Here is a 72,089-nt window from a genome sequence, read left to right on the forward strand (position 1 = left end):
CTTTATGTACCAAAGATCGTTTAGTTTTTTGTTCTTACATTGATAAACTGAATTAGATCTTATCAATTGGCGTCGTCTGTGGTTTGTATGATCTTGACGCGTACGATGGATGCTAGATTTGAAGACATTGAAGAACGTTTCCGTAGGAATGAGGAACTCGCTGACGAACGTCATCGCGAAATTCTTCAGTTATTACAGATGAATCGACAAAACCGGGACACGTCATAGCAAGGGGGTCGTCGCCGTCGTGGGCGCTCTCGGCGTCGGAGTCCCACTCCAGTTTCGTCGGAGTATGGGGACAATCGTGACGTCCCAGTGGTACACCGCAGACCTCTTCGTCTCGACATGCCCCGTTTTGGGGGGATGATGTCTACGCTTGGTTGACAAGAGTGGAACGCTACTTTCTCGTCAATCGAATTGGAGATCACAATAAACTTGATGCGGTCCTGGTCGTTTTGGATGGGGTGGCTCTCAACTGGTTCCAAGTGTGGGAACGCAACCACCCCAACGCCGTTTAGGGAGATTTCCGAGCGGAGGTGCTGGATCGTTTCACGGCGGAGACGTTTGGCGGTCCTTACCAGGAATTGATGAACCTCCGACAAACGGGGAGTATCACGGTTTTTCGTGCAGAGTTCGAACGGATTATCAGTCCTCTTCATTACGCGGATGACACATGTTACGGGAAATCTGGCTCCATGTTTGAATGAAGGTTTCCGAACGGAACTCTTACAGAGGAACGTACGTGATTTGGGGGAGCTGATGAAGGCGACGACTGAGTTGGAAAAACAGAATCAGTCTTGGGTTCACGATGGGTTTGGGCTCAACTCGTTTGGGCCCAATTCGAAGTGGGGAGGAGTTACTCGTTTTCCTCAGCCCAATCGTCCGGTGTTAAGCATCGCAGGGACCAAGCACGTGCCCCACTTTGGTCATTCTGTTGGTGGGGGGGACATGCGGCCAGCAGCGCATTCGTTGGGTATAGACACGCGTTCCACACTAAATACAGCTGGGATCCCTAATCAGTCCATGGGAGCTGCGCAAGGGTCCGTCAGTGTGAGTAAGCAGGCGTCCAAGGTAGAGAGCCGTCGTCTACCTCAGGCGGATCTCCATGACCGTTCTCGACGGGGTTTGTGTTTCAAGTGTGGGGACAAATGGAATCCCACCCATCGTTGCAAGATCCCACAGCTGAATCTCCTGCTTGTCGAAGATGACGACTTCGAAGAGGGCGACAGCCTCATCAAGCACGACGATGGCGTTCCCGTTCCTGTTGCCAGCCCTTCGACAACTAAAAATATTTTTCAGATGTCGACTTTTAGCCTGTTGGGGCTCTCTTCGAACCAAAGTATGAAGATGTGGGGGTCAATACAGGGCGAGCAACTGGTGATGATGGTGGATAGTGGGGCTTCACGCAATTTTGTGGAACGCACGGTGGCTGAGAGGTTACAGCTCAATGTCGAGGACACACCTGTTTACAACGTGGTCATGGGGGATGGTTACAAGATCCAGTGCCATGGTGTGTATCGTAATGTCTGGATCGATGTTCAAGGAGCCCATTCCTGTCAGTATTTGTTTCTTTTCGAACTTGGAGGGGCTGAGGTGATTTTGGGTCTCGATTAGTTGAAGAGTTGGGGTGAGATGAAGGCGGATTTTAACAACCTACTTTTGAAGATGTGTGTGGACAGCCAGTAAGTCACGTTGCGAGGGGATCCGGTGCTTTCAAACACTACACCGTTGACCACTCTTCGTTCCATGGCCAAGGCGTTATCTGAGGCACAACAAGGTTTTGTGGTGGATCAGCACTGGCAGAAAGAGTGTAACCCGTCTTCAGAACCGTTGTGGCCTGAACTTGAGGGGTTACTACACGAATTTGCTTCTATATTTCAGGAACCACATGGGCTCCCACCACAGAGACGATAGGATCATGCCATTACGCTCAAACCGGACAGTGTGATACCAAATATACGGTCTTATAGGTATCCTTACTATTAGAAGACCATCATTGAAGGTCTGATGTATGAGCTACTGGTTTCAGGTTTGATAAGGACAAGTGACAGCCCATTTTCTTGTCCTATTATTTTGGTGCGCAAAAAGAATGGAAGTTGGCGAGCTTGCGTAGATTACAGAGCTTTGAATAAGATTTCTGTTCCAGTCAAATTTCCCATCCCTGTAATTGAGGAGCTTTTGGATGAATTGGGAGGTTTTACGGTCTTCTCCAAATTAGACCTCAAATCTGGTTATCACCAAATACGGATGAAGGAGGCAGACATACCAAAGACAACTTTCAGCACCCATGAAGGCCATTATAAGTATGTGGTGATACCATTTGGGCTCACCAACGCTCCTTCCACCTTCAATTCTTTCATGAACGAGGTTTTAAAACCTTTTCTCCGTAAGTTTGTGTTGGTATTTTTTGATGACATCCTCATCTATAGCAAGAGCCGAGCTGATCATGTGCAACACCTACGGAGGGTATTTCAAGCTTTAAGTCACAATTGCTTGGTGGTTAATCGTAAGAAGTGCTCTTTTGCTTTACCACAAGTGGAGTATTTAGGTCACCTTATCTCTCATTCAGGGGTATGTGCCAACCCTAAGAAAGTGGAGGCCATGTTGCAGTGGCAGGTTCCAAAGAATCTCAAGTCTTTAAGGGGATTCTTAGGTCTCACTGGGTATTATCGTCGATTTGTGCAAAATTATGGGAAGATTGCCAAGCCACTGACCGATTTATTGAAGAAGGATGGATTTCTTTGGAATGATCAGGCTCAGGTAGCGTTTGACACCCTCAAAACTGCCATGACCATTCTCCCCGTTCTGGCCTTACCTGACTTTAATAAGCTCTTTATAGTGGTGACAGATGCTTTTGGGTGCGGAGTGGGAGCTGCCCTCATACAAGAGGGATGGCCAATCAGTTTCATTAGCCAGAGATTTTCTCAACGGGCTCAGAAGAAGTCCATCTATGAGAAAGAGCTGATGGCTATTGTTTTTGCGGTTCAAAAGTGGAGACCCTATTTACTGGGTCGAAAGTTTATCATTAAAACAGATCAGGAAAGCTTGAAATTTCTGATGGAGCAACGGGTATTGGGTGAAGAGCAGCAAAGATGGGTTACCAAGCTGTTGGGCTATGATTTTGAAATTCAATATTAACCCGGTCGAGAGAATGTAGTGGCGGATGCGCTTTCTCGTCAAGAGCAATTTTTGGCATTGTCTTGTGTAGTCCCAGTGGGGGATGACAGTTTTGAATCGGCCTTACACGCGGATACTAAACTAAGGGGCATCATGCAGGACTTACTGGCTGATCCGCGTTCCCATGAAGAGTTCACACTCAAGGGTGGTCGTTTATTCTACAAAAGCAGGTTAGTTTTTCCTCGTCTTTCTAAATTCATCCCTCTCATCTTGGAAGAGTTTCATAATTCTTGCGTGGGAGGGCACTCTGGGTTCTTGCGAACTTATAAGCGAATTGCGGCCCTAGTTTACTGGGAGGGTATGTGCAGACATATCAAGGAGTTTGTTGCTGCTTGCGCGGTTTGTCAATAGAATAAGTGTCAGAATCTCTCCCCAACAGGTCTTTTACAGCCTTTACCCATACCTACTCAGGTTTGGGTGGATATTTGAATCGATTTTGTGGGAGGTTTGCCCAGAGCTCAAGGCCAGGATACAATCTTCGTGGTAGTGGACCGGCTATCTAAGTTCTCTCATTTTATTCCCCTGTCTCATCCGTATACAGCCAAGGAAGTGGCTTTATTATTAATCAAAGAGGTCGTACGTCTTCATGGGTTCCCTGCTACTATTGTCAGTGATAGAGATCGGGTATTCCTCAGCTCTTTTTGGACCGAACTCTTTAAGTGTGCAGGGACTAAACTTCAATTTAGCACTGCCTATCACCCCCAATCCAATGGGCAAACCGAGGTAGTCAATCACGGTTTGGAAACATATTTGCATTGTTTTTGTGGTCCGAAACCCAAGACGTGGCCCTCTTGGTTGCATTGGGCGGAATTTTGTACAATACGTCCTATAAGGATGCTACGGGTACCACACCTTTCAAGGTGCTTTATGGTTGTGACCCTCCTATCTTACTTCGTTCTTATTTTGCAATTTCTCCCGTGGATGAAGTCTCCAGCTTGTTACATGATAGAGATACCATCCTCAATGACTTGCAACACCATTTAACCTTGGCCCAACAACGCATGAAGAATCAAGCGGATCAGCATAGGCGGGACCTTGAATTTGCAATGGATGATATGGTTTATTTAAGGTTACATCCTTATAGACTCAGATCATTAGCTCGAAGGATCAATGAAAAGTTAAGTCCATTCTTTTATGGTCCTTTTCGAGTGTTGGAACGTGTGGGGGCTGCAGCTTATCACTTGGAACTTCCATCAGGGAGTCGAGTTCACCCTGTTTTCCATGTTTCGTTACTTAAGAAGGAAATTGCCCCTGCTACTTTAGTACAACCTTTGCCTTCAATGCTCACTGAGACTTGGGAACTGCATGGAGAGCCAGAAGCTGTGATGGAGTGGAGGAAAACGTGAATGGGTCGTACTGATGTTTTAATTAAATGGAAAAATCATCCTTCTTTTGAGAACTCTTGGGAAGATTCTACAAGCTTTAATCAGCAATTTTCCGCTTTCCACCTTGAGGACAAGGTGAAAGTCATGGGGGCAGTGTTGATACGAAGCCTTAGCGTACTTATGGAAGGAAACACAATAGATGAACAAAAACCAATTAAGGTGACGTGGGAGGCAACTTATTCTAGAAGACGTATTGAGTCATGCGTTGGAGAATAAGTCAGTTATAGGGTATTAGTAGAGAATAGTGACGTGTAGTTTGTTGAGAAGAGTATTAAAGAAAATGACGTGAGGGAGGAGAGGATTGGAAAACAAGGATTGGAAATAGGAGAGCATGCATGATGTGCCTCTGGCAAATGTAGTTTTTCAAGCTGAAATTCATAAGAATTGAGTGATAAAAGAGCAATTTATATACATATTTTCTTACTATATTGATTCTTTCCATATCAATGATATTTCTCATCTATTGGTTGTGTTTATATAGGTAGAAGAAGTGAAAACTACAAAATTGTAAGAAAAGCTAGTTGATGCAACTCCACACGGGTGATTATCAGTACAAATTCCAGCAAGTTGGCGTAAACTGGCGCCATATTGGCGCGGACCAGCGCCAGATTGGAAATGTCACAGTACGAAGGACAGAGAAGTGGCGAAAGTTGGGGCCACACCGGCGCCAACCCGCGCCGGTGTGCGAAATGTGCAGCGTTGGCAGAGACTTGGCGCAGAGTGGCGCTACAATGGCGCCAACTCGCGCCAGTTAGCAAGCTTCAAGTGGCAGCGCAAAGTGGCGCCGTTGAGCGAGGCTCCAGGACCGTGTTTAGGAGCATGCTCAAGTTGGTGCCAAACCGGCGCCAACCTACGCCGGTTTGCGGGAAAAAATTACACCGTGTTTTCTGAAGGGTATTTTCAAAAAGACGAGATGGGGATATAAAAATGACATTGCTGACAAAAAGAACACACTTTTCGACGGCAGAGAAAAAGCAAACAAGGATTGCAAAAGGGGGAGAGGAACGGAGGATTGTTCTTAGTCTTCTTTTTGTAATTACACTCTTTATCTTTATCTTATTTAATTTTATGTCAGTCATGATAATGATTGGCTAAGTTCTTTTTATTGTAGTTAGGGTCACAAACCCTATGTGAACCCTTGTTACAACAAATTGGTTTATAATTATTCGTTTATATAATTGTCTTTATCTTTATCCTGTGCGTAATTTATGTCTTCTTTATTGGAATTGATCAACGTAATAGTTGGGGATAGTTTGAGGGTTAGAATCCTAGATAGGAATATTGCGGTTTTGATCTTGAAAGCGGGTAAGATAACAATTTATATGCATGCTAGGAATAGTTTAATTGCAGATGCTTAAATTATTGAGAAAATTACTTAATGCCATGAGGAACATTGCAAGGAATTGGGGTCTAATTGGGATTAAAGGGTTAACCTTGCAAGGAATTGAGGGTTAACTATTAATATTGTTAGATAATAATTTATCTGAGTAATTACATAAATGAGTATTGTAAATCAATCCAAAGTAAGAAGTGAGAATCATAAGGTGAGTGCACTCTAGCTACAATGTTTTCTTATATTTACAAAAATCAATCTCTGCTCTTTTTCTTATAAACAAAAATTCAAAAATACATTTTTACTTTAGTTCTTATTATTACTCATATCCAAAATATTTCGTCACAATTATTTGAATTCTTCAATTTTAAAAGGAATGATTATTTGATATACGATCACAATCCCTGTGGAGACGATACTTGACTTATCATTATATTGCTTATGCGATCGGTATACTTGCCGGGAAGCATCAAGTTTTTGGCGCCGTTGCCGGGGATTGGCGTTTCTGATATCATATAATCTTGATTTTTTAGATTGGATTTTGTGATTTTTTTTTTATTTTTGTGTGATATTTAAGCAGTGCTACTAATCTCTTTTCTGAGTTGTATACGAGGTAAAATTCCAGAATTTCCACTTGATTTGGAGATTACAAAGACAGAAAAGAGAAACAGAAAACTTGCTCGGAAGAAGCTTGCATTCAACGAGTTAGGAATTCTATCTGAAGAAACACACACCATGGCAGGGAACAATGAAGAAGATAATCCATTCATGGATTCCATTCTCACTCCATCTTTCAACAGGCCCAACTCGAGCATTGTTCAGCCTAATGTTGCCAACAACAACTGGGAGCTCAAATCTTCCCATATTCAATTGGTGAAGAGAGCTCAGTTTGGAGGAGAGGAGAGTGAAGATCCTCATAGGTTTATTGACTGATTCTTGATGATCTGTGACTCCACCAAGCATCCTCAGGTATCTAATGATGCGATCCAGTTGAGATTTTCCCTTTTTCTGTTAAAGGGAAAGCTCTCAATTGGTTGGAAAGACAGCCAGCAAGAAGTATTCCAACCTGGGATGATTTATCACAGAAGTTCTTTGCTGAGTTCTTCTCGATGGAGAGGTACAACCAGATGGTGAATGTTATCACCTATTTCACTCAATCTGAGGGTGAATCAATGTGTGCAGCATGGAACCGGTTCAAGGATTTAATGAGGAGGTGTCCGCATTATAACTTGAGTGCTCGTAATCATGTTAGAATCTTCTTCAATGGTTGCAAACCTGAGGTGAGGATGGTGTTGAATGGTGCAGCAGGTGGCACGATCAAATCCCTAAGAGCAAATAAGACTCTTGAGTTGATCAAAAGGATGGCTGCGAATGAGAATGAAGGCTTGTCATCCAAGCCTAAGAGAGGTATCCTTCAGCTGGAAGGTAATGATGTGGTGCTGGCTGAAAACAAATTGTTATCTCAGCAGATAGAAAACTTGACCTCAAGGCTTGACAAGATGCAGCTTACTGGTGTTCAGGCTCAAACTGTTGCTGTTGTATGTGAATATTGCCAGGGCAACCATTAATCTAATGAATGTTCTTCTTTGCTGGCTTCGGATTCACCTCAACAAATGCAAGTGAATGGCATTTGATATGATCAGAGACCTCAGCAGCAAAATGTTCAAAGAGGTCAAAATTGTGCTGCTGGAGGTAGTAATTATCAACGGAAGATTCAAGGCACAGGTCTTGATTTCAATTCAAACAACTACTTGCAGCCTCCACCAATCCAAACCAAGGAACCTTCTGATTTGGAGAGGTTAGTTAGACAAATGGCTCAACATTCTAGTGCTTTCATGGTGGAGACTAGGGCCAATACCAAAAATACGAATGCATCTATCAGAAATTTGGAGAATCAGATTGGCCAACTGGCTAAGCAAATTGCTGATAGAACTCCAGGTACCTTCCCTAGTAACACAGTTACTAATCCGAGCGAAGATTGTATGGTCATCACAACCAGAAGTGGTAAAGTACTGCCATCACCGGAGGTTGAAGAGAAGCCGGATCCTGCAGGAAAACCTGACAAAGAAATTAAGAAACCTGTTGAAGTGGTGAAGCCAGCTGAAAAAGAAAAAGCAAAAGAGAAGCATGAGTTGAAACCTGAGTACATGAGAGCCAAGACACCTTATCTGGAAAGATTCAAGAAAGATGCCCAGAAGCAACATTATGAAAGGTTCCTGGATATATTTAGAAAGCTTCACATTAATATTCTATTTGCTGAAGCCTTGGCTAATATGCCCAATTATGCCAAGTTTATTAAGGACCTTTTGTCAAGAAAACACAAGTTGCAGAAATGCCAAACGGTGACACTCACTGAGGAGTGTAGTGCTATTATTACAAAGAAGTTCCCGCCTAAGCGTCATGATCCAGGGAGCTTCAACATTCTAATTGCTATTGGTAATACTGATGTCGGCAAAGCCTTGTGTGATCTTGGGGCAAGTATAAGTCTGATGCCCTTGTCCGTGTATAAATCGTTGGGGATATCTGAACTTAAACCTACTATGGTTTCCTTGCAACTCGCTGACAAAGCTTTAAGGAAACCTAGTGGTATAATTGAAGATGTTCTTGTGAAAGTGGACAAGTTCATTTTTCCGGCAGATTTTGCAGTGTTGGACATGGAAGGGGGAACTGAGATGCCTCTTTTGCTGGGTAGACCTTTCTTGGCTACTGCTCGGGCCATGATTGATGTTGAAAATGGAAAGCTTGAGTTAAGGATGAATGATGAGACAATTACCATCAACGTCTTTGACTCTATGAAATAATCTTCTGACAAAGACGATTGTTTTAAACTTGATGTTTTAGAGCAAGTGGGGAAAGAAGAAAAATCTTCTAGTCAAGAGATTGATGAAGAACTTGAGGCGCATGAGAGTGTTCCTGTTAAGGAAGAAAAGAATGTAGCGTTTGAAGTTCTTGAGGAAAAGAATGATTCTGACAAAGAAGATGGTGCCCCAAAAATAGAGTTGAAGGAGCTTCCTGAAACTCTGCAATGTACCTTCTTGGGTAATAAGGAGGCGTTGATTGAAGTATTGAAGGAACATGGGACTGCTATAGGGTGGTCTATTTCTGATTTGAAAGATAAAGATCCATCTTCCCGTACCCACAAAATTCTTAATAAGGATGATGACAAAAATGTGAGGAAACCTCAAGGGAGGCATCATCTTACAATGAAGAAGGTAATGAGAAAGGAAGTGGTGAAACTCTTTAATACTGGTTGGAGGATGTGTGCTGACCACCGGAGGTTTAAGGCCACAAAAAGGAGAATCTTTGAGAAGAGACACCGAGACTCTATCTCTCAAAGAAAACAATACTTCAAAGAGTTCTTCACATGGATTCACGGTTGGAATCAAATCTGGGGATGGTGGTCTCATGCACCAAGGCATCCAGTACCACCAGATCTTCTATTTGCTGAGTCATCCCATTCTGCTGAGGGGGATGACATGGAGGATTGATTAAATCTCCTTGCTGACGGAGATTTAGTGTATATTAGTTTATTTTTCTTTTTAGTACTTTGTTGTTTTAAGTTGGTATATTTCCCAAACATTTTAATGATTTATTGTGTGCATTATAGTTTATTCTATATGCCATAATTTGTTCCATGGTGCAGGTTTATCATCTATGTTTTGGTTTGATTATTGCTGGGGACAACAATTCTTTAAATCTGGGAATGGTAGGCTTTAGGAAAGCATTTTGGAACTGCAGTTATTTTATCAGGGGAGATATTCTAAACTCTTTTAACTTTTCTTAGTTATTTTAGTTAGTATTTTGTGTTGCTCTTTATCTTTATCTATAAAAAAAAAATTAAATTTGATCTTTTTTTCAAGCAATTCTCAGGTTTAAATGTGCTTATCTAGTTAATGTGCTTGACTGAAATTTTGGAAGTATATTGTATGACTTTCTGGCATAACATTGCATAGGTATAATTGGATTGCATGATTGCTCGTTTGATAATGTCTGAGGTCAATTTTCTTAAGTCTATATTGATACCATAGCTGTGAGGTTTGAGCTCAAACACTGAATTTTCTTGTTGAGAGACCTCACTATTGTAATACTCTAGAACTTGACCTGTTTCTCTGTAATGCATGCATTGGTTGAAGTGATAAAGGCATTTTGTTCTTGTTAGCTTATGCCAAAATATCCCACCTGTATGAATTTTTACATTGCTAGCCCCCTTGAGCCTGAACTTATTTTGTTAATAAATGACCTGTGGCCTGATTGATGGCTTAGCCTATATCCAAGTGACTTACCTTGATTGAGATTGAATTATTGATGTGTTGAAAGCTAAAACAAAGAAATTGAGGTAAGCTCCACAGAGGTCAAGTAATTAGGGGATGTAAATTTCATCTGTGCCCTTAAAACAAAGGGGAAAAAAAAGGAAAAAGCAAGAAAAAGGAAAAGAATGAATGTGCATAAAAGGTGGCTGGAAGGAATTAATTCCTGAAATTATGTGGGAATGTTAGTGGAGAAAAATCATTGAGTTGAATGTGTTAAAGTGAAATAATATCAGTTTTTCAATCTCATTGTTGTTTGAGCTACTATCCATATTTTCCTACCCCCTTAATCCGACCAAGTTATAACCTGTGAAGATCTTTTGATCAACTGGTGCATGTGTTTGATTCTTCATTTTTGAAATTTTTTGAGAATATGATCAAGCCTATGGTAGTGTTATAGCTGTGATTGATTGAGTGATCATGACACCCTTAAACACTGAGTGTGAGTGACATTATTTATCTGTGTGAGGGGTAATCAATGTAGACTTGTATCTTTAAGAAGCTGATGACATTGTTGGGAATTTATGATATTGGGTCAGTCATGCATGGCATATTGTGTCTGAGAGTGTCTATGGATTGTTATGTTGGATTAATTGAATGTTTCCTAGATTGAGTCTTGTACATTGCTGGGGACATCAACATTTAAATATGGGAATAGTTTGATGTGCCTCTGGCAAATGTAGTTTCTCAAGCTGAAATTGATAAGAATTGAGTCATAAAAAAGCAATTTATATATATATATTTGCTTACTATAGTGATTCTTTCCATATCAATGATATTTCTCATCTATTTTTTGTGTTTATATAGGTAGAAGAAGTGAAAACTACAAAATTGTAAGAAAAGCTAGTTGATGCAACTCCACACGGGTGATTATCAGTACAAATTCCAGCAAGTTGGCGCAAAATGGCGCCATATTAGCGCGGACAAGCGCCGGATTGGAAATGTCACAGTACGAAAGACAGAGAAGTGGCGCAAGTTGGCGCCACACCGGCGCCAACCCGCGCCGGTTTGCGGAATGTGCAGCGTTGGCAGAGACTTGACGCAGAGAGGCGCTACAATGGCGCCAACTCGCACCGGTTAGCAAGCTTCAAGTGGCGGCGCAAAGTAGCGCCAAAATGGCACAAAGTGGCGCCGTTGAGCGAGACTCCAGGACCGTGTTTAGGAGCATGGCGCAAGTTGGCGCCACACCGGCGCCAACCTGCGCCGGTTTACGGGAAAAAATTACACCGTGTTTTCTGAAGGGTATTTTCGGAAAGACGAGATGGGGATATAAAAATGACGTTGCTGACAGAAAGAACACACTTTTCGACGGCAGAGAGAAAGCAAACAAGGATTGCAGAAGGAGGAGAGGAACAGAGGATTGTTCTTAGTCTTCTTTTTGTAATTACACTCTTTATCTTTATCTTATTTAATTTTATGTCAGTCATGATAATGATTGGCTAAGTTCTTTTTATTGTAGTTAGGGTCACAAACCCTATGTAAACCCTTGTTACAACGGATTGGTTTATAATTATTCGTTTATATAATTGTCTTTATCTTTATCCTGTGCGTAATTTATATCTTCTTTATTGGAATTGATCAACCTAATAGTTGAGGATAGTTTGAGGGTTAGAATCCTAGATAGGAATATTGGGGTTTTGATCTTGAAAGGGGTTAAGATAACAATTTATATGCATGCTAGGAATAGATGTATATTTAATTACAGATGCTTAAATTATTGAGTTCATTGCTTAATGCCATGAGGAACATTGCAAGGAATTGGGGTTCTAATTGGGATTAAAGGGTTAACCTTGCAAGGAATTGAGGGTTAACTATTAATATTGTTAGATAATAATTTATCTGAGTAATTACATAAATGAGTATTGTAAATCAATCCAAAGTAAGAAGTGGAGATCATAAAGTGAGTGCACTCTAGCTACAATGCTTTCTCATATTTACAAAAATCAATCTCTGCTCTTTTTCTTATAAACAAAAATTCAAAAATACGTTTTTACTTTAATTCTTATTATTACTCATATCCAAAATATTTTGTTACAGTTATTGGAATACTTCAATTTTAAAAGGAACAATTATTTGATATACGATCACAATCCCTGTGGAGACGATACTTGACTTATCATTATATTACTTATGCGATCGTATACTTGCCGAGAAGCATCAATGCACCTCTCAAAAGTGCTGAGTAAAGTTTCTTTTATTTTAACTTGCCATTTCTTTTAATGCATAGAAGAGAGGTTAACTACAAGTTCCTTCTTGTAATGTTGTTTTACTTCTTCAATATATAAAAAAACTGGGAAGATTCCTTTCTGGACCAAAGATCGTTTAGTTTTTTGTTCTTACATTGATAAACTGAATTAGATCTTATCAGATTTCTTAAGCATGCTGACAGGATTTCGATCCCTGACCTTGCGTATGGAAAATATTTTGTTGGGAGAGGTTTACCCACTTAATGTGATCTCCCGCCTCAATAGGATTAGTCTTCAGCTGTCGGCTGGAGAAGACCTTGGGAAACTAAAAAAAAAACAGCTCCGTTAGGGTCTTTTATACCATATATATATATATATATATATATATATATATATATATATATATAACCTAATTAAATAACTGCTTACGGAGGAATACATCAAGGTTTATAAAGTATATACACCATAATTACCTCTCTCTCTCTCTGCTTTTCATTTTTATTTTTATTTTTGAGTTCACATTTCAATAATTGTGCATGGTTTATATTGTGACTTTACCCCATGCCAGTTTCTGAAGGGTCCTCTAATTGATAACAGAGAGGGGAAGTTGAATATTCCTAGTACTCTTTTCCAAAAGAGAAAGCGGTAAAACAAGGTTGGCTTTAGAGCTAACCTTTGTGTTTGACAACTGACCCACAACGAAATTGAAACTTATCTTCTTGCTAGTGATGATTACCAGTCATTATTGACATTTTCTGACAGAACATGGTCAGAATCTGCAGGAATTTGAGTAATTTAAATGCGCAGTTTAGGCGAGCAGTTGTGATGGATATGATGGCACTTGTAACATAGACCCACAAGCGCTTCAAATTTTTTTTAATACTCACAGTATTCAATATTATAATTATGTATTATGAATAATAGATAATTATAATAATAAAATTATTTTTCTCTTTACTCAAGATTGACGTGATAAAGAAAAAAATTAATTTTATTATTATAATTATATATTACCTCTAATATATAATTATAATAGACGGTTGCACTAAAAGTAATCTCCTCATTTAGGAGACTATGACAATTGATATATGGATAACTATTGTGCATAGTCAAGTTAGAGCTAACAGTGATGAAGTCCTATCAATGAATCTTGTCATATTTTAACATGATAATGCCATGGGCAAAATATTTATCATTTATTGATATAGACCAACGGTCATCAATTAAAACAAATTTTTTTTTTTATGAATTTTGTTATTAAAATTTTGATCATTGACCTGTTTGAAATTTCTCACATATGATCATATAAAAAAAAGATGAGACTATTCATTCCCATAAATAACCATAAATAAATATAATTGATTAGTAAGTAGCGTGAAAGTTTTGTTAAAGTTTTGTTTAGATATTTGTTAATCAATTAGTTCAATTTGGGATAAATTCTGGGATTAAGACTTTAAAGGCTTGTTTGGAGCACCTGACAAAGAAGATGGCCTGTTTGGAGCACCTGACAAAGAAGATAAGATAGGATAACTTATCATATTTTACTTTTATCTTTTGTTTGGTGGGTCAATAGGATATAATTAGTTTATCCTATTGTCTTATTTTATCCTATCCAATACATGATTTCTTATCCTATGAGGGGATGTGAGTTAGGATTCAACAGGATAAGATATCAATATTGAATACCCAATATATCCCCACGCTATCCAATATATTTGTATTTATTGCATTATATTTTATTTTCTCCTTTCTCCTTCTACATAATCTTATCAGATTACTAATCAAGTGTTCATCAAACACAGGACATGATATAGACTTATTAGCCTCATATCATATTCTACATAAGGTCCCATATCATATCCTATCATGTCCATCAAACGAATATTGATGACATATATAGTGTCTGACGAAGGAGTTGTGCTATTAAAATTGTAGGTGATGTTTTCCTTCATGGTAGTTGTCGATTTAATAAACACAAGAAGGTTTACTGAGAGGTAGGAAGTAGGACCTATTTAACAAACCATCTGGTCCTCTCCCTGTGATCCACGAAGAGTAATATTTCATCTACTGTCTTATTTAACTATTTTTACTATTTTTTTCTTGCTTTTTCTTGTTTAATTCAGATGAGACTATTTTTGTGCAGTTGTAGAATTTGGATAAAGTCACCGACAAAATAGTTCGTCAATTGTGTGTATGTGGACTTTTATCTATGTATGTGTTACCAATAGTTGATTGAATCCAAGTACATTGGACATCTACCTGATAAACTAATAAAGTGAGCCATGCTTATATGGATACCATTGTGGTATTGGGTAGGGGACAGCAAGGACTTTTATCTATGCCTTCTCTATTTTCATTGAAATCATAAAAAAATGAAGAAAGTATTTAATGCAATCCATTAAAGCAATCAAAACATAGGTAGATATTAACTCACCTCCTGAGTCCTGACTTGCAGTGGGAAAAATTGTTTCCTTTTTGTTGTTTTTGGTTTTTGGTTTATTTGTTTTATTTTTAATGTTTGTGTTTTCAAACAATTTTCATTTTTTTAATATACGTAATATACAAGTCTGTTTCAAGAAAATATTTTGAAGGAGAAATTGATTCTATAACACCTTCATTCCATTTTCTTAATTAATGTAAATAAAATGGGGGTGGGAAACCATCAAAATGTGAATTATAAGTTTTTCTCTTCCGAAGACAACTTATGGTTTATATAAAGGGAAATAATACTCTTATGCTACATAAGAATATATCATTTTCCTACACTAATTCGTTTTCCGTGCCAATTAATTTTTTTTTTCTTTTTTAATATAAAATATGGGACCCACATTTAACTTCTCTCTACTTTTTTTATCTCCTACAATCCTACAACATAAGAAAACTTAAACCCTTATATAAATGATTGTCTATGGTCTAAAGGAGAGTAGAGTCCACTAGAGATAGAAACAATAATACTTTGTATAAACAATGATTCATGGGCTACGCATCACTAAATCCATCTTGTAGAAAAGGCCCAACCAATTCCCTTGAGAACAAAATATCCTTGGACTCTTTTTCATTTTCATGCAAACTCAAGAACAGATTAAACCGATTTTCCCATTAGTTTTTGATTCAATTTTCCTTCTGTAGTTGAAAATTCAACAATTAATAAAAATTAGAAAATTTTAATTCATGCAAATCGAAAACTGGAAAATCTTTTAAAAAAATTTCAAAAATTTAAAAGGTAACATTGTTCTGGACCAACGACATAGGTCCAATCCATTCGATCTGTTTCTAAAGCCCGTTAGAGGGATCACATTCCTACATCAATAAAGTAAGACAAATATCATTGTGCTTGTACACACGCACTTAATGCACTAAGTGAGTATGCTTAATTGTCTAACACCTAATGGGCCTTAACAGGGCATAATCGATTATGGCTCTATCATTATTAGGGAATCTTCTCCACCTATAAATATCATTTTTTCCATGGAAGATCATACTTATTCTCACTATGTCAAAATACAACCAAAAAACCATTATGCTCCACCATACTTTTCAATAGTGGTAAGTAGCATCGCTAAATCGCTATAGTAGCGGGTAGCGGTGGCCGGCCGCCACAACTAGCAACGCGACGTCGGCTGATAGCGGACGTGGCGGCGTAGCGTAGCAGCATTTAGAGGCAGAGAACACGACACTATAAGGACGCTACGAGGAAGATGACCTTTAAAAAAAATATTTGTTGCTCGTTCAAAACGACGTCGCTTTCTCTTTGAAATGTGGGTATTTTTGTGAAGCCAAAATTTTATTATTAAGGTCACAAACAAGGGACCAATTTCCACCAGAGACCATGCGCCAAAAAGAGGAAGAAGACGTGGCACTAAGAAGAGCTTGCCGAGAACGACATAGAGAGCTTCGAACATGCTTGTTTCTTTTTTCCTTCCTACTTCCACTCTTCTCCGACTAGAAAGCTTGTATTTTCTGGTAAGTTCCGAACATTTCGAGGCTTCTTTGTTCCTTCCTCCTTCCACTCCTCACTCTTTCTTTTATCTTCACTACCCATTCGTATTCTTATGTTTTGTTCTATGTAGTGTTATTTTTTAATTTGTGAGAAACTAAGAGTGGGGTTTTTCGAGAATGAGAAGAAGAGGTTTTGATGGAGGCTTCTTTCTTTCTTTCTTTCTTTGACTTATTTTAGTGCCACTTCTAGCTTTGGGTTTACTATATTTTTACACCTTGAAGAAGAGTAAAAATGATGGAGATTTTTTTATGGCAGGCTACGATGCATATTTTTTATTTCTGTGTATCAATACTCATGTTTATATGTTTAAATAAATAAAAATGTGGGGATTTCTTTTCCCTTGGTCAGTGATAAAAATGAAATTGAGGCAAAAGATTATTTATGAAAATATATTTTAGTATTTTGTGTTGTTTATAAATAATGGTAAGCTTCCCATTATTATTTGGTGTGTCAAATTGTTGGTGCTAAAGAGTCTGTCTAAAACAGTGACTATATCACGAGCCTTTATTTTTTTGTTTGGACCTTAATTGTTTCAGTTAACTCCATGGCTAGTGCATCTTTCGTTGAAGCATCACCTTCGGTTCCACAACAGAACATTGCACCTTGTGGTTTGTTTAAACCCATTGGAGATAACATTAATATTGCATGCCAATAGAATAGCTTGAAGGACCCCAACAACAGGAGATTCGTAACTTGCGATTATTGCCTGACAACTACCAAGGGAGGAATAACTAGAGCCAAAAGACATCAGATTGGTTTGAGTGGAGATGTTCATGCATGTAGAACAATTCCAGTTGATGTGAAAAAATACTGAAGGATGCAATATGTAGAAACAAACTGAGAATGATGCTAATATAGTTGATCTTGATGTCAATCAAGATGATGATGTAGAAGAGATGGTTGAAATTCATAAAATAAAAACTGGAAAAAAGGTTGGAAATGATGTCTATACCACTGCTACAAAGGCTACGAAAGGTCATTTAGATTTGCATTTTTTTAAAAGGCCTAGCATAAAGTTGGGCAAAAAGCAAACAAGTATAAATAATGCTTGCGAAAAAGAGGCAAGGGCAAGAACCATTCAATACATAAAAAATATTTTGTGTACAAATGGAATACCATTTAATGTTGTTTGCTCAAGAAGCTTCAAGCTGATGATTAAGGCTATTGGAAACTATGGTCCACATTTGAAGCCACCAAGCTACCATAAGTGTAGAGTTCATCTTCTTAAAAAAGAGATGGAGTATACAAAAGAGTTATTAAAGGATCATGAGATACAACGAGCCACTTATGGATGTTCGATTATGTCGGATGGGTGGACAGATAGAAAAAATAGGACCTTGATTAATTTCTTGGTAAATTGTCTATCAGGGACCATGTTCATGAAGAGTGTTGATGCTTCATCTTATGTTAAGATTGGGGAAAAAATATTTGAGCTTTTGAACATGCTTGTTGAAGATATTGGTGAAAGGAATATTATTCAAGTTGTGATGGATAATGAAAGCAATTACGTTTTAGCTTGTAAGACATCAAATTATTAATTTGTTAACTTGTTTTCAATTATTGTTAATTTGTTCTTGATTATTTCTTAGGAAAATATTTGCAAGTCAAGCGGCCAAATTTGTTTTGAACCCCATTTACAACACATTGTTTAGATTTAATGTTGGAAGACATTGCAAAGATTGAGAGATTAAGAGAGCCATTGGAAAAAAGCATAAGACTTGTAGGTTTCATATACAACCATTCATTGGCTTTGAACACAATGCGAAGGTTTACAAATAAGACTGAATTTGTAACACCCACTCTTGTACGCGTCCAAGAGGAATGTTATCTCAATGCTATTAGAGTGGTTTGCAATATTTAACTTATGTAAAGTCAATCCGGATTGAAAATAATTGAACTTCAGCTTAAAAGAATTTGAAAGCAGCGACCAAAAGTTTTAAAACGTTTACCCACGTCAGGAATTCCTATTCTGAAAACAGTCTGGTTTGCACGATTTATATAAAATTCCACAGAGCTCTAAAAATTGTGATTCTTTTTCTAAATTAAAGTAGACATCTCAAGCTTCAAGTACATAAAAATTTTGTTTGAAATGGACACCTGTAGCCACGGGAAATTAATTTTCAAAACTGATCAAAGTGCAGGATTTTCAGAAACGTTAATCAGGAACGACCGTTGTTCAAAAATTCATATAAAATCGAATTAAAGCCCAAATCTGAGTTTCATTCTTTTGTTCATTAGCTAACATCTATATCTAAAAGAATCTGAAGTTTCACGAAACGTTAAAGACATAAAGGTCGTGATAATGTTGTTATAACACAGACGTAACACTTAGCTAAAACCGTAAACAGCCAAATACTTGAGTTAAATATGGTTCATAAGTTCAGCTTCTCATGGAGCAAATTAACAGGAACATAAAGGAAACAGCAACCAAAGTGTCTTGCAAATAATACAAAAAAAATTCCAGCAACTTATCAAGTCCAATAATTTCCAAACAAAGAGCGCAAACAACCTACGTGCATCTCCCTTTAAACGCTTTTTCTTCCGCCTGCATTTTCATAGAAAATGAGCCCCCAAAGGGGGTGAGAATAACCCCAGTAATGCGGTAATTCATCCAATAGTGCAACATTATGGATTTAAATAAAGACTTGTCAAAGTGTAACATAAGGTTAGATGTTAGTCAAAACGCGTGTATAACGCCAAAACGCATGATCATAGCACAAGAGTGCACATGCTAACAAAACTCCAAGTGATATTCTTTTTGGCTCACAAAGCTGAATATCCAAGGAACCTATGCGCACGGAGCCAGGGTGCTCTTGCCGGGTACCTTCGGCATGCCTAAATGATGCATGCTCAAGCATATGATGGTTTTCAAAAGATTTTCCATTCTTGCTTCTCAAAATCGTGAAGACCATGATGCATGCAACAAGATAAAATCCTTTGCACACAATTAATTCAAGTGGTCAATGTATGTGATGCACATGCATGTCAAATCTCATATTCACAATTATAGTCACATAACTATAATAACCAAAACAGAATTGAGCCAACACGTAGGATCAATTATCCACAATGCTCAACATCACAAAAGGCACATATGTCACACACAAGCAATTCAATACTTAAATTCCATAGTCACATTAGGTTAAATCGCCAAGCACTTACTTAATCTCCGAGATACTTAACCAATAATGTCTTCAAATCAATGAGAGTTCCTAGGAGCTTGGGTACCTATTTATCATACCACAAAACAGAAAACTAATCATCCTCTTTACACTTAAGTGCTATGGTTTTTAAGCCCCCCATCAAGACACTTTCTTCTTTCAATTACTTGATTACATATTCCATAACTTAAGATGGTTATTTCATTCTCTTATACATGCTGTCCCATACGTATAAAAACACCAAGAAAGCTTATTTATATTCTGTTTATAAGAGCAATGTTACAAGAAGGTTTACCAAGACTTCCAATCCACCAAACTTTGATTTTATAAGAGGAAAAATAGAATTTTAATAATGGTTCCATACAGTCATGAAATCTTCGATTTTTTTAAGGACTAAAAACAGAACTAAGTCTAGCAGTAACAGCCACTAATTTTTGACTTTTAGTCCACATGCAATTAAAGATAACAAGGATAAGGTAGAAAGAATTAACCCTACCCATAACCCCTCATGAAACCGAAACTTTGAAGGAGAGAAGAAAAGAATACTTACTTGTTCTAGGCAAGGCTATACTAGGATACTTTGGAATGAAACTTGAGAGCTTAAAGAGGTTGTTTTCTTAGAGCAATAAGTCCAAGTTGCCGCTACATGCAAGGGAAAGTTCTTCCTTAGAACCGAAAAGAAAGGTAGGGCGGGTCAAGGAGATAGAGGAATATGGATTACCTCCTTGATGATGGGAAACCGAGGAAGAAAGGAGAGATTTCTGTCTTCAAAGCTTGATTATCTTCTTTGCTTGTACGGCTGGAGTTTAGCACAAGATTAATGAAGGAAGGAGCTTGAAAGGGATAAGGTATCTTACCTCTCTTGCTAGCGCACAAGAGAGGAGGAGTAGTGAGGTTTAATTTTTCTGATTGATTGCTTGTGTTCTAGCGGCAGAAATGAGAGAATGTGAAAGAGTTTGAAGATGAAGTGTGATGGTTGTGTATTTCTCTGCCTACTTAAGCGCATAAGGAAGAGGAAGGGTAGTAGAGTAGTGTTCAAATTTTTAAAGCTGGTCACACGGGTTCAGCGCTTTTGGAAGGGAGAAATAATGAGTGGTCCAATGGTGTTTCATGCAATAGAAAAGGGTGCAGATTTTTCAGATTTGTTTTCTCTACAAGATATCAGAATTTTGAAGGAAATGAAGCTACTTTTTCAGAGTTAATTTGACAGCCCATGACAGCCCCTTTCTTGTGATGATAGGCGCAAAAGAGGGCAAAAGGTAGGCCACACAATGCCATGCAACCATTCAGCCATTTACTTAGTATTTTGATTTAAATTTTTCTATAGTTACTTAGATGATCGAGGCTTCTTTTGGGCTGATTGAGACTTAATTTTTTTTTAATGGGCATAAGAGGTTAGTCTTAAGGTTCAATTCAAATTTTTAAACACATGAATATATTACTAGAACAAGGTTAGGGCCGAAGCCCACCAAATAATCTCCACTAATGTTTATTCATTTATTTTATTCATGAGCAATTACAGTTGTATTTACGATTAGTGAGAAAAATTCCTATCGTACTTAATTCAAGAATTTCGATCAAGTAATTCATATACATACACATGTTTCCTTAATCATGTTCAAGTAATTTGTGAACTTTTACGGGTTGTTACAGAATTGGTTAGGCATGGAGTCACAAGGTTTGCTACGACATTCCTTACATTGCAAAGGTTGCACAAACAAAGAAAAAACCTTAGGAACATGTTTATTTCTAAGAATTAGGAGAATTCGAAGGCAGCCAAAGACCTTAAGGGAAAAATGGCAAGAAGGATCGTACTTATACCTGCCTTTTGGAATGATGTTTTTTTTCTCACTTAAGGTTATAGGGCCTCTTATGTGTGTGCTTAGACTTGTTGATAATGAGAAAAAACCTGCAAACGGATAGGGCCAAGGAAGCAACTCAAAAATCATTGGGCGAAGATGAACAAAAGTACAAAGACATATTTGCTATCATTGATAGAAGATGGGAATGCCAACTTCATCATCCTTTGCATGCAGCAAGCCATTATCTAAATCCTGATTTCTTTTATGGCAATGATTCAATTGGAAATGATAGAGAAGTGATGGCTAGCCTTTTCAAAAGCATTAAGAGGGTAAGTGAAAATAAGGAAGAATATGATACAATTACAATGCAATTGGAATCATATAGGACTGCTGAAGGCCTCTTTGGTATCAAGTCAACAATAAGGAAAAAGGATTTTATTAGCTCCAGGTATGTAAACATGAATTTCAAGTTATTAATTATATAGGAATGCTTAAGACATCTTTATTGTTATTATATAGGACTGCTGAAGGCCTCTTTATTGTTATTAATTATTAATGCTAAGTTGCTAATAATAAACACTTGTTATGGCATTATAGCTCAATGGTGGAAGTTGTATAGCTCTCAAACTCCAAATTTGAGAGACTTTGCCATTAAGGTGTTGAGTTTGGCTTGTAGCTCATCCAGGTGTGAGTGCAATTGGAGTACTTTTAAACACGTAATATTTTCTATATAGTTACATTTGATGTATAGGTTGTGAAGCAAATAAACTAATATTTTTTATTGTTAATTAGGAAATAGATTCATTCCAAAAAGAGAAGTAGGCTTGAGCATCAAAAGTTACAGGACTTGGATTTTATTAAGTACAATCAAGCTCTTAAACATCGCTATGACAATCATGATGTGATTGATCCCATTATCCTAAAAGACATTGATGATAGCAATGATTGGTTGGTGGGAGAAGTGGGTGAAGATAATGCTGAAGACGGTAATGTTTTTTATGATGATACTTTGACTTTGGGAGTTGTTGCTAATGCAAGTAGGGTTGGAGAGCCTATAACATACACAAGGAAGCAAACAAGAGGAACAAGAATGGTTAACCAAGTTGTACCTATTGTATCTAGGCCTTTAATTTCAAGCTCTAGAGGGCTGGCAGTGATGAATGAAGTTGATGATGAAGAAATTGTTGATGAGGAAGAGCACATCTATAAGTTTAGTTCAAGTGAAGATGAAAGTGAGGGAGAATATTTGTTGAAATTTGATGGAGAATCCGAAGATGATGATTTTTTTCATCAGTTCACTTGTATTTGATTTGACTATATCACTTTGGCAGTATAGTTTATCAACTTTTTTGGATACAAGTTTGTGCACTTTTTTTATACAAGTTTGTGAACGTCTTTGGATACAAATTTGTGAACATTTAATATAACGAATAGTTTCTCGAATTTTATTGACTATTTCACTTACAGCTCCCAAAGCATACTGAACCATGATGTTAAGAATATTTTGTTGCATATCACATATCAAATAATTGACCATTACAATAAAAACTTGTTCGGAAAATTATCAATTGGCTGCTCCAATTTACTATTCACATTTACAACAAAAAAATAAAAAAAATAAAAATTTAATATTCACAAGGTTAAGGGCATCATCTTTGTCTGGACCTTGATTTACATTGAAATTTGCAATTGCAAGAGTCCCTTCCTTTCTCTTTTTTTCTTCTTCTAGCTGTAATGTATTATTGTGTTATGCCATGGTTATACCTTCTCTAACACCTGATTAAATGGTTCCTTAGGTGTGATATTCCATTGATAATTGATCCGCTCAATTTCTTTTTACAATGCCTACAAACAGTCACAAAGTATAATATATGTATAATAAGTACACAATAACATTATGCATGACATATATAACTAGAGCATGGGTGGACTGATGGTCAGAGTTGGGCATTTATATTTGTGCAGTATTAGACTGTTAGTATAATATATGTGGCATTCATACTTCACCGTAGTGGCAATACCGCTGCCCGTTACACTGCTATACCATTTTAGGGGTCAGCCTCTAACTGCTATTGGAAACTATGTGCTCTATACTCTTTCCTTAATTCTTAGCTCCCACTTGAGATTCACTTATTGTGACTTTTTTGTTGAGTTTAGTTCCATACCTCTGTCTCACTAGACTATTGTTACATTAACATACTACATCATTTAGGAAAAACACAAACAGTTTTGATACTAACCAAAGATTTTTTTATGTATAGAAATTGGAAACAAAAAGAGAGAAAAAATACAAGAGATTTACTGCACATATTGTGTAACACTCCAATTCAGAGTTGACATGCCACACTTAAAAAAAGTATGGAACACACAAAATATAGTCATCCGTTACCATAAGGCTAAAAGTCAATAACACATTACAATAGATCCAAGGCTGTCCAAGGTTATAAAATTTCAATTGCATTGTTTTCCGAGTTAACTTAACTACATACAAAATCTACAAGATTTCATACATAACGTTCAAACAAAACAGCATCTAAGCAAAATGCATCAAGCACTTTTCGGGTCCACCTGTTGATCCTTTTTACCTAAAATGAATCCCATGAAATGGGTGAGATGCAAATCTCAATAAGTACCTAGGAAGACAACTCCCTATTCTAGACCAAGTAAGCCTGGCCAGATACCTAAGTGGTTTTTGAAAGTTTTGACACATACACCTACAAAGTCAGTCCCCCATGTATATAGTTGCATTAATTATAATTCAGCAATATAACAATTTATCATCAACTAATCATTTGAGAAACTCAAATGGTAAACAAATACATAAACTGTATTGCTTTGTGCCTCAAGAATAAGCTATTGTATGTGCATTTTGTGCACTAGTTGACCTGTATGTAAATTGAGCTCAAGATACAGTGAGGAGTCCCTCACGAGTGTCAACTAAACTACTACTATATCATAGGATACATCAACCAAAACTAAGTTAACTATATAAATAATTCTTCTTCTATGGAGCACATCATACAATCTGTAACACTTTTGTAGCTGTATACATATAAGCAGTATCAAAATTGAATTAAAATCAACATTGTATAGCTTAAGTGAAGATTTTGGGTTTCTATTCTATGAAATAATCGATTACCATCAGGGAGTAATCCATTACTTCTCCCTCAAGTAGCTGATTACTTGAAGGCAGAACCCAAATTTTTGAACAAAACTTCCATATCTTTCAAAATCATAAACTTTTTTTTTCTACCAGTGGTTCTAACTCATCAATACATGCCCACAATGTACCCAAAAAATGGTTTTATAGTATATAACAAGTGAATTTAGTCAATTGATTCCTAAAACACTCTACCCCTATGCATGAAGGGAAAAACTTAAAATCATGCATCACAATATGTCAGTTACCATCAAAACACACATTCAACCATTCTAGATTCTATGCATGCCATCAGAATTGAGTTTTCAGGGACAGGAAAAAGAGTGTCTCTACTAGGTACTTACTTGGTGTGTTCCTTTCATAGTTTTGATCTTTTTCTTCAAAGTGAGAAATACAATCCCCTCTTTTCCCCCCTCTTTTTTTCCTACCTAATTGTAACAATGACGAAGTCACGATGAATTCTTTGTTCTGTAAATTACTTGTTTATTTCTTTGATCATATTACCTACACGTTTTCAGTGTAAACTGATCATGTTTCTCTAACATCTACAAACAAGAAGAGGATTAATTTGAGTATATTTTTTATCTAGTATATTAAATCTAAATAAACGATCCATATTCATAAATTATTAATCTTCAATACCAAATTTGTGTTTTAATAAATTAAATTATCATGATCATGTTAATTATCTCATCAATATCATATCATATATTAAAGTTTCGCACAAATGATATGAGGTATATCAAATGTAAAAAGTACACAACTTATTATACTTGGGAACCTTGCTACTGCATTATATATATCTTATTCGGAGGGTGTAAATGAGCTAGGCTGGATTGAGCTTTGACTCAAATAGGTTAAATTTGTGTAAAATACTTTAGGTCTGACATAATCTGTTAGCCTGTTAAGCCCAAATTATAAGTATGACATGTTCTATATTTAAAAAACAAAAGTCTTGGTCTAAGTTTGTTAGCCGTTTAAGCTTATTAGACCTTTAATAATTTAAAAAAATAATAATATTATTTTATTTTTAAAATTATTAAAATAATAATTTTATTTAAAATAATAAAATAATATAGACCGGCCTGTAGGGTTATAGGCCCGATAAGTAAAAGAAAGTCTATCTCCTACTTTCTAAATATGCTTTTTAAAAACATGAGCCTATTCTATTTGTCTAGGCGTAATAGGCTAAACATAACCTGATATAAATGAGTCGTAGGCTCGTAGTAGACTGTCTGTCCCATTTACATCTCTACTTCGGAGGAAATAAGTTAGATTTTAAAAAATAAATAAAAGTATGATAATTATTGATAGATTGAATAATGGATTTAAGGTGAAGTATAAAGAAGTTTTTACTAGAAAAAAAAAATAAGAAATCTGATTGATGAAAGATATAAATATTGGACAACAAAATAACAAAAAAAAAAAAAAAATTTATTACTTATTAAACCAAGTTAAAAAATATTAAAAAAATAAAAATAAAAATAATTATTGATAGATTGAATACTGGATTTGAGGTGAAGTACAAAGAAGTTTTTTCTGAAATCAAAATATCAAATGATATAAATTGGACAATAAAATAACACTAAAAAATAATATAATTTTTTTATTAAACCAAGTTAAAAATTATTGAAAAAAATAAAATAATTTCTATCCATTTATTATCGTAATTTTTTTATTTTTTTTATAAACATCGTAATTTTATTACTCTTAAGATAATACACAACATAAAAAATATTAAATAAACTTTACTTTTACTCTATTTATAAATAGGCTTGTCTATTCTCGTGTTATAGAGTAAATACATATCGGTGGGGCACACTATTTAAAATTAAAAAGATACACTACAATTTTTGAAGAGTTGTAGGAAGGAAAACCATTTTTCTACGATACGAGAGTATTTTTTCCTTCTATAAATATCAGAAAATCTTTAATAACAACATTAAAAAAAAAAATGTCTTACGATGAACTTAAATATTATTCAATTACCCACGACAAGGAGTCGCCTCTATGCAATCTCCACGTGTCAAAACGAGAGCCAAAGGTGATAAATATCCTCCATTGTTCGTTAAAATCTTGGAGTGTTCTAAGAGCAGGTTGAGGATGAACACACCCAACAACACTCAACAGTGAACAGTGAACAGTGAACAGTGAAGGACCATGACCATGATGAGTGGAAGAGCTCTTGTTTTCTCTTTCTCTCCTCCTTCAACTTCATCCTCCTCCATTGCACTTTCACGCAGAAACCATTTCAACCATCTCAACCATGCAACTTCAACTTCTTCTTTCCCTTCACTCTTCCCCTTACACTTGCTGTCACGGCGGAGCTGCCTTGTTTTCCGGTTTTCCGGCGAAAGGGGCGGCGGAAAGGTGTGGGCAGATGTCAAGTCCGAGAAGCACGTGCCTGAAGATGTTGTCCTTAAGAAGGCACGTGGTTTGGATGATGTGGAAGCAACTTCTTCAACATGGTTCCCCAAAAGATGGGTCATTGTGATTCTCTGCTTCTCAGCGTTTCTTCTTTGTAATATGGACAGAGTAAAGACCCTTCTTCCATTTCTTCTTTTAAATTGCATTCTCTCTTTGAAAGTATACATTTTTTGTTAGTGTGCTATTAGAAGCTTTTGTAGTCATGATTAGTTTTCATTGGTAACTGAAGTGAAGTGTAATTGAATAAACCCAGTTCATAATTTTTGTTTTTTGAACTCTCTGAAAGCATGACCATATTCTCTTGAATTGGCAACTAATGAAATGTTAATTACTCAATGCTTATGCATGGGAACCTTTTCTCAAATGCTGGTTTTTTGTTGTTGTTGTTGTTGATGTGTTTGTTAAATGCCAATGGTTTTCACTTTTCAATTGCTGTACTGCATCATTCACATTTTCCCCCAATTGTCCCCGAGTTATATAATTGCAACGAAATTGCAATTTAAAACCATTATACTAAATCTAATTAGATGTTAAATTTCATCCACTTTCAAAATATAAATTTTTATTCTTTGCCAACAGGAAAGAATGTGTCTCATCATTGTAGTCAAAAAGATATTTGACCTGTAATAGAAACTTTTAAGAGTTTTCCTAAAGAGTTATATTATAAATTCGCGGTTTATTTATTTATATATGAAAATACAGAATTTAATACGAAATAATGTGTCATCCTGATATCAGGTTAAATGTAACAACTTCTGATTTATTTGCGTTATGTTGAGATATATAAAACCATTAACGTAGCCTCACCCAACAACTTAAGCTTTTGGGTTGAATTGGTTCTTTACATGGTATCAAAGCTTCGTGTCCCGGGTTCAAACCTCATCGCCCCCCACTTTCTTTCCGGTGGAATTTCTTTCTTCGCACAGGTAGGTGGGCCTGTGCATTGTCCACTCTTAAAGCCCAATGGGCTCTCGTGTGAGGGAGGTGTTGAGATATATAGTCCCACATTGGTTGTATGAGCAACTAATGTGGTCTTTATAAGACTTTGGTCACTCCCACCCTTTGAGCTAGCTTTTGGGGTGGTGTATCTCAAGGTTTTTTACACGTTACAAATGTTAGCTTTCAAATATAAGAATCTTGGGGTAATTGGATGGTACCTGGATCTTATGCAACACATCCTCTTGTATTGAATTATGTTCGATAATTTTTATTTTTAGGATTTTCTTTCTAAACATGTGTCATCACAGGGTATACTGCATTAAATCCATGTATTTATGGTTATCATGGAAAGAAGAAAAAAAAAGATCTTATGATTCAATTTGAAGACCATTGATTAGTACTGCTATGGCTGACATTGAAATGTTTAAGTCTTCAGGTGGCTTTAGCTCTTAGAAACTTCCATCTATTTCACATTTGCAGGTAAATATGAGCATTGCTATACTTCCTATGTCAGCAGAATACAACTGGAACCCCAGTACTGTAGGTTTAATACAGTCTTCTTTCTTTTGGGGATACCTCCTTACTCAGGTAAATGTGTTTTCATTTTGATAAACCTAAGTTTGATTAGTAACTTTTGCCTGCTTGTATGAATTTGAACTAGAGGCCATGACTCTGAGTCATAGTTCAATATTTTTTGCAGATTGCTGGTGGAATATGGGCAGACACAGTGGGGGGAAAACAGGTATTGGGATTTGGCGTCGTTTGGTGGTCCATTGCAACAATCCTAACTCCAATAGCTGCTAAACTTGGGTTGCCTTTCCTATTAGTTGTTCGTGCATTCATGGGGATTGGCGAGGTCGGTTATACTAAAATGCTCTAAACAATATGCTTTCCTGCTTTCTACTAATAGGACAAAGCTTGCAATTACTATGTTGTTGGCATAAGAAATTATCTAATGAGTAAAAAATTGAAATGTTCTTTTGTTTTGATCAATATTATCACTGATTTAAGTAATGATTTGATTTATCTAGTTGGTGATGATGCAGTATGATAATTTTTTTTGGGTCTTTCTAGGGTGTTGCTATGCCAGCCATGAATAATATTCTGTCAAAATGGGTTCCGGTGGCAGAGAGAAGTAGGTCACTAGCACTGGTCTATAGTGGCATGTACCTTGGATCAGTCACTGGACTGGCCTTTTCACCTTTCCTAATTCATCAGTTTGGATGGCCATCAGTATTTTACTCCTTTGGTTCTCTAGGGACTGTCTGGTTGTATGTGTGGCTTAGTAAGGTGAGATTTGCCCGTGTAAAATTATTTCCTTTGCATAGATGCTTCCTTTCTGAACTTGGAAATATTTGTACACACATTTTCTTGACAGAAACTCTTTGGCTTGAAGTTGATTCTTTACTATGAATTTTCTGACTGCAACATTTTTTTGTTTCTGAAAAGTTCACCCTATCTTAATAGCATTTTCTATTTGCTCATGTGCTAAGTTCTTCTGGGAACTGTAGGCACACAGTTCACCTCTTGAAGATCCTGAACTGCGGCCTGAAGAAAAGAAGTTGATTACCGCGAACAATTTTTCCAAGGAACCTGTGAAAACAATACCTTGGAGATTAATTTTGTCAAAAGCACCAGTCTGGGCTCTGATAGTGTCCCATTTTTGCCACAACTGGGGAACTTTCATTCTTCTTACGTGGATGCCAACATACTATAACCAAGTAAGTCTTTATATTTCTTTTGGCATATTACATAAGTACATGATATGGTGCAGACAGAGCTAGATCCATGCCCATCTTTTTGGTTTTACTTCGTACATGGTTGTATGTGAATTTCTTTAGAGACAAAGTTGCCTATACCTATATGCAAGAAAAAGTACTTAAAGGAACCATGTTCCAGGTAAAATATGAGACAATGGACAGGGAAGGGGGGAAGCTGGTTCTGTAACCTGACTGTGAAGTAGGGAATTATGCAAATGATCTTAATAATATGAGGAAAAGGGAATAAAGAGAGGAGAATAAGAGATCGTGTGTATCATTTGGTTCTCATCATTTAGCTATAGTTCATGGTCTCAGAATCCTTTTTTTTTTTCTGCCATTTTATCATGACTTATGCATGTTTAGTGCTGGGTGATGTGGGTTTTTTTTTTTTTAAATTCATTTAAGGTTAATTTTGTTTAATTCTGATTATTAGGATTATTCATTTGGGGATTACTGGTATTAATGTATATTTAGTGTAACATAAATGTGATGCTATTTCTTTGTTCTTTTATTTGCTTGCTGATGCTTTTGATTTTTACTGCCTGAAGCATTTTCGTTAATTCATATATTATCTTCTCCTGAAACCTTAATCTTTCTATTCCTTTTATTATCTTCTAATCATTCCATCTTATTCTCTTGTTCAAACTATCTTACCTGATAACAACATGATTTATTGCAATAAACAGTTATCTCATTCATTCTTTTTTATTTATAAACATTTGATGTCATAGAATTCAGTATGTGAGCATGCTTGCTGATATTTAGCATTTTAGCATCCGACTTGACATATTTGTCAAGCTACAGCTCTCAGTATTATCAAAATTGAAGCTTATAGAGTTCAGCTTTTTATCAAAGATATGTTAATATCTTGATATATAAAATATATTGATTTGTAATCTCTTTGAATACTTGGAAAAGAAAATGACACAGTTTAAAGTTAACTAAAGTTTTTTCGAATATAATCCTAGGTCTTGAAGTTCAATCTTACAGAATCTGGGCTATTTTGTGTTTTACCGTGGTTTGTAATGGCTCTTTCTGCAAATTTTGGTGGTTGGATTGCAGACACTCTAGTGAGCAAGGGTATGTCCGTTACAAGGGTTCGCAAGGTATCTCCCTTCAATCATTTTTATTTTTTTCAGTTTTTCTTATGTCTTCTTGGAAAAATAGTTCTTTACATAAGTTCCTGACCAACTTCCTTTATATGAAGGGCTACGAAACTATTGTCTATCCTTTAATTCTATGATAATAAAACAATGAAAAAAAAATTAATCTCTAGTTTTGTTGACAACGTTTCTTTGCAAATATTTCTTAATAATATTGAAACTAGCTTCAAAATCTTTTCTACAAAATTTGGAGACAGATCTCCTTTGCATTCTCTATCCTTAAGTATCTAGCAGCCTAGTATTTTCTGAACTCAATTCCATTGCTACCAGGTTATCTATCAGCTTCACAGTATAGTTCTACATTTTCTTTGCAGATAATGCAAACAGTTGGGTTTCTTGGCCCTGCGTTCTTCTTAACTCAATTGAGCCACATTAATTCTCCCGTGATGGCTGTTCTGTGTATGACATGCAGTCAGGTTTGCTTCTTGTTTTGTATTTAACATTTTTTTTTCTGACAAGGAAGTCTCTCTGTAATCCTAACATAAAGTCTGTTTATGTTTGTGTCCCTCCTTTGATATTTCTGGAGAAAGAGTTACTTCTAGTAAAATTTCTTAAATTTGAGTATCACTCTAATAATTTTATCATGGTTTTTAGTTCATACTGCATAATCTGTGAATTTCTCCGGCAAAGATAAATTTTCTTGACAGTAGTGTCTTGGGAACTTCTCTTAAGACAACATAACTATACATTTTCTTTGTGCTAGCTCTTCTCATAAAAATTAGAAACTGTTGGTTCATCCATTAAGCTTTCTCTTTCCTAACTTGTTATAAATTCTTCCTGTATAGGGAACTGATGCATTCTCTCAGTCCGGTTTGTATTCAAACCATCAGGATATAGGCCCTCGATATTCAGTAAGTGGATTCATTGTACACAGATTTTTCCTGCAACATGGAACTTTTTATATTTGATATGTGGAATAAGAGCGGGACAGCTTTTTTTTTTTTTGTATGCTAATTCATGGCCATCTAAAATTATCTTCTTACCATTAATTGGTTAAATCATTATGTCATTTGGGAAGGAAAGAAGGTTTCTGTATTTATTTCCTATTTTTCTCCTCAGGGGATACTTCTTGGTTTGTCTAATACTGCTGGAGTACTGGCTGGTGTCCTTGGAACAGCAGCAACAGGTTACATTCTTCAGCATGGTAAGTATTTGTTCCTCATAATTTCTTAGTCACTGAATGTCAATGATCAATTATCTTAAAACATTAAACTGTTAGGTGAAGGATCATTATATCTCTTAATACTGAAGATTGAGTATAGGGTTGTATTGTGCACAATTTGAAGATTCTCAGTAAGCCTTTAGGTTTTGATACATTGACACTTTATTTCTAGACTATGGGCCAAAACTATTTTGCTTATTTATTTATTTTGGAGCAATTGCATGGTTCTTTATATCTCCACTTTGATGGTGAGAGTGGAATGGATAGATTCACCAAGTTTACTTCAGTTGTCATGTAAATTAGTAAAATAAAATAAATTCAATGCTGTTTTTGTTCAATGGCCTCGAAGTTTACCTGGTTAAGCAATGTTGAAGCTTTGTAAGCAAGCATGAGTTTAGCTTAGGTTCATCCTAGCATGGCTTCTCTTCTCTTCCTAGGTTGTTGGGACTGAACACAAACCCACACGCTATCACAAAATAGTAAAGAGAAAAAGGGGGAAAACTGGATACAAAGAATTTACCCCGATTCACCCAATGTGGGCTACGTCCAACAATATTCATTCTATTTTCCTCATCGCACTCGTTACAACACTGGTTACGAGAAAAATATAAATAGGCTTAGAAACCTTAAGCAACAATAACTATTCATGGGTCTAAGCCCAAGAAAAAGAAAAAAAATAAAATAAGTCAGAGGCTTACAACAATACCATGTCTCTACTGTCCAAGGCCGTTTCCCCTACACCCCTACAAGGGTGGCTTCCTCGGACCCCCCCGCCAAGAAGAGTCATTATCTAAATACGAAGTATGAGTCATATCCAACATAAGTGAACATTTATTCCCAATTCTTCACATTAAATGGAGATTGGCTTTCATGCAATCAAAGTTCAATCACTTTAGTTGATTTTGGAAATTTGACACCCACCCTCCTGGTAAAGCTGTGGGGCACTCTGATGCAAAATTATAGGGAAAGTAGGCTTTCAGGAAAATGCAGAAGTTTTCTGCTATACTATTATTCTTTAACAATCAAAAGTCCCTCTTTCACATCCTTTTAACAAGCCTTTTAATCAGGCAATACAAAAAGTAACTGACAATAAAGGACCATCAATGGTCTTAAAACTAATACAAAACGGAAATAGCCATAAACCAAACATAAAGTCATGCAAACTGAAACGTCTGCAATTATTAAAATTATAAAAGGCCTTAAAACTAAAACGTCTGCAATTATAATAACTTATGGTGACTCAAGTGCATCATCCTCCCCCGCTACGAAAAGATTCGCCCTCGAATCTGGGTCGTCTTTATTGACGTCAACTTCAGGTGGTAATCCAGGCGGCAATTCTTCTGGCATTACATCTGTGAATTTTGTCAGTTTTAAAATTTCTGACTTGGACAACAAAGAATTCTTTGCTTCCTTCCTCCAATCTGAAGGTGCTAGTGTAATAAGGTAACCATCCTTTTTGAAGGTGTAAGTATTTTTGAAACCAACATATTTTGCCTTCCCATCAAATTGCCATGGCCTACCTAATAAAATGTGACAAGCATCCATAGGAACGACATCGCACCATACCTCATCTGAATATTTTTTCCCAATTGAAAAACACACGAGGCATCTTTTGGTTACCCTCACCTCATTTCCTTTTTTTAACCAAGACAGCTTATAAGGTTGTGGGTGTGCTTCTGTTTTTAGCCCCAATTTCAATTTTTCTACCATAGTAGTAGAAACAACGTTTTCACAACTCCCTTCGTCTATAATCACACTGCATGCTTTTCCCCCGCTGGTGCACTTGGTGTGGAAAATGGTATGCCGAAGCCAAGTTTCATCATTCACCAAATCCTCATTCAAGACTCTTCGAGTGACTAGTGATTCTCCGGTATCAGTATAGACAATTTCTACCTCTTCAGATTTTGTTTCTTCTTGTTCATCTACATTGTCATAGATTGGTTCTTCATCAAAAATTGGAGCATCTGCAAACGTCACAATCTGTTTATTTGGACAATCTGCAGCAAAATGTCCAATTCCCTGACACTTGAAACATCTCTTCCCTACACTACTTTCTTTACTCGACCCTTCCTTGTTGGGAATATTTTTTTGAGGCATAGAACCCCTTTCAGCAGGTGAAGTTGCTGATAAACTCACTGATTTAGCTCCGAATTCCTTTCTAGGAAATCTTGATTGAAACTTCGAACTGTCACCCTTTCTTTTACATTGTCCTTCCACCTTCAAGGACAATTTGCACACATCTTCATAAGACCAATACTGTTGTAGGTACACAACATCAGAAATTTCATCCCGCAATCCACCTAGATATCGAGCAATCACTTGTTCATCTTCTTCGACCATGTCACAACGCATTCGAAGACGATCAAATTCAGTGGTGTATTGTTCCACCGTAAGGTTACGTTGCCTGAAATTGTGATACTCAATAAAAGGCCTCTTGTCTGTATTGAGCAGGCAATAATTTGTGGTGCAACAATTTCTTCATTTTGTCCCATCTTTGAATCTTAGACTTTCCGTCTCTGATTCTTTGTTTCTTGACATGTTCCCACCAGATTGAGGCATGCTTCCTCAATTTGATTACTACTAATTTCACCTTTTGCTCATCTGTGAGGTTTTTTAAATCAAAAACCCTCTCGACGGTGTGTAACCAGTCGATGAATACGTCAGGGTGAGTTGATCACCGGTTCGACCTCTCCTTGGTCTTTCGCGGTTCCAAAATGGATTTTTATCCTCCTCTTCCTCTGGAGATGACAGTTCAGATTCCTGTCTCCCTTCTGACCCGTGCAACTGTGCCTCTGCAAGCAGTTGTTCGAGTTCTTGGATCCGTCTGTCCTTTTCTTCAATTTCAGCATCTCTCGCATCAATATAATAATCGTCATCGGTAGGTTGACCGTGTCCTCTGCCGTCACGACCTCTTCGTCCACGACCACGACCTCCGTGATTTTCCATCTCAGCCATCTTTAAGGCAACCTGAGCTCTCGCATCAATATAATAATCGTCATCGGTAGGTTGACCGCGTCCTCTGCCGCCACGACCTCTTCGTCCACGACCACGACCTCCGTGATTTTCCTGCTCAGCCATCTTTAAGGCAACCTGAGCTTTGATACCAAATGATGCAAAATTATAGGGAAAGTAGACTTTCAGGAAAATGCAGAAGTTTTCTGCTATACTATTATTCTTTAACAATCAAAAGTCCCTCTTTCACATCCTTCTATCAAGCCTTTTAATCAGACAATAACAAAAAGTAACTGACAATAAAGGACCATCAATGGTCTTAAAACTAATACAAAACGGAAATAGCCATAAACCAAACATAAAGTCATGCAAACTGAAATGTCTGCAATTATTAAAATTATAAAAGGCCTTAAAACTAAAATGTTTGCAATTATAATAACTTATTGTGACTCAAGTGCATCACACTCTCTCTAGCATAATTCCATGTGCTTAATAATTCATTGAAATCTGATCTTTGGGACAAGAATCTGATGCTCTGTATCCTGTTCTTTACATTACACTTAGATTAGTCAATTAAAGTTTCAAATCACTATTGTTGATTTTGGAAATTCGGCACCCCCTGGTAAAGTTGTGGAGCTCTCTCTGTAGTGTAATTCCTTGTGCTTAATACTTTATCGAAATCTGATCTTTGGGACAATAATCTGATACTATTCTTTCTCTTTGATTATTATCAGGCTCTTGGGATGATGTTTTCAAGGTTTCAGTTGGGCTGTATTTGGTTGGAACTGTGGTGTGGAACCTTTTTTCAACTGGTGAAAAGATCCTGGAGTAACTTACTGTTACTGATAATTGGTACTTGTCATGGTAGATGAATCTTGAGTATTTTCCCACAGAAGGACTACGAGAAGAAAAGGAGGTTTAATGACAAAGCAACTCATTTTACTTGGACTTTTGAGCCTGACAAAATGGTAAATTTTGTGGAAAGAGCATTGAGCATATAGATCAAAGGGGTGTCAGGTGTCCTTGAAAGATGCATTGGCATAGTTTAATCCCTGATGTTTTATCAAGGGAGAAGGTTTAGATTTTGCTCTCTTCTTTCTCTGCTTTTTTCTCATTTTTGGTGGGAATATCACATTAGTTGCTTGATTTAGCATCATACATGTAAATATAATTTTCACACCAACACATCAATTTTGTGACAATTAATCAAGAAAAGTTATTCATGAAGTATTGCTCATCAAGCTTCTTTTTGTCTCCAATTTCTTATCTGCCTGTTTTGCTTGCATCCTTTGGTCAAATAAGTTGGTAACATGAGTGCTGCTGACTAAATGCTGTATAATGAAATGAACAGATGAATGCTTCTCATTTTTAACTTATGGACACCGACTGATATTTTCTCTCTTTTTGAGGGGCTTGGGATAGAGGGTTGGTTTTCATTGCATCACTCTTGTACAAATCTTGATGCTTGTCCACCCCTTTTGTGATACAAATTTTACATTTACATTATTGTAATTCCTGTGCAGGAGAGTCTTTTACAATAGTAATTCTTACTTATGTACTTTTTATCATGGTTAAAATCCACTTCTTATTAAACCCCGATTAGAAAGGATAGGGTGAGTACAATACTTGTATACCGCCCTTCCTTTGCATAATTGCAAACAGGTTATTCAAACCCGTAACTTTTCAGTTACAATAAAACGGTTTTACCACCACTCCAGGCTCGTTGTCTTGGTTACTTTAATTATTTTTTAATATGCCCTATTTAACGGTTTGTGTATTTTACACATTTGGTACGTCCTCAATGGGGGGCATTTAGTTTCACAAATTTATCCCCGCGGAACTTGTTTTATATATTTTTTAATTTTTTTAATGAGTTCCATGGATCCCATTGGGAACTCAATAATTTTTTATTTTTTTTATTTCCCGCTTTAAGTTTCAAGGACCCCCTTAGAACTCACAGATCGTGCAACATGGTGTGACCTCAACCTTCCAAAGTCCTTAACTCTTAAAATACTATTTTCTTTTTTCAATTTAGATGAGTACTTTGTTATGAGAGGACACAACGCTCGTCAAGAAATAATAGCTAGCAATCGTTACTGTAAGGTGCTACTTGATGCGATGCAAAATAACCAGGATGTTGCATCTACCCATGTCGCTCGCAATTATGACCATAATTCAAATAGGTTTGAGGTTGAAGAGGTTTTCAATAATTTTAGACAGACATGTGGTCAAGTTGTTTCGGTCGATTCAAGCAAACTTGATTGTCAAAGTGGAAGGTTAATTGCATTGTGTTATCTATGCTCTCATGTCATTGCTGCATGCAGGTCCAATAAGTCGACATTTATAAATATATGGATTCTATTGGAGATGAAAATTATAGGAAGAGTGTAAGTATGTGACATCATTGATCTTTTTTTATCTTAAGGCTCTGAGATGAGGTGTCAAACTTTAAATTTGACACCGGTATCAAATGATCCTACCCTATATATATATATATATATACATATATATATATATATATATATATATAAACAATTCTGCAAGGGCAATTCACAAAACTCAACGCGGCTCACCGGAAAATAACTTTAATGGCATATCAGGGGGCAAAAAATACCATTAAGGCACCTCTAAATGGTCAAACAACTTTTAATATGCGTAAGGTTGTGAGAGTCACAATAAAAATCTACCTATCTTTAAAATGCTTTTATGTATGTGAATAACTGATTTGAGTAATTGTAAAATGACACCATAGACCACACTGAAGGAAAAATTTCTTGTAGAGTAACCAATCATATTTATACAGAAGGAAAGTGATCTAAGAAGATAAAAAAAAAAAGAGTGTGCAACAACCCTAGTATATAATGATGTTAGATTTGTGAGATACGTTTAAGAGCAACAGTTGAACAGCCAATTTCATCTATGAGCATAAGAATAGGATTGGTCATTTTGGGTTAGTTTAGTCATATATGAATAATGAGAGGGTTTCAATATTTCACAAGTAGGAAAGTAGGAAAGTTTAACAAATCTGATTAATCTGATGGGAAAATTGAAATGTTAATGGTCAAAGGATGAAGAAAGTAGGAAAGTTTCACAAGTAGTTGAATCAAATTTACATGCATATATTTCAATGGTAGTAATAATAATAAAAAAAAAGTTGCATGTATAAATGATTTCGAATAATTAAAAAAATTATTTTATAATCATATATTTGTGTTGGAAATCGACAATCACACAGAATCGAGAAAACAGAAAAAGAGATAAGAGTAGAGAGATTGACACGATGATTTACCCTGGTTCACCCAATATAGGCTACGTCCAGCTTGTCTGTACTATATTCACCTCACCGCCACTCGTTACAAGTCTCTCGGTTTACAAGGCAAATATAAATAGGATTACAAGAAACCCTAACAGCAGCTATTCATGGGTCCAAGCCCAAACTGCTAAGAAAATTACAATAGAAACAGAGGCCTAAACATTACCTAGCCTCTACGGGCCTGGGGGCGCTGCCCCCCGGACCCCCGCCCGCTCACCTGGGAGCGGGACCCCAGTTGCCTTTCTGCTGACCCCGACAATTAGGGCCAACATCATAATGTGAAGTATGAGCCATACCCAACAATTTGTGTAATTGTATTATTCATTAAGGACATGAATATGAAAACCTGTATCTTCTGATATGGAAAACAAACAACAAAGGACACACCTAAGTTTGAATCACCCACCCAAGACCCAACCCAACAACAAACACACCCATCCAAAAGCAATAAAATAGTATAGAATTATCAAATGGTGGTAGCTCAGTTGATAGTAAGGAAGTTGAGTAAGTGGAAAGAAAAAGATCTCGGTTCGATTATCACATGCCACCTTTGAGAGGGGTTTAAATATCTTCATCGCTGACCCGCTATGCAATCCAGATTAGTTTCATAGTCGGCTCAAAGAGTCCAAGCTTGTGGGGATATGGGGGGAGCCAACTCGTCTCAAAGAGGTCATTAAGATTGAGTTAACTCTAAAAAAAATAGTATAGACTTAGAAATATTATGAATGGTATATTTACAACCTATTTTCGTTTACAACCTCTTACAACAACATCTTAACTATCGATTTCCGTCAATCTAACACTTATAATTTATTGGGTCATATTTACTAATTAATTATTAATTCTCAATAAATCATAGCTGTCAGATTGACGAAAATTAACGGTTAACTTGTGGTTATAAGAAATTGTAAACGAAAATAGGTACTAATATATTTTATCTCTAGAAACAAATAATAAATTGACATTATATCCTGGTGAAATGACCACACTGTCCTCCGTGCTCTTGTCTTTATGACCAAACCCCCCCTGCCTTCCTATACAGAGGTGGCAGCAACACCTGGTGGTTAAAGCTCACGTGGATGCAAGAACACACGTAACCCATGTTTCATGAAGAGAGTGAGAGACATCTTTTGCTCCACTCGGTGACCGGGAACCGGAGATAGCCGGTAACGAAGAAGCACAGCCGCAGCCACAGATTTCATTTGAAGGTAAGCCAAGTCCTTCCCTAAACAAGTCCTCGGTCCAGCATTAAAAGCAATGAACTTGAACCCATCCTTTGGCGGTTCGAACCGGAACCGGTCTCCCTGAACTGAAATCCACCTTTCCGGTTTAAACTCCATGCAATCCTCACCCCACACACTCTTCATCCTCCCCACAGAGTATATCGAATACGCCACCGTCGAACCCGCCGGAACTACTGTCCCGTCCGGCAACACATCATCGGAGACAGCATACTTGAAATCCTCCGGCACGGAAGGATACAAACGCATCGTCTCAGCCAAAGCAGCTTTCAGATAAACAAGCCTCTCAACTTCCTCGAAGTCCACCACTTCCTCCACCCACCTTCGCCGTTCTCCGCCGCGAGTCTCAGCCAAAACTGCCGTCAACTCGTCCAAAATCCTCTCCTCCACGTGAGAGTGGTTCATTACAAGCCAAAAAAACCAGCTGAGCGCCACTGATGACGTGTCCCTTCCGGCGAGCAAAAAGTTCAACGCGAAGCGTTGAAGCACGGCGTCGCTGAAGGGTTTTCCGTCACCGTCGCGCTTCTTTATAAACCGTGATAACAAGTCATCAGAGGGAGCTTCATATCTAGCTGAAATGGCATTATTCATGTAACTATCGATAACCTTCAAACACTGCTTCAGCTTCTTCTCTGAACCAATGTTTAGAACCTTCTCGAACCTCCAAACTATTTCAGGGTATAATAATCTATGCAAGGTGGCTTCAGTGGCAGCATCAAAAGCAACGAAGAACGAGTTTTCAGGTAGTTCAGGTGATAAAGTTTCAGGGTCTTTACCGAAGGTGAGTCCACAAATGTTATCAAAAGTTAAACGGAGAAGAATATCTTGCAAATCAATTGAAACCTTTTCCATTTTGGCTTTGTCTAGAATGCACCATAATCGGTTCTTAATCGTTCCGTTCACCCATCGAGCCATGGCTTGTCTTAGGGTTCGTGATGTGAACTCAAGTGCTGCGGTTTTGCGTTGCATGAGCCATGTTTCGCCGTCGCTGTTGAAGATTCCTTGACCTAATAGGTCGTGAAACGCGGCTTGCCATTTCGGTCCTTTTGGGTAGTTGTCGAACCGGGTTTGGAGGATGTGCTCGATGTTCTTTGGGTGGCTTGTGATTGTGGAGAACCCTTGCGTGCGAGCCAGGAAAGGGAAAGGGAGCTTGCATGTTTGGTAGGTTAGTGAGCTACCGGTTTGGTTTAGGTTTGTGGCAATCCAGTCATGAACCCGGTTACGATTCTTGAAGAGAGCCGGGAGGCTGCCAACGAATGGCCACACTTTTGGACCGGTTAGGGATCGAGCTAGGTGGTGGAACCATAGGAAATAAGCAAATAGTGAAGCTGCTAGGGTTAAGAGAAGAGGGAGTGTATCCATTTGCATGATCATGGTTACTATGACACTTTTAATTAGAAGTCGGGGAAGATTGGTGTGAGAATAAGGATATATATATATATATATATATATATATATATATTTCAAACGTTTACTTTTTGCATGAGGAAGTTGGAAATGAATTTATGGATATGATGACTAGATTTATAGTAGTTTACTTATTAGTTTAGTTACTTCACTTATTCTTTGGTTTTCTTTCTCGAGTTCATGTTAGTTTCATATTTATGTAAAATATATATGTTTTAGTGGTTATTAGGACTAAATAAAAAAATAGGAAAGAAAAAACAGGAGAAAGAGGAGGGTTTTTGAACTCTTGGATTATAAAAAAATAAAAAGGTCCCTTGCATGAATCTGAATCACGCCATGGCTTGTTAATAATGCCGTATAATGCTTTTATGTGGTGTATAATGCTTTCTTGCGTTGAAATGAATCTGAATCTGAATCTGAATTCAGAAAAAAAATGGAAGTCAGCAGTGAATCACGCCATGGCTTACGCCATGGCTTACGGCATGGCTTGTTAATAATGCCGTATATCAATTGTTTAATTATTCCTTTGTGAATCATCTGAAATTATCATAAACTGCTTTGAATATTACAGCTTATCTCTCATTAATAATCTGATGGCTTTTAGATATAGCCATAATATAGAAAGATACGAATAACAAACTAGAGAACTAATCTAAACTATTCTAATTGAACAACTTAACAAACCGTAAGCTAAGGATACAAATTAAAATGGATAATAAAACAGACTACTTAAACACCTAACGAACTAAATATTCAAATTTGAAATACAACAGCAAGTTGAAATGCAACAGCTGCACAACAGTTTGATCTTATCCTAATACTCTCCCTCAAATTGGAGCATGGAACTTGGACATCAAAAACTCGAATTGCTTTCCACCAACTGCCTTGATTAGAATATCAGCTGGCTGGACATCAATACGAATATATGCCGTGGAGATTGTATTGGCCATGAGATGCTCCCTTACAATCAAGTTCAATGTGTTTTGTATGCTCATAAAATACAGGATTGGATGCAATCTGGAGTGCGGATTGACTATCACAAAACAATTGCATAGTGTTGCTCCCGGATGAACTCAACAGGGTGAATTGAGTTTTATAAAAAAATTTTGCTAATTAATAATTAACTCAAAGCAATAAAACAAGATAAGGATAGAGAGATATTGACACATTAGTTTTTACGTAGAAAACCCAAAAGGGAAGAAAAACCACGAGTCCTAATACCGAATACTGAAATTCGACGGGCAACTCCACTATGAAACTTGTGTACAAGGAGTTCTCTAGTATCCTATTTTCCTAATCTACCCCTTACACAAATTCCCACATGGTATCCTAGTTTTCCAGTACAAAATTCTAACTCTTTAGGATTCTGAAACCTTATCACACAAGGGTTCTCAACTCACTCTCAATTTCCAAGAAAAAGAGATATGCTCGTATATCAGTTTCCCATAGCAAGAACTGGTATCCAAGTTTTCCAGTACACTCCTTCAAAAAGGTCAAGAAGAAAATTACAATTAAAGTGATTTACTCAGTGCTTATATTCTTCGAGCAGATAGTTAATCTGAATTCCTATGGAAAAATATTCACTTTGCCAAAAGATGAATGTATGAATGAATGTTATTGAGAAATTTTTTCAATTGATGTACAAGAATGAATCCTAATCTTGAAAATCTTATTCTCTCTTTTCTCTCTTGCATATTCTTCTGTCATGAATATTGTATTTTCACCTCTCATGAATTATAATAATAACATTTTCTCTCTTCTAAAGCCCAAAAGATATAATATTAAAATTAGAAATCTTTTCCAAAAACTAACCAGAAACCTTTTACCCTTAAATGAAAATTTAAATGCAATTTTCAAAAATAAGATTTTTTTATTTTTCAAATAAAAAATATGTAAAGCTTAAATATCTTATTCTATTATGCAATGCAATTCTAATCTAAATCTTTTGCAAAAAATATTTTATTTCTCTTACATGAAATTTAGAAAGATAAAATCTATCCTAAACTTTACTTGATTTTATGCTTTCCTTTTTCTTCATGATATCTTCTCCAATCTTCATGCAATCTTCAATTATCTTAATTACTATTTCAAATCAGAATAAATATTATTCTGAAATCTCAAACAATCAGCTCATTAGTAATTTCAAGACAATAAATTATTATCAATTAAATTAACACTAAATTGATTGTAATCATCAAAACATATTTTAAATCAATTAAGCAATTGGGGTATAACAAATTTTCAACACATAGGTTGGCTATGGAGGATGCCAAGGGACTGAAGAAAGGATTTGAGCCATAAAAGTTCTGCTGTAGCAGCGACCATTGATCAATATTCGACTTCGACAAAAGATCGAGATACCGTATGTTGCTTCTAAGTCTTCCAAGAAATGGGAGAAGTGCCAAGAATGATAAAATAACCAGTCACAAACGTTCGAGTAATAGGACAACTTGCCCAATCTGAGTCATGGAAGTCTCGAAGTTGAAGACTACAGTTTGTGTTAAGCAGGATACCTTGACCAGGGTTGCGTTTAATGTAGCGGAGAACTCGGAAGCAACATCATAGTGGATTTGTTTTGGATGTTTCATGAATTGAGAGAGAGAATGTATAACGTAGCTCAGTTCAGGACGAGTGATGGTAAGGTATATAAGTCTACCTATCAGTCGTCTATAACGTGTAGGATCTGGAAAATCAGGCCCATCTGCTAATTATAATTTAACATTTTGCTCCATGGGAAAATCGACATGCTTACAACCAAGAAGGCCACATTCTTTAAGAATGTCTAAGGCAAGTTTGCACTGGCAAAGAAAGAGACCAGTGGAGCTATGATAATGAATATTTTATTACACTTATTTATCACTCTTGATTAGTATTTCAGGAGTATTTGGAATGAAAATAATGGTCTTTTGGGTTAAATTAAATTTTTGATTATTTATTGGGTTTAATTTATTTTCGTCATTAATTTCCAACTTTACGTTACTTGAGTATTTTGATCATATCTCACTCCACAGGTGTTTGTTTGACTCTGTTCTTGTTGCGTTTTAAAGATAACTCAGAGGGTTACAAATGCTATGCAGACAAGAAAGCCCAATTCAGACAATAAGATGGTCGAAATTAGATCCCAAGTAAGAAATGAGTTGCTGGAATTTTATTGATTTAAATTTGTAATTAGAACCCAATTCTGTTTAGGCCCAAGACCATTTGTTTAGTTTTAATTTTGTTTTTATTTTTATTATGGGCCGACATTAGTTGAACCCTAACCCGGTTTGGATGAGTTTAAAATGGTTTGCTTAGTAAACTTATCGGCAGTCTTCATTTTGAGAGTTTGTACGATCGATAAATTGTCTTTGGAGATTAATCTACATTTTGTTGTTCTCCTTCTTCTTCTTCTTCTTCTTTTTATTTTTGAATTATGTTTATCTTAGCCATGCTAAGCTAAGCACCCTTTAATCAACCTAAGGGTAATGGATTCCATGGATTAGTCTAGAGGATATGTGTTTCTCCTTTAATGAGATTCGTTTCTCTTCCAAACTCAGATTGATATCGTGCGATTGTGGATATTCAATCTAAGATTCACGATTATGATTATGGAAAGAGATTAATCATCAGATTTGATGATTAGATTGATTAACCCGATGACCTTAAGTCAAACGGGATAATACTCTTCGATTGTATGAGTAGAAGCACCGTGTTTGACTAAACGCTAAGCAATCGCTTAGAGATGGTTCTTAATTGAATACAAGGATTCTGATTCAATTGAGATCAATCACGATTTTGGTATCCTTTTATCTGAGGAAAGACGTCCTAGGAATCCTAGCCTTAGGTTGGTTATTTTAATTACAAATTTCAATTTCAATTTTTACGTTCTGTTTAATTCTAATTCAAAGTGAACAAAAACCCTCTTTTTTTATTTTCTGTTTTAATTCGCGATTTAAACCCTTAAAGTTCCTTGAGAGATGACTCAGGTTTGCACTATATTACAAATTTTTTATGAACCTGATTTATTTTATTTGCACGAGTTCGACAACTCGTGTGAAGCTATAAGCACGTTCAATACCATGAAAATATTTTAGTTTCCCAAAATCCTTGATCTTAAACAAAGTATGAAGATGAGTTTTCACCTTAGCACAAATGGAAGAGTTGTTTCCAGCTAAGATAATGTCGTCGACATAAATAAGAACATCAACAAATTGATCACCATTGGAATAAGTAAACATTGTATAATGAGCTTTGGATTGTTTGAAACCAAAGGAAATAAGAGAAAGTCACAATTTTGCGAACCAATTTTTGGGAGATTGTTTCAAACCGTAAAGAGACTTTTGGAGCTTACAAGCATCACCTGGTGAGTCACTAGAGAAGCCAGGGGGAAAGCACAAATTGACATCCTTATGCAAATAACCATGTAGGAAGGCGTTTTGAATATCAAGTTGGTGTAAATCCTGGAGTTTTGCAATAGCCACTGATAAAAATATGCGCACTGTAATAGCCCGTTGTACACCGGTATTGTTAACATTAGTTATGATATTAAGCGCAGTTACAATCACAACAATTCATTTATAAAAATGCGAATAAACTTTTTTCCGATTATTACGCGAGCATTTGAAACAATAAAAGCGTAATAATTAAAAGTTGTGACTATAACTGTTAACTCTTGCGAAATACTTATTTTAACTATTTTTACATCTAACTTTACTTATTATAAGTTACTAAGGGGTTCTCATAAACCCACTTAGCCAATTTCTCAACTTTACGTTTTTACCTTTTCGAACATGGTTCACTAATTAATTTTCTGCGAACACACCGCTCACAACCAGACCTTCCTCTCAGATTATATTTTTTTCTTACTTAATTCCCTTTCTAATAAGCTATCACACGCATTAATCGGAGCTCGTTTACTCTGGTTATCGCCATTTGAAGTTGGACAAGCAAAACAGCCAACAAACCCCGAAATAGCTCAAAACACCTCTCACTCCACGAATTACTGCAGCGAATCCTTTCATCCAATTTCTCTCAAATTTTTATGCTACAAACTATACACCTCAAGCTTCAATTTGATATATCATACATTTAATTTGACTGAGAAACGAAGCGGGAATTAATTTCCCAAAAACTGCCAGAAACAGCCCCTGCATATGGGGTTCTGGATAGTCCGAGTTCAATAAATCCTACAGGGCTACGTGCAACACAGAATTTGCTCATATTTTAACACCATGTAGGGGACATCTCAAGATTTAAAATGGCGTATGACACGTCCCTATCAAACTTCTGTGGAGGGAAATATGATCTACCAAAGTTCACCTAAAAACTGTCAGTTTCTAGAAATTTCGCCAGAGTTTCCTTTATTTTTCCAACGTTTCCCAAATTTATACAAGTGATCTATGACCTCAAATGGTACCTAATAATCAGTGGGTGGCACACACAAGATCCAAAAATGCCTTGGGGCACTTACAACCCATCACAATTTATTTTACATATATAATACATATCACATTTCTTCCTCGATTAATACTTAATACGTTTCAATCATCAAAGTCCAATTGCATGCATCTTTTAAACATACACATAATCATATTCCTAAAATAGGCCTATTGCCCTTCGATCATATTACATGCTTACATATTACATCAGTATTCAGGTACAGTTTACAGTCTCCACATACATATTACATTTTACAACTCCAAGTCTTCAAATACAACATAATGTAAAAACCTCAAAATGATATATGTACTAGACTTAGGCAAAATGACATGAACAAATATGACAGTGAATCTCATCCTACATACATATGGAATGTTCATGTCCTAAGTCTAGCCTAGGCCACATGGCCAACAAAATGCAAAACACTAAAGCACTCCACTGATCACTCTGCGGGCTTCTTGCCTGCTGCTCCAGCTCCACTGCTACCTCCTGAAATAAATGCCCCGAGACGGGGTGAGATATACGAATATATCTCAGTAACCCAGAGGTTCTAGAGAAAACTATGCCCAATGGTTCACTTCGATGCATATAAATAATATAAAACAACATCACTTAAAACGGGATATAGCAAGGGATTTAGAGAAACTGGGGAATATCGGGATACAAAATACGACGAAGCTGGAATGGTAGCTACCAATACCACGCAACGTCCTTGGCATATATAAGCCTATGGGTCTCATCCAAGGTGTGTTCCAAGAACCACAACCAAGGTACCCCTTCCATCCATAACACCCGAGACATTCCTAGTGTGCTCCTATCCGGATCACACACCACGACCCTAGGTCAACTGGAACTCCCTCTCGGAGACCTATCGAGTGGAAGTCCGCACTGCCCGAAGGCTAACTGTCTACTGGCCGGAGACTCGGTACATAAGTACCCACTGTGATAATGTATGCATGCTCATGCTGTTCTACACTACTCATATACACTTCCTACCGTTGCCATCAACTCGCAAGGTGGAACAGAAAAGGGGAACAAGCCCCAGTACCAAGAGGTTACCTTAATTTGTTCTTTCCCTTAGCTCCGCAGCAGCTTATTTCTCAACTTGGTACACAACAGAATGCCTACACAGAGGACATTCACAATCACTCATAACTCAAACAATACATGCTAATTCACAATTATACATGCATTGATTCAATCACTTAACTCAATCCACTTGGTCCAGGACCAAGGGCAATCCACTGATTCACTGTTCAGGATTCAAATCAATGTACGACAACCTACAACAACCATGTACGAATTGTCAATAATTCTGTCAGAATACGAAAAAAACGTCAAAACATCATCTTAACTTATAGAAACCAACATCCACTTCCACCTAGAATTTTATTAACATACGGTTTCACCAATTTTTCCTCTTGGCCGAATTGGCCTAGTTCAAGTCCATGATTTTCTTTCCAAAATATTCTCATGTTTATATACTTCAATCCAAGGGATTCATCAACCATCAAGCCATAACATATTTAAATGAAACTTCATCCAAAGTCAGCCCCATGGTGCGCACAATACATGTTTGGAAACTCATCTTTTACCACTTATCAAGAAGAAGAAATACAAGGTTATGACCACAAGAATACAAGGATTCTTTTCCTCAAAGCAACTAAGAATTTTTGGGACAAGAAAATACTCACAAGCTCCTCTTAGCTCCCTTGGTTTCTACGGTCAAGAAGGAAAGAATTGAGCTGCTTGAGTTCACCTTGGTTGCACGGTTTAGAAGAGGAATTTCAGCTGCTTGATGTCACAAAACAAAGAAACAACCGACTAACACTAAGGCTTATTCAAGTTGCTTCATTAACTTGTTCTCACCAGATTTGTTTTTCCTTGGCCGTATGCAAGGAAAGAAGGGAACACAAGGGACGGTCATGTGTTGGGATAAGAAAACAAAAGAGGACCGACTTGTTTGTACTGGACAAAGAGAGAACCAACTTAATTAAACACTAAGGAGCTTACTTTCTTGGAACCGACTTGATGTTTCTTAAGCAATCAAAATTCTGTTCATTTTTATTTCCTTGACTCCACAATTTGCCGACTTTGTACACAAGACAAGGACTCCTCTTTTTTTTTTTTTATTCTTTCTTGGTGTTCCATCACTTGGAAGTCACTTGAATTGTCGACTTGGATATATGAAGACTAAGGACCTTACTTTGCTTATTAAATTCTTTCCTTGTTGTTCCACGCTTGGCATAAGGTTGCACTTTTGTTTATTAAATTCAACTGTTTGCTAAGAAAAGGCAACCGACTAGGGTTTCTTAAACAACCACAATTCTCCTTGTTTAATGTTTCTTTGTTTGTACGTAGGAATGAAAGAGAGAAACTATAGGCTGTCATATGTTTAAGCATGAAAATGATTCCTAAGCACGACAAGGATTTGTCTAAGCACGACAAGGATTAAGCATGACAAGGATCAAGCACAACAAGGATTTTTTCTAAGCACGACAAGGATTAAGAACGACAAGGATCAAGCACGACAAGGATTTTTCTAAGCACGACAAGGATTAAGCATGACAAGCACCTCACTTCTTTTTTTTTTATTTTTTTATTTGATTAACATCTTAATATTTAAACTTAAAAATGTGAGGTGTTATATTCACCCCACCTTTTAGAATTTTGTCCGCAAAATTAAATCTTACCTGTCTGCTAACTCAAGATACAGCTGGAGAATCTCATCCTCCCGTTCCCAAGTAGCCTCCTCAGGTGTACGTCCTTCCCATTGAATCTTTAGCATTGGAATAACTTTGCTTCTTAGCCTCTTTTCACTGCGGTCGAGGACATCAATAGGACCAACGAGAGTCTTTAAATTCTCCCGAATTTCAATATCATCCGGTATCACCACATGTGATTCATCCAGAATGTAGTGCCGCAACTGCGATGCATGAAAAACATCGTGCAGATTTGACAACCGTGGGGGCAAGGCAAGCTGATAGGCCACTAGTCCCACTATTTTCATTATCTGATACGGCCCAATAAAACGAGGACTCAGCTTCCTCACGCTCAATGCACAGCCAACACCCGTAACTGGAGATAACCTCACAAATACATGATCACCTTCATCAAATTCCAGCGGTCTGTGCCTATTATCATAGTAACTTTTCTGCCGATTCTGTGCCTGTCTAAGTTTTTCTCTGATCATTTCAATATGTGCTGTAGTTTCCTGCACAAAATCCGGCCCAAATCTCTCTTTATCACCAACCTCAGTCCAACAAGTGGGAGTACGACATGGTCGTCCATACAATTCCTCATACGGTGCCATGCCCATACTGGAATGAAAACTGTTATTATAAGAAAATTCCACCAGTGATAAGTACATGTCCCAAGCAGTTCCCTGCTCTAGTTTGCAAGCTCTCAACATATCCTCAAGTGTCTGTATGGTCCTCTCAGTCTGACCATCAGTTTGCGGGTGATACGCAGTGCTCAGCCGAAGCTGAGTGCCAAAAGCCTAATGCAAGGCTCCCAAAAAACGAGAAGTAAATTTCGGATCCCGATCACTAACAATGCTAACCGGTATTCTGTGGAGCCTTACAATCTCCTTCACATATAACTTTGCTAATTTCTCCGTAGAGAAGTCCACTCGCACTGGCAGAAAATGTGCAGACTTCGTAAGCCTGTCCACTATTACCCAAATTGAATCGTGACCAGCCTGAGTACGAGGCAAACCAACAACAAAATCCATAGAGATGCTCTCCCATTTCCACTCTGGTATATCCAACGGCTGAAGTAACCCTGCAGGTTTCTGATGTTCTATCTTAACTTTCTGACAAATTAAGCACCTTGACACATACTCAGCTACATCCTTCTTCATCCCAGGCCAGCAGAACTTAGTTTTCAGATCTTGATACATTTTTGTTGCACCTGGGTGTACAGCATACTGACCCTTATGGGCCTCAAACATTACCTCATATGCTAATTCTTTGGGCACTACAACTCTGCCCTGATACATTAATAGACCCTGTTCATTCACAGATATTCCACTTTGCCCTTTCAAATACTTGACACTGTCATTTCGTACCTGTGTTTCTTTAATCTTCTCATACAATTTATTTTCCACCCGTAAGCACTTAAATTCTTCCACACTACCAATAAAGACATCCGTCAATTTCAAATCACGGAATTGTTCAATCACTTCGTTATCCCACAACATCAATTGGGACACGCTAACAGACTTCCTACTCAAGGCATCTACCACCACATTAGCTTTACCCGGATGGTATTTCAGCTCAAAATCATAGTCTTTTAGAAATTCAACCCATCTACGTTGTCTCATATTCAACTCTTTCTGATCAAACAAATATTTCAAACTTTCGTGATCACTGAATATAACAAATTTCATCCCATACAGAAAATGCCTCCAGATTTTTAAGGCAAATACGATGGCAGCCAGCTCTAAATCGTGCGTCAGATAATTCTCTTCACGAGGCTTCAACTGCCTCGAAGCATAAGCAACAACTCTCCTTTCTTGCATCAGCACACACCCCAAACCTTTCTTGGAAGCATCACAATATAATTCAAACTCACCTTCCGGATCGGGGAGGGTCAACACAGGAGCAGTAGTCAACTTCTCTTTAAGGTCTAGAAAACACCTCTCGCTTTCCTGGGTCCACACAAAAGGAGTATCCTTTCGTGTCAATCGGGTCAATGGCAGTACCATTGTAGAAAACCCCTCAATAAACCTCCGATAATATCCAGCAAGACCTAGAAAGCTCCGGATCTCTGTAACAGTTTTTGGTCGTTCCCAGTACATAACAGCATCAATCTTATTTGGATCCACCGCAACACCCCTCTCAGAAATAACATGACCCAGAAATTGCACCTCCGATCACCAGAATTCACACTTTGACGGCTTCACATACAACTTTTTATCCTGTAATACTTGTAACACAGTCCTCAAATGCTCACTATGCTCATCTCTGCTCTTAGAATAAATCAAGATGTTGTCGATGAACACAATCACAAACTGATCCAAATACGGTCTAAAGATACGATTCATATAGTCCATGAACACCATCGGGGCATTTGTAAGCCCAAAAGGAATCACCTGGTACTCGTAGTGTCCATATCTAGAACGGAATGCCGTTTTAGGCACATCCTCCGGCTTAATCCGAATCTGATGGTATCCGGACCGGAGATCAATCTTAGAGAACACAAAGGCACCCCTCAAATGATCCAACAAGTCATCAATACGCGGCAATGGGTACCTGTTCTTAACCGTAACTTTATTCAATTGCCGGTAATCAGTACACAGTCTCATACTTCCATCCTTCTTTTTCACAAATATTACTGGTGCTCCCCACGGAGACACACTTGATCTGATAAAATCCTTTGTAGACAGTTCCTCAATATATTTCTTCAACTCAGCCAACTCAAGTGGCGACATCCGGTGGAGCCAATGAAATAGGCCCCATACCAGGCAACAATTCAATAGAGAATTCAATCTCTCTCTCTCAGGTGGAAATTCCGGTATCTCATCAGGGAATACATCCTCAGACTCATTAACCACCGGAATCGTAGAAATTTCAATCTCCTTACCAACCACCAATCCACCCAAGAAAATATAACCCTGATCCCCAGCCTTTAAGGCTTTAATAGCTTGACACATAGACAAAAAGGGAGGTGGAGTAACCGAGGGCTTCTCGTGAGATAATATCAACCTCTTGCCGCAACAATCAATCATTGCACAGTTTCAAGACAACCAATCCATGCCCAATATCAAATTAACAGAGGCCATGGGCAAGATAATTAAATCAATAGTGTAGCCCCTGCCTTCGTAAATAAACCCGACCTCTTTACAAATGAAGGAGAAATCACTAACCTCTCCTGTAGCCGTAGTAATACGCATAGGGGGAATCATCCGTGATACTTTTAATCCCAACCCCTTAGCAACATATTCCGCCACGAACGAGTGCGTAGCTCCAGAATTAAATAAAACAGATAAATCAATATTAGAGATGAAAATTGTACCTTTAACCAAATTCGGCGCCTTTGCTGTTTGCTGTGCATTAGTAGTATAAACACGCCCAACTGTAGGTGCAGATGGCAAGGCCTGCAGATTCGCAGCCTGCCCAATATTGCTATAACAATTGTTGGCATAGTGCCCAACCTTTCCACATTTGAAACAAGCATTTGGGGTCACAGTACAAGGCCCTTGATGAAACCTCTTACACTTATCACAATGAGGACTAGAATTTCTGTCATTGAACCCACTTCTCTGACCACCTCCTCTCTTGAACTGTCCCTGGGGCTGCCTTACCTGCAACCCCCTACCTCTGTTGTTATTCTGATGAAAGCCACCTCTGTTATTATTATTACGTGGAGGACCAGATGTCCTTGAAGAGCCATATTTTGGATAGCCATTATAAACACTTTCTACCCGTTTGCATTGGGTCACAAGATCTGCAAAATTCCTCACAGCAGTATTAGACATTCTTTTTGCAATCTTCTCATTCAAACCTCTCTAAAACTTAGCAGATAAAAACTCAGGAGTCGGTAGCACACCCCATAACTAGGAAATTTTACTAGTTCGTTGAACTTCGCCACATAGGCATCAACTGTCATGGTACCCTGTACCAATTTCTCAAACTCCCCCTGTTTAGCTTCCTAGACATCTCGGAGAAAGTACTCTTCATGAAACAATCTCTCAAATAAGGCCCATGTAATCTCTTCCCCTTGAATAATAAAAGGCTGTGATGTAGTATACCACCACTCGTGGGCATCTCCCTCGAGCATATAAACAGAATATGATAACCTCTGGGGATCCTGACACCCCATAACTTGAAATATCTTATCCATACCTCTCAACCAGGTAGTCACTACCTTCGGGTCCCTTGACCCCTGAAATGTTGGTGGCTTATGCTTTCTGAAAGAAATGAGTCTCTGCTCATCAGTACCAACAAACACTTGCCCAGCGACCCCAGATGACTGAGCAGCAATAGAAGGATCCACAGAAGGCTCTGGGATATAAGTAGGATCAGTAGTGTGATGACTAGCCTCACCAAACTGACGACTAGCACCACTCCCCTCCTGCTGAGGTGTAACAGATGGCGTACGGGTATGAGTCTCCGTAGCCGTAAGTGGAGGAGAATCATCCCTCCTGTTTTGAGCCCTATCTGCCCTCATTTCAATCATAAAGGCATGCATCATATCCTGATTATTTTTCATCAGGGTCTCGGTCATATTTCTATTTGCAGCAGTCTCTTCCTGCAGAGCATTAAGAACTGCAGTAATAGGATCTGGTGCGGCTAGATGACCTGCAGCTCTAGCTCCACGGCGACCCCGTGCCCTGCTCATGATATCTGTACATGTAACACAAAGGAATGAGCTGATATGACCCACACTGAGGAATCACATATACATTAATCATAAACAGTTCACAGATAGCTATGCAACACAAGATACATTAATACTTTATCAGAGTTCCCTTACAAAACTGCTCTGATACCATAATATCATAATTAATGTTAACAATACCGGTGTACAACGGGATGTTACAATCACATCAATTCATTTATAAAAATGCGAATAAACTTTTTTCCGATTATTACGCGAGCATTTGAAACAGTAAAAGCGTAATAATTAAAAGCTGTGACTATAACTGTTAACTCTTGAGGAATACTTATTTTAACTATTCTTACATCTAACTTTACTTATTATAAGTTACTAAGGGGTTCCCATAAACCCACTTAGCCAATTTCTCAACTTTACGTTTTTACCTTTTCGAACATGGTTCACTAATTAATTTTCTGCGAACACACCTCTCACAACCAGACCTTCCTCTAAGATTATATTTTTTCTTACTTAATTCCCTTTCTAATAAGCTATCACACGCTTTAATCGGAGCTCGTTTACTCCGGTTATCGCCGTTTGAAGTTGGACAAGCAAAACAGCCAACCAACCCCGAAACAACTCAAAACACCTCTCACTCCACGAATTACTGCAGCAAATCCTTTAATCTAATTGCTCTCAAATTTTTATGCTACAAACTATACACTTCAAGCTTCAATTTGATATATCATACGCTTAATTTGACTGAGAAACGAAGCGGGAATTAATTTCCCAAAAACTGCCAGAAACAGCCCCTGCATATGGGGTTCTGGACTGTCCGAGTTCAATAAATCCTACAAGGCTGCTTGCAACCCAGAATTTCTTCATTTTTAACACCATGTAGGGGACATCTCAAGATTTAAAATAGCGTATGGCACATCCCTATCAAACTTCTGTGGAGGGAGATATGATCTACCAAAGTTCACCTAAAAATTGTCAGTTTCTAGAAATTTCGCCAGAGTTTCCTTTGTTTTTCCAACGTTTCCCAAATTTATACAAGTGATCTATGACCTCAAATGGTACCTAATAATCAGTGGGTGGCACCCACAAGGACCAACAATGCCTTGGGGCACTTACAACCCATCACAATTTATTTTACATATATAATACATATCACATTTATTCCTCGATTAATACTTAATACGTTTCAATCATCAAAGTCCAATTGCATGCATCTTCTAAACATACACATAATCATATTCCTAAAATAGGCCTATTGCCCTTCCATCATATTACATGCTTACATATTACATCAGTATTCAGGTACAGTTTACAGTTTCCACATACATATTACATTTTACAACTCCAAGTCTTCAAATACAACATAATGTAAAAACCTCAAAATGATATATGTACTAGACTTAGGCAAAATGACATGAACAAAAATAACAGTGAATCTCATCTTACATACATATGGAATGTTCATGCCCTAAGTCTAGCCTAGGCCACATGGCCAACAAAATGCAAAACACTAAAGCACTCCACTGATCACTCTGCGGGCTTCTTGCCCGCTGCTCCAGCTCCACTGCTACCTCCTGAAATAAATGCCCCGAGACGGGGTGAGATATACGAATATATCTCAGTAACCCAGAGGTTCTGGAGAAAACTCCGCCCAATGGTTCACTTCGATGCATATAAATAATATAAAACAACATCACTTAAAACGGGATATAGCAAGGGATTTAGAGAAACTGGGAAATATCGGGATACAAAATACGACGAAGCTGGAATGGTATCTACCAATACCACGCAACGTCCTCAGCATATATAAGCCTATGGGTCTCATCCAAGGTGTGTTCCAAGAACCACAACCAAGGTACCTCTTCCATCCATAACACCCAAGACATTCCTAGTGTGCTCCTATCCGGATCACACACCACGACCCTAGGTCAACTAAAACTCCTTCTCGGAGACCTATCCAGTGGAAGTCCGCACTGCCCGAAGGCTAACTGTCTACTGGCCAGAGACTCGGTACATAAGTACCCACTGTGATAATGCATGCATGCTCATGCCGTTCTACACTACTCATATACACTTCCTACCGTTGCCATCAACTGGAAAGGTGGAACATAAAAGGGGAACAAGCCCCAGTACCAAGAGGTTACCTTAATTTGTTCTTTCCCTTAGCTCCGCAGCAACTTATTTCTCAACTTGGCACACAACAGAATGCCTACACAGAGGACATTCCCAATCACTCATAACTCAAACAATACATGCTAATTCACAATTATACATGCATTGATTCAATCACTTACCTCAATCCACTTGGTCCAGGACCAAGGGCAATCCACTGATTCACTGTTCAGGATTCAAATCAACGTACGGCAACCTGCAACAACCATGTACGAATTGTCAATAATTCTGTCAGAATACGAAAAAAATCTCAAAACATCATCTTAACTTAAAGAAACCAACATCCACTTCCACCTAGAATTTTATTAACATACGGTTTCACCAATTTTTCCTCTTGGCCAAATTGGCCTAGTTCAAGTCCATGATTTTCTTTCCAAAATATTCTCATGTTTATATACTTCAATCCAAGGGATTCATCAACCATCAAGCCATAACATATTTAAATGAAACTTCATCCAAAGTCAGCCCCATGGTGCGCACAATACATGTTTGGAAACTCATCTTTTACCACTTATCAAGAAGAAGAAATACAAGGTTATGACCACAAGAATACAAGGATTCTTTTCCTCAAAGCAACTAAGAATTTTTGGGACAAGAAAATACTCACAAGCTCCTCTTAGCTCCCTTGGTTTTTACGGTCAAGAAGGAAATAATTGAGCTGCTTGAGTTCACCTTGGTTGCACGGTTTAGAAGAGGAATTTCAGCTGCTTGATGTCACAAAACAAAGAAACAACCGACTAACACTAAGGCTTATTCAAGTTGCTTCATTAACTTGTTCTCACCAGATTTGTTTTTCCTTGGCCGTATGCAAGGAAAGAAGGGAACACAAGGGACAGTCATGTGTTGGGATAAGAAAACAAAACAAAACCGACTTGTTTGTATTGGACAAAGAGAGAACCAACTTAATTAAACACTAAGGAGCTTACTTTCTTGGAACCGACTTGATGTTTCTTAAGCAATCAAAATTATGTTCCTTTTTATTTCCTTGACTCCACAAGTTGCCGACTTTGTACACAAGACAAGGACTCCTCTCTTTTTTTATTCTTTCTTGGTGTTCCATCACTTGGAAGTCACTTGAATTGTCGACTTGGATATATGAAGACTAAGGACCTTACTTTTCTTATTAAATTCTTTCCTTGTTGTTCCACGCTTGGCATAAGGTTGCACTTTTGTTTATTAAATTCAACTGTTTGCTAAGAAAAGGCAACCGACTAGGGTTTCTTAAACAATCACAATTCTCCTTGTTTAATGTTTCTTTGTTTGTACGTAGGAATGAAAGAAAGAAACTATAGGCTGTCATATGTTTAAGCATGACAATGATTCCTAAGCACGACAAGGATTTGTCTAAGCACGACAAGGATTAAGCACGACAAGGATCAAGCACGACAAGGATTTTTTCTAAGCACGACAAGGATTAAGCACGACAAGGATTTTTCTAAGCACGACAAGGATTAAGCACGACAAGCACCTCACTTCTTTTATTTTTATTTTTTTCTTTGATTAACATCTTAATATTTAAACTTAAAAATGTGAGGTGTTATACGCATGCTGACCATTTTTGCTACAGGTGCAAAATTCTCTGTATAATCGTCACCCTCAATCTAATTTTTTCCAGCAATGACTAAATAAGCTTTGTATCATTCAGTGGACTCGTCAAATTTGTACTTGATTCGAAACACCCATTTACGAGGAATGTCCTTTTTTCCATGGGGTAATTTGGTGACAGTCCATGTTTTGTTTTCTTCCGAAGAATTTATTTTTAGCCTCATTGTCGCTTGCCACTCTGAATCCGACTTCGACTCCGATTGTTGTTGAAAGACCACTCTACCTCCTCCACCTCCTACTGCTCGTGTGTATGCTGTGAATCAGCAAGAGGCGGAGAAATTGCCTAATTTGATATGAGGTATGATCTCTATTGATGATGAAATTATAAGTGTGTTGTTTGATTCTGGTGCTACGCACTCTTTTATTGGTAATTATATAGTAAAAGCATTCAATTTGATTGTGACAAAGGTGAGATTCTCTATACGTATTTTTACGGCTATCGGGAATGTTATTGAGGAATCATTCATATGTATGGATGTAAAATTCAAGTATGATGATAGAGAATACATTGCTGACTTCATTGTCTTGCAACTAGCATATGCGAATGTGATTTTGGGAATGGATTGGTTATCCAAATAATGTGTAATGATTGATTGTTGTAGCAAGACCATTTATATTTCCTCGAGTGTTGAGAAAAATAATTCTCTTTATTTGTCCATACTCCGGGTTCTAAAGGTCTTGAAGCAAGGGGATTTCAGATACTTTCTGTTGGGAGGTCTGATTGGCATCAATAAGGAGCCAATTTCTGATATCCCTGTTGTTAGTGAGTATGAGGATGTATTCCCGGATAAAATTTCAAGTTTTTCGCCAGAGAGAGATTGAATTCTCTATTGACTTATTGTTTGGTGTAGGGCCTATCTCTGTAGCTCCATACTGGATGTCACCTTTGGAACCTAGTGAATTGAATAAGCAGATTGAGAACTTGTCCATAAAGAAATTTATTAGACCTAGTGTGTCTCCTTGAGGAGCACTGATGATCTTTGTTAAGAAGAAGGATGGGTCTATGTGATTGTATACTGATTACCGGCAGTTGAATAAAGTTTCTATCAAGAATAAATATCCTTATCTTTTGTCGCGTATTGATGATTTGTTGGTTCAGTTAAGAGGTGCAATTGTATTTTCTAAGATTGATCTCCAGTTCGGGTATCACCAGATCCGGATAAAGCCAGATGATGTTTCGAAGACATCATTCAGGTCCAGGTATGAACACTATGAGTATTTGGTCATTCCGTTTGGGCTTACTAATGCACCTGCCATGTTCATGAGTTTTATGAATCAGATTTTTAAGCCCTATTTGGATCAATTCGTGGTCTTCTTTATTGATGACATTCTGATATACTATAAGAGTAAAGAGGAGCATGCGAGGCATTTGAGGATTGTTCTTCAAATATTGAGAGATCTTTAGCTTTATGCTAAGCCGTCCAAGTGTGACTTTTGGCTTTCTCAGATATAGTTTCTCGGTCATGTCATCTCATCTGAAGGAGTGACAATAGGCCCGAGTAAAATTGAAGCAATGATTGATTGGGAGTGTCCTAGAAATATTACAAAAATCAGGAGTTTTCTTGGTTTGGCTGGGTATTATAGGCGTTTTATTGAGGGGTTCTCACAGATGGTACTACCTTTGACAAGGTTAACTCGTAAAGGGAATCTGTTTGTTTAGACTCAAGAGTGTGAAGTGAGTTTTCAAGAATTGAAGAGGAAGTTGACCACTGCTCTGGTTTTAATTCTTCCTAATCCTACAGGTAAATTTGTTATTTATTATAATGCATCCAAGTTTGGATTGGGTTGTGTACTAATGCAGGATCATCAGGTGGTTGCTTATGCTTCACGTCAGTTGAAATCACATGAGGAGAATTATCATGCACGTGTTCTTGAGTTGGAAACCGTAGTGTTTGCATTAAAAATTTAGCGACACTTTCTATTGGTGCCAATTTCACCATCTTTAGTGACCATAAAAATTTAAAGTATTTGTTTGACCAGAAAGAATTGAATATGAGGCAACGACAATGAATGGAATTTCTAAAGGATTATGACTTTGATTTCAATACCATCCAGGTAAAGCCAATGTGGTACCCGATGCTTTGATTTGAAAGACTGTGAGTGTGGCTAGTTTGATGATTTCTGAGTATGATTTGATTGAAAAGTTCAGAGATATGTGTATTCTTGTCAATTCAGAGGATGATCGGTATGTATTGACTTATTGTGAAATTCTGAATTCTCTAAATGAGTGGATTAAAGAGGTCCAGTTACTTGATAAAGGGATTCAGTCTATGAAAGACTAGAATTTTGTGTTCACTGATAAATGAGGTGTGAAATTTTGTAAAGATCAGATCATTATTCCGAAGGGTCAGATGGTGGATGAGGTGTTGACTGAGGCCCATATGTGTAGGTACACTATCGACCCTGGTGCTACCAAGATGTACCAAGACTTGAAACCGAATTTATGGTGGTCATATGTAAAGAAAGACATTGCTAAGTTTGTGAATAAGTGTTTGACATGTCAGAAAGTTAAGATTGGGCGTCAGAGGCCCTTTGGATTACTACAACCCTTGGATATTTCGGAATAAAAATGGGTCAGTATTCTATGGATTTCGTAGTGGCATTGCCAAGGACTCATGCTGGATTTGATTTTGTATGGGTTGTGGTAGATTGATTGACTAAGTCTGTACATTTTATTCCAGTCAAGACAAGTTTCTCTAATGAGCAGTTGGCTCGATTATATGTGAGAAAGATTGTGAAACTACATGATGTTCCAGAAAGCATCGTTAGTGATCAGGACCCTAAGTTCACTTCTCGATTTTGGGGAGCATTGCAGCAGGCGTTTGGCACGCAGCTGAGATTGAGTACAACTTATCATCCCTAGACTGATTGTCAGACTGAGAAGACCATTCAGACTCTGGAAGACATATTGAAGGTTATGCCTTAGAGTAGGGGACTGCTTGGGACAAGTATCTACCTCTTGTAGAGTTTTCCTACAATAATAGTTATCATGCCAATTTGGGCGTGACTCCCTATGTGGCTTTGTATGATCGTAGGTGCAGGACGCCTACTTGTTGGTCAGAGATTGGTGAGAGGCAGTTATTTGCGCCAAATATGGTTCAAGAGACTACTGATCATATTACTATGATTCAGGATCGATTGAAGAAAGCTCAGAGCCGCCAAAAGAGTTATTATGATGGAAAACATCGACCTCTAGAATTTTTTGAAAGGGATTATATGTTTGTCCAATTATCACCACTACAGGTGTTGGGCGTGCTCTCGGGACGAGGAAGTTGAGTCCTAGGTTCATAGGGGCCCTACCAGATAATAAAGAGGGTCAGACTTGTTGCATATCAGCTTACCTTACCTCTACATTTGTCTAATCTGCATAGTGTTTTTCACGTGAGTCAGCTTCGTAAATACATATCTGACATGTCCCACATTGCCTAACAGGATGACATTGAGGTAAAAAAAGATTTGAAATTTGTTGTGGGACCACTTAAGGTTCTGGCTCGTGATGGAAAAGTATTAAGGAACAAAGTTATTCTCATAGAGAAGATACAATGGGAAGGATTGACTCCTGAGAACGCTACTTGGGAGCGGAAGGATAAAATTCTCCAACTATATCCTGAGTTTGATGTCAGTTATCTGTTTTGATTTTATGGGCAAAATCCTTAAAATGTTAGGTGAATATAATGACCTTCGTCGGTCAATCTTTAAAATAGATATTTAATTTGATGATTTGGATGCCAAATATGTGTTTAGAATGTGATTTTGTATAGTCTGACACTTTTCGCGAAAATATCACGAATAGTGATTTCTACCGGGTATTTTGTACTGCTGTTTAAGCAACCGGTAGAGTCCAGAAACAAATAAATGATGTGATAAGTATAGGAAGTTCAATATATGCCAAACAAGTCATGTTTAGACCAAAAATGATAAATTTAGTATTTTACGGTTTTGTGTGCAAATAGTGCACAGTTAGTGATTCATATTGCATTTTGGCAAAAACGGTGCAAAAATCCAACTGTGAATTGCTAATACTGTTCCTTAGGAAATAAAAAGTTAATATAAACGAGTTCAGAAAAATAAAATTATATTCGTAGCTTTGAGTTAATACTGGGTCAACTAAAGTGAAATCAAGTGAGAAGAAAACATCCGTTAATTGGCCACATGGCATATAAGCCTTAAGTAACTTAAAAAGAGGCACTATACACTCATCCTATTCCTCTTCTCTCTCCTCAAGGCCGAGTTTCACTCCTCCTATGGTGCTTAAGTTTTCATTTTTTCTTCCTTTGATTTCTCCTCCAACATTCAACCAAATGATTAAGTGTATTACATGAAATTGATAGAAAATCACCCAAGGAATCCATTCCTCTACTTATTTTGGATTGAAATTGCTTGTGTGAAGAGATCCTCCCTTCTTCCAATTTGTGGCACTATTCATCAAGGAGTGAAAATGTGCATTTTGATGTAGCCAAGCTAGGGTTTTGTTCCTTAGACCTTGTACAAGTAATTGGAGGTAACAAATCTCTATTATTCTGGTTTGACTTTCATGATGTAAGTCTTGAAATATATGAGCATGTTTTGGTGGGAAATTGTTAAATTTGAAATTTGAATTTATGTTGGATTATTGATGAATATAAAGTAATAATGTGAGGTGAACATGTATATGAGTGGAAAGTTTGGAAAAATTCCATTGAGTTCTTCCCTTTAGGCTTCGGCCATAGTGTGCCCAAGTAGGGTGTGATGTGCAAAAAATTTAATTGGACATATTGTGGAGACTTGTGAGTACGTGTAAGTTGTAAATTAAGAAGGTAATTGAAAATATAAAGAAAAATCCCATGTGAACCCTTCCCATTAGGGTTCCTATAGGGTTTACATATGTTGAAATTGTTTTGATGATGTATTGAGGTTCCAATGTATTGCATTGGCATGATTATGAATTAAATTTAGTTGAATTGGTGAAAATTCCCACAAATTCCTCCTCTATGTGCTTCGGCCATATAGGTGGTAATGGGAGTCCATTGTGCTAAATTAGTTTGAGTGATATATGGAGTTACTCCTAAGTGGGATAATGAAGTTTAAATATTCGTTGATGATATGTTAGTGTATTAAATATGTGAAAATGTCAAGGTTTCCTTTGGTGTGCATTTTGGCAATTCAAAGAAAAATGAGCCTTGGAAGTGTACATTTGTTAAAGTGAGTGTTTAAATGACTCAAGGGTCAAGTCAAGAGTATGTTAAGCTATGGATTATGTAAAAATGGAGCGAGGAACTTCTTGCCTTCCTTGTATGTGGCTTCGGCCATTTGAGGTCTACATAGGTTAGGTTGTTCTAAAATTTGTAATGAGTGTTTTAAGGGCATGGTTATGTCATTCTAAGACCCTATGTAAGCATGAAATCATGTGGTTTATGGTTGAGTTGTAATCACCCTAAAATGGTCTAATAATTAAGTTTTAAGAACAAATGGTCTTGACTTGTGGGTTGGCATATAATTGGCATAAGCTTTGTGAGTAAAGATGAAATCAATAAAATGTGTGTGTGTCTTGTAATAATACACAAAATTGTATCATTTTATTGAGATTGTCTTGGATTCCTATCTCTAGATGTGCCTAGGGACATTATGGTGGGTCCTACTTTGGAAGAAGCTAGGTAGCTTGCGTGACAAGTAAGCAATTTTGTGAAGCTTCAAGGGGTAAGCTCTATGTTTAAGGAGTTCTCTCCTATCTATGTGCTCCAGTATGGTTAGTGGACTGTGATTGGTATTGTATGATTGTCTTCTGATACTTGGAATAGATGCATTCATATAGAGCTATATGATAATATGATATATTTTGTTTTGATGTGATTACTGTGATGATTCTTGGCCAATAAATTTATACGCACTGATTTCCGCTTGGGGTCCTCTCTTGGGATTGATTGTATATACCTCTATAAAGTATTGAGTTCCATTTGGGGTCCACCCTTGGGAACACGTGCGTTGATTTTCGCTTGGGGTACTCCCTTGGGAATGACTGCGTACATCTTTGATATGATATGTGAATATGCTCAGTTCTGTTATAATAATTTTTATATGATGCTTTGTATACTATGTATCTGACTTTCATGCAAGAGTGCACCCAGGGTATGGAGAATACTCTATAAACCTGAATCTTACGGAGATTCGTTATCTCACCTTATTTTGGGACATCATTTCATGTGTGAAGATAGTCGGTGAGCCTTCACGGGGCAAGGATACGACCCGTGGCTAGAGGTGTCGTAGTGGATATATGTATTTTGGATGATTCGTCATCATTGTGTAGAGACATGATCCATGTGTAGCTTTATCCTACCATTATTTTGGAGGATATGTATTTATTATTTAGTCGTGTTCTATTCATTTTGGGATTATGGTGTCCGATCCATTATACTATATATGGTCTGTATATGTTTTGTACATGTTTTCAGCCTTGATGCATGTACATTTATGTATTCAGGCATGTTACATGATGATGTAGTATTCAGAAATGTGTGTGAGTTGTAGGGATGTTCGCGGTTTGAATTGGATCAATTTTGGAAGCAAAAATGATCTAATACAATCCATTTGGTTTAATCATATAATCATCCATTCGGTTTGAATTTTTTTCAAATCCGATCCGATCCAATCCAATTTTATTTGGTTTGGATTGGATCGGTTTTCGGTTTTTTGAAAAGCCTAAGATTTGTATGATAATTATTGTGCAAATAACATATCTTTTGTATGTATCGGCTTTGTAAAATTTGTACGATGATTATTGTGCAATCTAGAAGCATTGTACAACAAAAAGTTGAATTACCATTTTTTACCTTCAATATAAAATTTATAATATGGTTGTCTGATATACGAAGTAACCCAAATTTTCATCGTATAGAGGAGCTGCTGTACAACAATAACCCATGTAATATTATATATCTTACCAAAAAGATAAAAAACATAACATTGATCAAGCACAACCCACTTTCTCCAACATAATGGGTTAGTTGTCTTGGATTTAGAATTTTGCTATATAATTTTTGGGATATAATTGGGGAAAGAATCAAGTAGGTAGATGTAAGGTTAAGGAATCATTGGATCGGTTTTCACCAACTCATCCAAAAACCGATCCAATCCAATTAAATTTTGTGATTTTTTTTTGGTTTTTGATTTTTCGATTTTCAGTTAATTCGGTTTTTGATTTTTCGGTTCGGTCACCGCGATTTGAATCGATTTGGATCGGTTGATGAACACCCGTAGTGTGTTGAATTATGTATGTTGTTAGACATAGTGACACAGAGCCAATTATGCATGTGCCAATGGATGAGTATTAGGTCTGTTGTTGGACAAAATATGATTACATGAATGTTTAATATGATATGTTTATCAGTTATGGATTATGAGTATGGAATTTAATCCCCATTTGTTCGGTTTACAGCCGTTACGTTGTCCGATTTTAGACTCCGTTTGGATTCACACTTGTTGTCATATTTAGATAGTCAAGGGCCATTGCATATGGTAATGGATGAAAGATGAAAGTTTAGAAAAGAAATTATAATTGATAAGAAAGAAGGGATGTAAGGCTATATATCATGTGAAACGTAACAAAGAAAAGGAAAAAGTTAGGTCGTATTTTCGTAAGCTAATGCAAGATTATAAGTTAAGTCTTTCGCTGATGCATGTTTTAGTAACATATGTATGTTAATTGAATCGGCTCGGGACGGGGATGTTACAGGCACCTCAGCAAAATGGAGTTGCTGAAACGAGGAACCGAACCCTTTTGGAAATGGTAAGGTCCATGCTCAGTTATTCGTCTCTGTCTGATTCATTTTGGGGATATGCCTTACAAACTGCCGTACTTATTGAACTTAGTTCCATCCAAATCTATTTGAAAGACACCCACGGAATTATTGAAAGGGTACAAGACCAAGTTGAACCATATTCAGATTTGGGGTGCTCTAACACATGTCTTAGAGCAAAAGCCATATAAGATGGACTCTTATACAAATGTGTGCATGTTTATAGGCTATCCTAAAGAAACTAGAGGTTGGATCTTTTATAGTCCAAAAGATAAGAAGGTCCTAGTGAGTACTCACTTGACTTTCTTAGAGGAAGACTACATGGCAAATTACAAGCCAAGGAGTAAGGTTATTCTTGATGAGCTTTTCTCTGATCAAGTTTTACCTCAACCTCAGGTAGTTCCAGCTTTTGTTGTTGTGGTGGTTCAAAAAGGGAAAAATATATCTGAAGGTGGACATACACAGGAATCAAATACTGAATCAGAAGTTCAACATGATTATTTACACGTGGAACCTGTAAAAATACAAGTACCACATGTAGAATTGGTTAACCCACCTAATGTGGGTCCTCGAGAAATTGTTGATCAACCAAACTTGGATCCTCTTGTAGATGCACAATAACAAGTGCGACAAAGTCTTAGTGGAAGATTAATTCGTAAACCTGCAAGATATCTCTTGTTGGGTGAATCATATCAGGATGTCACCATTAAAAGCGATGATGATCCCACTAGTTATGACGAGCCACTAGAAGATATTGATACTTAGGACTGGCTTGGAGCTATGAACCGTGAGATGGAATCTATGTATTCTAACTCAGTTCGGACTCTTGTAGAAGCTCCTAAATAGGTAAAATACATTCAGTGTAAATAGATCTACAAGGGAAAGAAAAGATCGAACTATGGAAACCTTTAAACCTAGATTGGTGGCAAAAGGATACACCCAAATAGAAAATGTAGACTATGAAGAAACCTTTTTGCCAGTAGCCATGCTCGAGTCCATCCGGATTCTCTTAGCTGTTGTAGCAAGTCTCGATTATGAGAGTTGGCAAATGGATGTCAAAACTTCTTTTCTAAATGGAAATTTGGAAGAGGATATCTATATGCAGCAAACAAAATGATTCATAGCCAAAGGGCAGGAAAACATTGTGTGCAAGTTGCAAAAGTCTATATATGGACTCAAGCAAGCATCCAGGTCATGAAACATTAGGTTTGACCAAGCCATAAATCTTATGGTTTTGAGAAAAGTCCTGAGGAGCCTTATGTGTATAAAAGGATCCATGGGAAAGCAATATCTTTTCTGGTACTTTATGTAGATAATATATTTCTTATCAGTAATGATACAGAGGTGTTGTTAGGCATAAAAACCTAGCTGAGTAAGCATTTTGATATGAAGGACCTGCGGGGGGCCAATTATATTCTTGGTATTAAACTCTTACGAGACCTTAAGAATAGGATATTAGCGTTGTCCTAAGTCACTTACATTGACGAGATCCTTGCCAGGTTTAACATGAAGAATTCCAAGAGGGGACTTTTACCCTTCAGGCATAGGGTTCATCTCTCTAAGAGGCATTCCCCTAAGACTCCTGAGTAGAGAGAACGCATGAACATGATACCTTATTCTTCAACAGTAGGTAGTTTCATGTAAGCTCTGTTGTTTACCAGACCAGAAATCTGCTATGCAGTGGGAGTAGTAAGCCGGTACCAATATGATCTGGAGAGGAATACTAGATAGCGGTTAAGCATATACTCAAGCACCTTCAAAGAACGAGAGATTGTATGTTGGTCTATTCTAGCGAGAGTTATAACACCTCGTATTTCTAAAACGTATAATTATATATGAAAATACAGATTAAAGGGAAGGATTAGTGAAAATCATGAAATTAAGGTCAAAATACAAAGGAAGGGTAAAACGGTAATTAGTCAAACACGTAATCCTAGGAAAGTAAAATTGAGTAGGATGTCTCAAATGATAAAACTAACCCTGGAAATGGATTCAGAACGAAAAATTGAGTGGTTAGGCAAGTTTCTGAAAATTTGGTGAATAGTATTTTTACCGAGTAAAAATATCGCGGTACAATTGCACCGTAAAATGTGCCGATTGAATTTTGAGCTCTAGGTTTGGATATAAGTTATAAATGGTACATAGGACTAGGAAATATGATTTCTGATGAAAATTGATGGAAATTAGTGTGTTTGGGGAAGCGTGCCCACGACGCGCATAACAGCTAAAAACTGCGATTTCTCCAAACGACCAGAAAATTCCGGATTCATGGGATCAAGGGAAATTAAAGGACAATGATTTATGTTAAAAATTAGAGTTTCTGAATATTTTATGAATTCATTGGAGATTAGGGTGTTAAATGATGAGTTTAAGTGACTTTTTGTCATTTAGTACACCTTGGCAATCCTTGTGCTTGATTCCTATTGGTTGGACACTTAAGTGCATAGTGTTTGGACAATTTTGAGTCACCTTCTCCCCCCTCCAATCAGCCAAAACCGTGGTGCCCTCCTCCTCCATGGGTGTAGGGTTTATTTTTGCACCTAAGCTTTCCTCCTTGGTTTTGAGTGAGTTTTAGAAAAACCTCCAACACGAAAGTTGTTCCCCTTGGTCTTGTGAACACTTCTCCTCTTGAGTGTTTCTCTTGAAAAGCATTGTGGAGTGAGTTATCTCCCTTAGAAGGCCACGAGTTTTATGGATTTTGGAGGTGAAAAAGTTGTTCGAAAACTTGATTTCTTGCTTGGGATTCCCTCTTGGGTTCCTTGTGAACACATTTGTGGTAAGTATTCCCAATTCCATTGAGTTTTGTTGATGATTTGAACATGGGCATGAAATTTGAATATGTGTTGGTGAGTTTGGGTAGTTGGAGACCTCAAAGTGAAATTGTGTATTAGATAAATATATCTTAAAATGATGTTTTAGAGTGATTGATGTCATAAAAATTATTGATGAATTTATTGGTAACTTAGTCAAATTTTGGAATGCATAATTCAACACTTTATGAAATGACTATGTGGGATGATTGTGTAATTGAGCTGTGGAGTGTTTGTATGAGTTAAATATAGGATTGTAAGGTGTGTGGAAGTATTAAATTGGATTGAATACCCTTTGGTTTGTGAGCATGTTGAATTCGGCCTAGAGAGGGCATATAGGGTGTGATGTTCTAAAACTGTGTAATTGATGTGTTGTGGTTTTAAATGGTGTTTATAGTTGTTGTGTGATGGGTTGATGCATTGGAAATTAAAGAAAAAAATACTTGGAGTGTGTGAGAGTGTCCATTGGACCTAGAAGGAAATAATTGGAAAATGATGTTGTGATAGTGTAGGATGGAAAGTGGGACCTAAAATGGTGTTGTGGTAGCCTTAATATGCTAAAAAAAAATTAAAAGAAAATTTAGAAAAATATTTTGAAAAAATAGCCTATGTTGGTCGAACCTACCATGTGGTGAGGGAGGATTTTGATGTTTTGTAATCTTGGTGGATTTCACCTTGTATTGATGATCCTTGTGTGATCATTGTAGGTTGTCTCCCTCGGATTTAAACTCGGAACCGTGAGCTTGGTGGGTTGCCTTTGGTCCCGGACCAAAGGGATTTTGGCATCTCTGGTGAACCAAGCTTGGTGATACTGTGTTTGGGAGCTATCAAGCGGAGGAGATTATTCAAGTAATCCCTTGGTACTGGGGTTTGATCTCCGTGTGTGCTCCACCATGCCCGTTGAGGGTAGTGGTTGGAGGTGTATGTGAATAATGTAGTATAACATGTTCATGCATATTGTATGTTTAGTGGTACATAGGATGTACCGAGTCTCTGGCCAGTAGATTGTTTCCTTCTGGCGTTAATGACTTCCACTGGATAGGTCTCCATGAGGGAGTTCCAGTTGACTTGGGGTCGTGGTGTGTAATTCGGATAGGAGCACACTAGGAAGTCCCTGGTGGATATGGATGGAGGGTGCTTTGGTTGATGTTCTGGGAACACACCTTGGTTTGAAACCCGTAGGCTTATATGCCGAGGCCAATAGGCTAGACGTTGCGTGGTTTTAGCATTGACCATTCCAGCTTCGTCCTATTTTGTATCCCTATGCTCCCCTATTCCATTAATCTCGAGTTTATTTTAAATAAGTAATGAATAGTTTTCATTCTTTGATTTACCAACGAGTGGGCCTCGATCTATTGGCGACCAATAACTCAGTATTTTGAGAGTGTGATTATTTGATTATCGATGTTTATGAGATAAACGACATGAAATTTATAGGATATGTCCCCTTGATATGTTTCAGTAGTTGAATATTAAAGACATTGGCCAGTACATGTAATCCTTTAGAGAAACTATCAGAGTTAAGGGAATAAATAATTGATTGAGTAACAGAAAAAAATCAATCAATTATTGACATTCTACAAAGGAGCGACGCATATTCATGTTATAAATGTGTTATTAATCTTGGAGTTCAAGTTCAGGCTTTTAGTGGAGTAGCATCGAATTAGATAATTATTCGTTGATTATCAGGAGCCTTGATTAATAACATATAGTAGATCCCCAGGCTAGGTTAAGACAAGGGATGAGGTGGTTTTCAATTAACGATGACTTACTGTAACACCCCGTATGCATCTGGTTATGTTATCATTAATTATGATATTAAGCGCAGTTACAATCACAACAATTTGTTTAAAAAGACGAGAAAATTTTTCTTTTTATGATGTTTGCGATTTAAAACAACCATATTACGTAATTATATGAAACTGTGATCATAAATGAAAACTAAATGTGGAAGTAACATTTCAAATGCCTAATTATCATACAAAGCCTATCTAAAGTTGCCAAGCGGTTCCCATAAACCAACAAAGCATAAAAATCCATTTTTCCAATTTTACGAAACAAAGTATGCTTCGATTTTTCCAAAACTAGGCATGATCAAGATATCAATAAATTTCCATATTTTATTATGTTAAACTAGATTCTTCAACCTTTCCAATGAGGTATCACTTGCCTCAATTAGAGTTCTCAAGCTCTGAATATATCACATGGGATTGTCCATGACACTTTATGTTAGTACTTTTGGATTGGAGTTGTATAACTTGCTAGTTGGTCCGGCCTACTTGTGGTAGTCCCGTGATTTCTAGAGACACACTTATATTATCTATGTGATGAGGTATTTCAGTTAGCTGTTTTATTGCAATTACATACAGGCGATGTTTTATTAATTGATTAATAAGCAAATTGGTAATGATAATGACATCATAATTGAAAAGAAAAAGATATTCCGCATTTTTAATTAAGCGCAGCTTAATACGATAGTATGGTAACATTACCGGATATATACGGGGTGTTACAGTGGGTCACAGGGAGACAGCTTCCTCTTATGGCATTTGGGCGACTACTTTCAGGAGTTGAGGTTCCAAGGTGGGATACTTTGGTGTTTAACCTTGGGGAGTTACCACGTTGGGGGGTGTGCGCCGCCCCAGTAGGTAGGGGCTGACGTGGATGCTTGGTGGGTGCTAGGCCTCGACCATTGGGCCTGACTCTTGTTGAGCCATCCGGAACAAGGAGTATATAGATTAAATATACATCCCTCTTTATAAATATAAAATAAATTATGGAAAAAAGTATCTAATGTTATTTTAGATAACTTTGTCTAATGTTCATTGAAACGACGTCATTTTGATGTTAAAAAATAAAAAAATTAGAATGATAAAGACTATTATAACCCTGAAATAAATGAAAATTACAAAAACACCTTGATTTTCACCCAAAACAACGTCGTTTCGGTGAACATTAAATAAAGTTATCTAAAGTAGCTTTAGACCCGTTGTTATTCCTATGTTTTATATGGTCCCTTTTTAGTCTTTTTCTCCTTTATTTCTCCCTCTTCTTCTTTTTTCTTTTTTCTTTTACTTTTATATATATATATATATATATATATATATATATTTATTTTAGTTCATCTACCACCGACCCCAATTAATTTGGGATAAAGGTGTTGTTGATGTTGATGTTGAAAGTAACTTTAGAAAAAACAAACTCATAAATTATTTATAATTTACAAAAAAATTGTTTGAATGAAAATTTATACAAGCTTTTTGAAGTTTATTTTTTTGTTCTTTTATCAAAATAAGTAAAATGTATAAACTTACTAACAAACACGGGAACTAACCTGTCGGAACCATTTTTCGTAAGGGCGATTCAGTCATTTTTACAGTACATTTAACGCCCAAGGTGTCACGATAATTGGAATTACCAAGCCGTTATATTCTAAAACTTGAGAGAGTAATTTGGAATGAAAACATAATATACATTTTTTTATAAATTTTTATTAAACTGTGTATTAATCAATCACACACACATACATACATATATATATATATATATATATATATATATATATATATATATATATATATATATATATGTTGGCTGTGTATATATAATAAGTATCGTGTAGTTGTTGTCTAAAAATTTAAAAGTGAATGTAAAATATAATAATTCGATCCTTCCCAAATTTTAAGTTTTTTCATTTTCATTTTCTCTTTAATTAAGAATTTGTTATGTTATATCAATTTGTTTATAAATGAACTTATTTAAAATAATAATTAATGTAAAATTATTTTTAAAGTAATCATATTATGTAATTTTATTTTCCTTATTATATCATAATCACCGAAGCTACTTATAATCGTATTATCTTAGACGTAATGTGAATTTATTTTTAAAGAAAAATATTTTAAAAAAGATTTCAAAATTAAAATCAGTCTTTTTTTTAATTACAAACCCTGCGCACACGCAGCACAATTCCCCATATTCATTTACTCTTTCTATCTCAATCAATCAATATGAGCACTATGATAGGGACCCAAAGTTCACATCTTGATTTCCTGGAGGCGTTGCAGGGTGTTTTTGGGATTCAGTTAAGATTGAGTAC

The 72,089-nt window shown here is 37.1% G+C and overlaps 3 protein-coding genes and 1 long non-coding RNA gene across 4 annotated transcripts; 2 read left to right on the forward strand and 2 right to left on the reverse strand.

Moving 5' to 3' along the window:
• Positions 1 to 18,798: 18,798 nt before the first annotated feature.
• Positions 18,799 to 20,612, reverse strand: LOC133315759 (uncharacterized). Its single transcript, XR_009752131.1, has 4 exons — positions 20,271 to 20,612; positions 20,100 to 20,191; positions 19,551 to 19,616; positions 18,799 to 18,933 (listed from the first exon to the last, which is right to left on the reverse strand). It is a non-coding gene; the product is annotated as an uncharacterized LOC133315759 (long non-coding RNA).
• Positions 20,613 to 21,446: 834 nt separating this feature from the next.
• Positions 21,447 to 22,660, forward strand: LOC133315781 (uncharacterized). The gene is made up of 3 exons (XM_061517452.1): positions 21,447 to 21,799; positions 21,971 to 22,067; positions 22,151 to 22,660. Exons 1-3 carry the CDS (start codon positions 21,447 to 21,449, stop codon positions 22,658 to 22,660), a joined length of 960 nt encoding a protein of 319 aa, XP_061373436.1.
• Positions 22,661 to 26,618: 3,958 nt separating this feature from the next.
• On the forward strand, positions 26,619 to 36,130 carry LOC133315766 (sodium-dependent phosphate transport protein 1, chloroplastic-like). The gene is made up of 10 exons (XM_061517432.1): positions 26,619 to 27,046; positions 28,358 to 28,465; positions 28,578 to 28,733; positions 28,952 to 29,167; positions 29,389 to 29,598; positions 30,606 to 30,743; positions 31,115 to 31,216; positions 31,586 to 31,651; positions 31,860 to 31,944; positions 35,649 to 36,130. Exons 1-10 carry the CDS (start codon positions 26,672 to 26,674, stop codon positions 35,744 to 35,746), a joined length of 1,554 nt encoding a protein of 517 aa, XP_061373416.1. The 5' UTR covers positions 26,619 to 26,671; the 3' UTR covers positions 35,747 to 36,130.
• Positions 36,131 to 39,291: 3,161 nt separating this feature from the next.
• Positions 39,292 to 40,836, reverse strand: LOC133315801 (cytochrome P450 86A1-like). The gene has a single exon (XM_061517477.1). It carries the CDS (start codon positions 40,834 to 40,836, stop codon positions 39,292 to 39,294), a length of 1,545 nt encoding a protein of 514 aa, XP_061373461.1.
• Positions 40,837 to 72,089: the final 31,253 nt, after the last annotated feature.

This window comes from Gastrolobium bilobum, unplaced genomic scaffold (genome assembly GCF_033153095.1).
Source record: "Gastrolobium bilobum isolate Gb01-03AN ecotype WA unplaced genomic scaffold, APGP_CSIRO_Gbil_v1 utg20832, whole genome shotgun sequence".
Classification (NCBI taxonomy): domain Eukaryota; kingdom Viridiplantae; phylum Streptophyta; class Magnoliopsida; order Fabales; family Fabaceae; genus Gastrolobium; species Gastrolobium bilobum.

Excerpts from the sequence above, each read along its gene's own strand:
- LOC133315766 (XM_061517432.1), top strand. The coding sequence starts at position 26,672 with ATGACCATGATGAGTGGAAGAGCTCTTGTTTTCTCTTTCTCTCCTCCT. Across the intron at positions 28,466-28,577 it reads GGGGATACCTCCTTACTCAG|ATTGCTGGTGGAATATGGGC; the intron begins GTAAATGTGTTT and ends TATTTTTTGCAG. Across the intron at positions 31,652-31,859 it reads ATATAGGCCCTCGATATTCA|GGGATACTTCTTGGTTTGTC; the intron begins GTAAGTGGATTC and ends TTTTCTCCTCAG.
- LOC133315801 (XM_061517477.1), bottom strand. The coding sequence starts at position 40,836 with ATGCAAATGGATACACTCCCTCTTCTCTTAACCCTAGCAGCTTCACTA.
- LOC133315781 (XM_061517452.1), top strand. The coding sequence starts at position 21,447 with ATGAGAAAAAACCTGCAAACGGATAGGGCCAAGGAAGCAACTCAAAAA. Across the intron at positions 21,800-21,970 it reads AAGGATTTTATTAGCTCCAG|CTCTCAAACTCCAAATTTGA; the intron begins GTATGTAAACAT and ends GAAGTTGTATAG. Across the intron at positions 22,068-22,150 it reads ATTGGAGTACTTTTAAACAC|ATTCATTCCAAAAAGAGAAG; the intron begins GTAATATTTTCT and ends ATTAGGAAATAG.